The following is a 71,479-nucleotide window of genomic DNA, read 5'->3' on the forward strand; positions in this document are numbered from 1 at the left end:
TTTCATTTGTGGGCGTATTTGGACTCGTTCACGAACAAGTTGTCAAGTTGCTTATACAAAAGGGGTTTTCCAAAAAAAAAAAAAGTTCTTTCTAATTTGGTCAATATGTACAAAAAGCTAATCCCATTAGCGCATAAATTTTACCAATAATGTGTATTATCATTGGATTCATTACAATTTTACTTGGATCAACATGAGATTGTGCCCCACTCCATATTTTTCTATAATCTTAAAATTTAGTTAAAACATATTTATTATGAATTGAAGGGCGAGAAGAGAAGGAAGAGCATGAATCCCAGAAGCGCGACGGCCCTGGTGGTGGTGGTGGCGGCCGCATTCCTCCTCCTTCCGACGCACGCAGGCATAAAACCTAACGCGAAGTCGGTGGTGGTGACGAACAACCACACGAACTACCTGAGCGTGCGGTGCTTCTCGTTCAACGACGACTTCACGGTGAACCACCTGCCGTCGTGGGGGCAGTACGAGTTCAAGGTGACGAAGCGGGTGGTGTACCCTTCCTCCACCATGTTCAACTGCTCCACCAACATGGGCACCTTCGTCGCCTACAAATACGACTACGAGTGCACCGCCGACGACTACGACAAATGTGACTGGCGATTCGATGAAGACAGTGCTTATAGATGGGAACCTAAGCTCAATGTTTGGGTTGCAGTTGATTATGCCCCCAACTATGAGTCTCTCAATAGAGGTGGTGTCATTCGAGGCTACTTTGCAAATTAGTCACATACATACATTCTTAATTTTTTCTTAATTTCTCTATAAAAACTTTGTGTCGGATGGTCTGACGGCTCAAGATCTGATCGAGTATATATATATGTACCTATAAATTTGAAGAATGACATGTTTGTAATTTTTTTGATTCATGGTTCAAATGCTTTGCTCCACTCTTTATCGTCTTTTTTTTTAATTTATATAAATTACAGTTAAGACTATTATATTTACAAATTACAGAAAAGAAAAAAAACCAATGTCTAATTTGTTCCTTTTTCATTTCACTTCAAAGATATTAACAAAATTAATAAATTAGGATGTGTGATTTGTAAATTTGATGATCTTGATCATGATTTACAAGATATAAGAGAAAAACAAAATGAAAATAAAAAATAAAATATTAATGTGCATTATGTGCTATAGCATGCTACTTTTTTTTTTTTTTTAATATGTAGCATGCTACTCTTTCATATCTATATATTATTCAAATTCTTATATGTACGTGTGTGAGATGTGCCGTTTAATTAGTTTATAGAAATATATGATTTTTTTTTAGCAAATTATCTAACTTTCTGCTATACTATATTAATTTTTGTTATTATATTTAACATTTTAACATTGATATGTACATGTTTTTTGGTTTACGTAGCATTTTGACCCTAAAAATATTTCAAACCCAATTAGCACATAGGGTGTACAAAACGAATTACTAATAAATATTTTAAATAACTGCACATTAATCAAAGTTTACTTGATAGTCTTGAATCTTGATTGTTTGTCTAAAGAAAGTTTACTGGTTTTTCTATTATTTGTCTATACCAAATGAAATGCTCTTCTTGAAACATAAATTGAGATATCAATTACTCATAATAAAATTTCGGCTCAAATTCGCTTAAAAAAATCGCATCAATTATGTCACCAAATCTATACTATATAAAAAAGACAATTCTCAATTTGAAATCAATTAGTACGCCCACTAGTGCGATGCACGACGAACATCGAAATTAAACGTTGTATTTTCTCAAAAAAATAAATAAATGTTGTATTTAAATAATTAAAATTAAATACAAATAAATACAAAACATGTTTTAATAATAATATAAAACAATCCATGTTACTTAATGAAATCTTGAATTTGAAAATATAATTTTTCAACTTTATCATGTAAAATAAATAAATTTAAAAATTATTTGATAATGAAAATTAACATTACGCATTATTATTATAGAGTATTACGTAATAAATAAATAAATAAATAAATATTTGCATACACAAACATAAAACAAAAAAGTGTAAAATGGTAATGAAAATAGGATTTTTTTTTTTAAATTAATATTTTCATAACTTTTTTTTTAAGTCATTTTTCATGATTTTTATACTATGTTAAATTTAAGATGTATATTGAATATTTTTTTCAAGAAATTAAATTTGACGATGTTAGTAAAAGAATTAAAATGTATAAAAAGAAAAATAAAAAAATGGAAAAATATCTGGTTGGAGAAGAGAGAAAAAAAGAGGGAAAAAATGGAGGGAAAAGAGTCAAAAGACTCATCTTTTATATATTATATAGATTTCAAATCAATTTTAAAATTGAATGACAATTTTGTAGTTATAATAAAATTAAAGAGTTATTTGTAAATTATATTTTTTTTCTTTTTATTTCCTTTTTCTTTATCTTCTTTTTTTTTTCTTTCAAGAATTTTAAAATTCGACTAATTATAAAATATTTAATATGCATATCAGATCTTGACAAGAGCTTTAATTTGATATATTTTATATAAATATTTAATTTAAAATGTAAAAGTTATATTTATTTAAATATTACAATTTTTAAAAATTCTCTCTCCTCTCTCATTTTTTTTTTTTGAATAAATCTATTTTTGTATTTTTTTAACTTTTTATTTTTGCCTTTTCATAATACCTGTTTTTAATGTTGTGAATTTATTTTTATTTTTATTTTTATTTTGTCAATATTCAGCTTAAATATATTCAGTTAAAATTATTATTATTATTATATTTATACATATAAGAATTGAGTTGGTATCGATTTTATATTAATATAGAAATATAAAAAACGTTTTCCATGCATTGCACGAGATGCAAATGCTAGTACATATGTAAATTGTAACATAGATTATAGTTTGTATGATTATTTTTCGCTTTTCTTGAAGCAAAAATTATATATTGTGTCATTTGTACCTCTTTAGGTTTCTAATGGTATGTTTACAAAGCTAACAATTGCATTGATTTGCACCGACAACTTTGAGGCTGCCACCCGCCGCCGACCCAATGACATGGGATCGCCCCCGTCCTCTGATCTGATCTCCTCCTCGGGACAGTTTCCGATGCCTGTTGACATCGGGAGATTTATCTTCCTCGATCCCAAAGGTTACTCGGCCAAATCTTCACTTCCTATAGGGGCGCCGCCGCCACCTACCAAAAACTCTAGTTCCATTGGGACCTCTAACCCTAATCTGCAACTCTGCAGAGACTCTCAAGACACACCCCAACCTCGTCAATCATATTCTGATAAAGTCTTTCAGCGCAAGCACAAAGCGAATGATGCCTTTGCCAACGCTTTTACAGCCATCGCTCCCTCAATATTCGGCGACAAGATTTCCTTGATTATCCCATTTGATCTATACCAGCAGCAGATACAAAAATTTTGATTTGCCGCTTATGCACGAATCCTTCTCCACAAAGGCAACAAATCTCGATTCACCCCAAATATAAAGGCGGAACTGGACTCTCAGTGACATTTCACATCGCCTTGGCTGATGATCCCCTTAGGCAAGGGCTACTTCACGCTTAAATTCACTAATGCGGCTGATCACACATTGACTTTGACAAAATCATCGTGGCAATTGTCCTTGGGGATTATTAAAATCCATGAATGGTCCCCCAACTTTGATTCGTACAAAGAGATGTCCACTCTCGCTTAGGTCTGGACTCAGATATACTATCTCTCACATGAATACTGGCATCCGGCTAGCATTACGGGGATCGCTCGTTCAGTTGGGAATCTTATTAAAATCAATGGCAATACCGCCACCAGTGTGGTGGCTCACTTTGCTCGGGTCTTAGTCGAAACAAACGTCTCCAAAGACGTTATCGTCTCCCTATCCCAATTACACAAGGTGATTTCTCCTTTGAAATTGTATTTGGATTTGAAAATCTACCATACTTTTGTGGAGTTTGCAAACATATAGGCCACACATCGGCTTAGTGCTGGAAGAATAAGGCTGCAGAAGCGCAACCAGAGGTGACCCTCAATGATGATTTTATGCCGGTCCGCATTAAACCGAAGCCCGCTACAACCTGGGTGGGAAAGAACACCGACGCCATTCTATCAACAAACAATTTTGTGGTGTTGAATACTGAAGAATCAGAAGCCATCCATAAAGAGGCACCTGCTGCAACCCCATCCTCTGCGGCCTTACATCGAGCAGATGGGCGGCACTCCTACAGCTCGCCAGCCAGGCCTTTGAGAGCGCTATCCTCGCCCTAAGCTACGCGAACCTCTGGCGATAGCCTGAAGGACTTGAACTCATCCCCCGCCGCTGGGAGATAGACCGAGGGTCACACCTCGAAGGCTCGACTCCTGAACCTTAACGAGTCATAGGCCGAAGACCCTTTCCCTATTCCTGCAGCCATTGCTTACCCCGATTCAGATTATCTCTCACACTACAAATTCATCACTTTCCAGAAGTCTAACACAGGACAACTTACTCTTGATTATGATGCCAATAAGCGCCCAACGATAGAGTTCATTCGACATAATATTGCTGATAAATGCACAAAGAATGAATCCCTTTCAGATGACCCCTCGACCTCTCCATGGTCATGCAGGATTCTTTTCAAGACAGAGTCACTTCAACTTCTGTCCAACAAGTGGTCTCATCCTGACGATGGTCGGATATTATGGAAGAATATGAGGCACGAGCCAAATTCCACAATAAAACCTCTCATAATCCTCAGCAGGAGGAGCACCTCGACTATGGTCTCCCATGAACCTCTTAACATGGAATATCCGTGGGATGTCCCCGATCTCTCGAGACTTGCTCAAACGTTATTCTTCACTATATCAACCATTTGTTATTGGTATTCTCGAACCCAAGACTTGCTTTGACAAGATTAATTCTTTCTATTCGCTCTATGAATATGCACCCTGCTCACCAAAATGATAGGGGTTCCCGTTTTTCTAATATTTGGATTTTCATTCGCCCTAATATCACATTTTCCATCATTCGCTCTTCTGAACAAGTGGTCATCATCTGCTTCACCTTCCAGGCCCAGGATTTTGTGGCAGCTATAGTCCATGCTAGCTGCGACTATATTCAATGACGTTCTCTATGAAGCACTCTTCATGGCTATATGATGATCAACGTCATCGTTATAGGCGACTTCAACGCCATTCTTGCCGCCCACGAGCGTCAGGGGCGGCGGTTGCCGCAAGCCTCGGCATGTAGAGACTTTCAACATTTTATTGACTCTAATGGTCTCTTCCAGCCTCTGGTCTCCGGTCCACTCTTCACTTGGACCTACCGTCGCCTATCCTCTCAGGTAGAATCGGTTCTCGATCGACCTCTTTGCTCGATGGATTTTCTTGACCTCTGGGATACTTGTTCGGTGTTAGTCTTTCCTAGACTCAACTCTGACCATTCTCCTCTGGTCCTCAGATGTGGCACCATCCAAAGCTCGGGGAAGAAGTCGTTTCGCTTCCTTAACATGTGGACCAACTACGAGAACTTCTTACCTTTTGTCAAGCAATCATGGGAGACGCCTTGCGAGGCCAGGTGCTCGACTGTTCAGGTAATGCACAAGCTTAAACGGCTTCGTCAGGAGCTTCGCCAATGGAATAGGAAGATCTTTGGCAACTTCAATAACACCCTCTCAGATCTCCTCGATAAACTTGGTCAGCTTCAGGCCGAGATTGTAGATTCTGGGTATTCTGAGAAGGCTCTTAACTAGGAAATAAAGTTGGAGGTCGATATCAGTGTTATGCTCAATCGACAGTCTTCTCTTCTCCAACAACAGAGCCGCACAAATTGGATTAAGGACAAAGATAGGAACACACGCTTCTATCATTAGATGGTGAAGATGCGTCGTTCTCATCAACAGATCAAGCATCTTATGATTGATAGGGAGCTGCCATCGGACGCTACGGACATGGCCTCCTATATCTTGGATTTTTATCCAAACCTTTTCAACGAGCCGCCTTCAACCCTAGTGGATTGCTCCTGGATTCCTAATTATATTTTGGCCCTCAGCTCGTGACTCAAGAACACTCCAATCTTCTCACGAGCTGCCCCACTGATGAGGAAATCAAGGATACGATTTTCTCCATGGATTGCAACAGTGCGCTAGGCTCTAATTGGTTTAATGGGACCTTTTTCACTCGACTTGGGATATCATAGCCACAGATATGTATGCAGCTTATTCACCCACCACTACCTGTCCACAGGATTGAACTCCAACTCTCTCACTCTCATACCCAAGAAGCAAGACGCCACATTGATATCGGACTTCCGCCCTATCGTCCTTGGTAACTTCCTCTTTAAGGTGACCACTAAGATCCTGGTTGCCCGCCTTTATAAAGTTCGTCTGACATTGTCTCCCTAAACCAATTTGGGTTTATCTCGGGTCCATTCATGAGAGTATCGTTGTTGCCTCTGAGGGCATGAATTGTATGGAACGCTCCGTCCAGGGCTAAAATCTGGCCATCAAAGTTGACATACAAAAGGCATTTGACACTATTAGGTGGCCCTTTATTGACGCCGTGTTGCAAGCTTTCAACTTCCCACACATTTTCTGCCAGTGGATCAGGACCATTTTTTAGTCTGCTCGAATCTCCATTTCGTTTAATGGAGAAAATCATGACTATTTCTCATGCTCGCGTGGAGTTCGGCAAGGCGACCCCCTGTCGCCTATCATCTCTGGCATCGTTGAGGATGTCTTGAGCGGACTCCTTCTCTATGCAGCACAGGATGGCTTCATATCCCCAGATGCGCATGTTTCCTATTATAAATCTTTGGGCAAATTGCATGAAAATACCCCACCTTTTTTCAAATTTGATTTTTTGACAAACTTTTTTTTTGTTGCAAAAATTTGAACGAGCTTTCAATTTGTTGCAATGTCCGGCCCGTTAAATTTTCGGGCCAAATTAAATCTTAGTTGGCAGCCCGGCTGCCAACGTGGCATTAAAAACGCCAAATCACACTCACACGTCACCCTCTCTCCCTCTCTCTCTCTCTCTCCACCCTCTCTCCGACGAGCTCGACGACCTCTCCCTCTTCCACAAGGCCATCGCCATGGACTCCTCCCGCCGCTCCCCCCACCACCTCCCCGCCGCCAAATCCCACCTCTCCGCCCCCCCAAGATCGCCTTCCTCTTCCTCACCAACTCCGCCCTCCACTTCGCCCCCCTCTGGGAACGCTTCTTCTCCACCGCCCACCCCCACCGCTTCAACATCTACATCCACGCCGACCCCTTCGCCTCCCTCCCCCCCTCCGCGGCGTCTTCCGCGGCCGCCTCATCCCCGCCAAGCGCACCCACCGCTCCTCCGCCACCCTCATCTCCGCCGCCCGCCGCCTCCTCGCCACCGTCATGCTCGACGACCCCGCCAACGCCTACTTCGCCCTAATCTCCCAGCACTGCATCCCCCTCCGCTCCTTCAACTACCTCCACACCTTCCTCTTCGATCTCTCCCGCCTCTCCCCAGATCTCGAATTCCCCAGCTACATCGAGCTCGTCGGAGAGGGGGATGGGGAATTGGCGGGGGGTGAGGAGGAAGAAGTAGAGGAGGGTGAGAGGGTGGAGAGAGAGAGAGAGAGAGGGAGAGAGGGTGACGTGTGAGTGTGATTTGGCGTTTTTAATGCCACGTTAGCAGCCGGGCTGCCAACTAAGATTTAATTTGGCCCGAAAATTTAACGGGCCGGACATTGCAACAAATTGAAAGCTCGTTCAAATTTTTGCAACAAAAAAAAAGTTTGTCAAAAAATCAAATTTGAAAAAAGGTGGGGTATTTTCATGCAATTTGCCCTAAATCTTTTATGGTAGGTAAATGTAATGTAATATACCTCAACTTTTATTATTTTTGGGCAAAAGAGAGATGATAAAATTATTCATAAGTATATGTATTTTGTTCCTTTGATTTTTTTAGTTTGCCGATATATTAAATAAAAATAAGATGACAAACTGCCAATAGACGGAAGAATTAAAGTGAGTAATATTGTAGCATAAATAGGTGTACAAACTTGATATTATAATCAAAATAATATTCAATATAACTATACCACATGCAATGCACCCATGATAATATTGATAACAAAATGATATAAAGCAATATACATTTTTTTTTATTTCAATGCATCAAACATATTATCTGTCTTGATTAATTACAAATGAATGATTTAACAATTTAATATATATGTTTTACAACTTAATTACAAGCAAATAATTATTAATTAATTATTTTATTATTATATACACAATTTAATTTTAATTATTTTTTTACTATTTTATGTAACTATAACGACCCTTGTAGGGGTGGTAATTCGGTTCCAGTTATTCGGTTATAATCGTAATCGAACCGAAATTTCGGTTAACCGATAACTGAAATTAGCCAGTTCGATTCGGTTACCGGTTATTAAGTTTTAAATATACCGGTTATTCGGTTTAACTACCGGTTCTTCGGTTTAACCGGTAACCGACCGGTTAAACCGAATAACCGGTCAAATAATAATTAATACATATATTTATTACTCCCTCCGTCCACAATTCAGTGCCCCATTTGGGTGTGGGCACGGAGCTTAAGAAAAGCTGAAAAAGGTGATGTGGATAAAGTATAAGGGTAGTGATTAAGAGATTAGATGACTTTTACTAATTTTGTGTTAAAAAAGTGTTTTTAATTTATGAATTTATTTTTTAGCACCATTTGGCTTTATTTTTTTAATTTAAAATTTTCAGTTTATTAAATTTCATTTTTCATATTATTAAATTTAATTTTTTTCAGTTTAAAATTTTCAGTTTATTAAATTTTCAGTTTTATTTTCTTTTTAATCAAGGAGTGTTTTTTATTTAGTCTCTCTGCCACATCATGTTTGTGTCTCAGTAGCAAATCAAGAATCCACCAATTTAATCACGATTCATTAAACCATCAGAGAAAAGAGGTTCCAAAAAATATCTGTTGTTTACAAGCCAAATCTAAAGTGGCACAAACAAACAAGAAAAGATGAGTGAGAAGCACCTAATTCTCTCTACATGGCAATGGAGTGGCCTTCTTCTTCTTCTTCCTCAACCGAACGCTTTCTCCAGCATCTCAACGCGGTGCGTCAACGCGTTCACCTCACAATCAACCCCAACGTCCACAATCCCAACTTCCTCTTCGCCCCCCTCCACTTCCATACCCCTCGAATCCTCCAAATCCACAGTAGGTACACAATTCTCCTCGGTAACCCTAGCTTCATTCTCCAGATCAACAATTTCGCCCTTCTCCTCCGCATCCAAATCAGCGGCGACGATGGCGTCGATCCTCTCCTGTAAAGCGATCGCCTTACGAATCACAGCCTTCCGGCACCCCCTGATTCAGAGCGAGGGAGGGAGGCTGCCTCGGTTCCCGGCAGCATCCATGGCGCCGCTTCGGATTCCGGTGGCGACGACTCCGATCCGGTGACATGGAGCAACGACGACTCCGACTCCGACCCAGTTTCAGTTTCAGGCACAATCGGCGCTAGGGTTCGAAAGAATGGAAAGGCAGCAAAATAAGATAGCATCGATAAAATAGGGAGAGAGTAATTAGGTGTTAATCATGATTTAATTAACTAACTAAAGTATAAGGGGTGGGGTAATGAATGGCAAAGGGTAACAATTTTAAATAAAGAGGGAGGGTAAAATGGTACAAAAAGCAAAACAGGGCACTCAATTGTGGACACTTTTTAAAGGCCAAACAGGGCACTGAATCATGGACGGAGGGAGTATATTCTAATGTTTTATAATATTTTATTTATAAAATTTAATTTACCATATGATGATACCGCATTAATATAATAGCTAGTATTTAATTTGATTCTTGAAATGGAGGCATAAAAATTGAACCTTTCACGTCTCTATTGTAGCCGAATCGGAAAAGAGATAAACAACAACTCATAAAAGGAAATATCAAATCATATTTAACTGATCACTTAATTATCTTTTATAAAATTTATGTCGACTAATTTATAATTAATTTTTTCATATACTTATGCATTCATTTGAGCTATATATATATGCATCCATTATGTTTGATCAACGATAAAAGTGATAGTCAAAAATAAAATTTAATAACACCAATTACAAGAAGATTATTATTTTGGTAATATCTATGATTTTTTTTGAAAATAAATCGATTAATTCGGTTAACCGAACCAAAATCAATTCGGTTTCCGGTTACCTATTTTATGGTTAATTGATTTCGATTAATTGAAAAATCGGTTCGATTATAATCGAACCATATCGATTACCACCCCTAGACCCTCGTGCATCGTATGGTTAGTGTTGCTAGTTGGTGTAATAAAACACACAAAACAAATTTCTTAAAAAACCATTTATATAGAAAAACAATCCATAAATTATTGGGAAAGTGCCTTACTATTTCATACTATTTTTGACGCATCGACTATTAAAATATTATAATATCAACTAAACAATAAAAAAGATCATTTACAGTCACATTTTTATGCCTACATCAAATGGAAAATAGAAATAAACTAAAAAGCAGTTTACTCCAAATAAATAAAAGAAAGAATAAAAGTAGAAAAAAGAATATAAAAAAAGAAACAAATAATATTCATATATAATTTAATTATCCATCACATTTAATTTAAGTCCAATTTTCCGGTCATTAACAATCACTATCAACATCATTTTTGACGTATCAAACAAAACCTTGAAGTCACACCAAAATTAACCTTAAAGCAATCAAAACCAATCAGTACAAAATATTCTCTCATTCCATAAAAAATATGGTACTAATTAAAATACGAGTTTGTACATAATTGAAATATATGTATAAAAAAGAAAAAAAGACTCACTAAAATTACTCCATTTGTTATGCAAATTTTGGATGATTCATTAGATGATTATTTTATAAATATTAAATATGCATATAGTCAAAAATATAAAAGTGTGTATCAAAATAAAAACACCACATTGTATCGTGAACGAACTAAAATGGTAAAAAAAAAAAACTAAAATGGTAAAAAGGATAAAAGATGACACATTTGTTGTCGTTTTTTTTTAACAAAACCAAATATTAGACCTCATTTTTTTTCCTCACAATTTTAAAATTAAAAAGTCCCTCTATAATGTGCTCATTAAATTTGTTATCATTATGTTTATACATAATAAATAAAATGTATGTATTTTTTTTAATCAATCAAAACACATATGTATCATAAGTTTGAGCCGATTTTAAATAATAAAAGTATATTTTTAAATAATTAGGAGAAAATTCCCTAAAAAAAAATAATTAGGAGAAAATATTTAAACGGGTCTTAATCATCTTCCCCATTTTTATTTTTATTTTTTTTGCAGGAAACCTGTTATAAATGCACATGCCCACAAATTGCTCTTACTATATATTAGAAGCGGTTACTGTTTTAGAGAGAGAAACAAAGTGAGACTTTTACGTACCAAAGAAAAACCATAATAGATTAGAAAGAGAAGAGAGAGTGAAAAACAGTGGGGATGGTGCAAGTGTAACTGAGAGAATTAAGGAAAGAAATTGAGTGAAAAGGAAAGAAGAAACTGCTTCTTTCAAGTAAAACCCTAGCTCTCTGCATTGTTGACTTCTGGGCTGTGCAGACGAGCTCTTCTTTACGCTTTAATAGGATGTGCGCTCAGATCTGGGAACAGTTCAATTTAGCTCTAATTATTGCGGGTTTCGAATGTTAGAGGCTTGTGTGAAGAGAGAGAAGAGTTGGGGTTTTGTGATATGGATTGAATTATTAAGGCTACTTTGTTTTAGGGAATTTGATTTCATAGTTTGAAGGGGTTTTCTCTTTTTTGGGGGTTTCTGTTATTCTCATCTTTTTTGATTTGCTGTCATTCAGAAATGGCTTTTGATCCTGAATAGATAAGGGTGTTTATTTTGCTGATGGAGTTGAAATAATTGGGAAATATTTAAGCTCATTAGATTACTTCTGGAATTAGTATTAAGATTTTGTACCCTTAGATATGTACCGATGTATTTCATGTTGCCAAATAATTTATTAGTATAATTTATTGAATAATTGTATTTTTTTTCATTCGAGAGCAAAGGCTTCTGTGTTCCTTTTCCAGTTGGTAGATTGGAGAAGTTCGGTTCCGTCCTTTTTCCCTTAATTTAATTTGGATACTAGTTTAGATTTTGCGCTGGAGTGGCTGGGGGTGCCGGGAGGCGTCACTATGTCGTCCTTGAGTCGAGAACTGGTTTTCTTAATATTGCAGTTCTTAGATGAGGAGAAATTCAAGGAGACTGTCCATAAGTAAGTTCACGGTTTTGGCTTGTGCGTTATCTTTGCATCTGTAAATCTCTCATAACTTGTGATTGGCTATTCATCTTCCTGTAAAGACACAAGGCATTGCTTCTTTATTGCTGTTTTTGTTGGACTTTCCTTCCTTTTCTGGGTAGGTTTGGAGTGGGATTGAGATATTTGCATTTATCAATACATCTATATGGGATAAGCTTCAACATATAGCCGGTTTAATAAATTTGGGCACTATGAATGAACACCTGCTTGCTATGTCAGTGAAAATGGGCACAGGAGAACCAATTTCTTTTACTATGGCCTGCATAAAAAATTATGGGAGTAACTGTTGCTTGGACCACTTCACTTTTTTCTTTTTAAAATGGCTTGTTGACACAAATTATTTGGTTTCTGCAATTATTTGGACACAAAGGTTTTTGCTTTTTATGTTGCATGTATAAATTTGTATAGGTTGGAGCAAGAATCTGGATTTTTCTTCAATATGAAGTACTTCGAGGATCAAGTCCAAGCTGGTGAATGGGAGGAAGTTGAGCGTTATTTAAGTGGATTCACCAAAGTTGAGGACAACCGTTATTCGATGAAAATCTTCTTTGAAATAAGAAAGCAGAAATATCTTGAAGCTCTTGATAGGTATGCTGTATTTCAGTATATGACAACTGAAATCTTGTATGTCTACTGGCAGTTGTCAAATCTATTTAATATTTTTCAGACAAGATCGAGCAAAAGCTGTAGAGATTCTTGTTAAAGATCTGAAGGTGTTTGCTTCTTTTAATGAAGATCTATTTAAAGAGATCACCCAGTTGTTGACTCTTGACAACTTCAGGTTATATTTTAGTTTAATTGTAAAATTTATCCCTCAGCCTTTTCACTTCTTAATTTATATGGGAAATACATTTATAGGCAGAATGAGCAGCTATCCAAATATGGGGACACAAAGTCAGCACGCAACATAATGCTTGTTGAGCTTAAAAAGCTGATAGAGGCAAATCCTTTGTTCCGGGACAAGCTCACTTTTCCTGCTTTTAAGGCTTCGAGATTGAGAACACTAATCAACCAGAGGTGACAAAACGATCTTGGCATACAATTTGGACTTTAGCTCTGCTAATTCTCTCTGTCATTTTTCAGGAGTACATATCTGCATTGATTTGAATTTTCATTATAGCTAATTTCTCATTTCGGAACCTCTTCAACATGTAATGACTAGATAATGTTTGGTTATCATTTTATGTCTGATGGTTTTGCAGTCTTAACTGGCAGCATCAGCTGTGCAAGAACCCACGCCCGAACCCTGATATTAAAACACTCTTCACTGACCATACTTGTTCTTCAAGTAACGGAACTCGTGCCCCCCCTCCCGGTAACAACCCTCTTGCAGGGCCTGTTCCTAAACCTGGAGTCTTTCCTCCTCTTGGAGCCCATGGTGTAAGTAGAGTCTTTGTTTTTCGTCTTTCTAACAGAGATACATTTATTGGCACCTTAGCCTTTCTTTCTTTTTGCAGCCTTTCCAGCCTGTTGTTTCTCCCCCTCCTAGTGCTATTGCAGGTTGGATGTCAACTGCTAACCAGTCTATGCCTCATGCTGCTGTTGCTGCAGCTCCTCCTGGCCTTGTTCAGGCACCTAGTTCTGGTTAGGGTTAAAATGATCGGATTGAACTTATCTTGCAATCATTCTCAGTACATAGAATTATTGACTCAAAAATACATGCGCTTTGACGTGTTACTCCCAGCTGCCTTCTTGAAACATCCAAGAACCCCTCCAGGTGGCCCTGGGATGGACTATCAGACTGCTGATTCCGAGCATTTGATGAAACGTCTCCGTACGGGACAACCTGATGAGGTTTGGAAATTAGAAGCAGCTCCGTTAATCTGTTAAACCTATATATTCTTTTGTGATCTTTTGATACATTTTTGACATTGTCTAGGTATCATTTTCTGCATCGACCCAGCCACCTAATATCTATTCGCCAGATGACCTTCCCAAAACTGTTATACGCAACCTTAGTCAAGGATCTAATGTTATGAGCATGGACTTCCATCCACAACAACAGACTGTTCTTCTAGGTTGATCCTTCAATTAACTTTTTCTTCTTCTGTTGCATTTCAGATTATTTTCTTCTTTTTTATGACTAGGTAACTTGTAATTTTTTATATTGTTACAGCGTGTTGTAGAGAAATCCTAAAATTGAAAATTTGTCATTTATAAAACATGATGATGCTAATCTTTGAATATGTGACTGACTGTTGTCTCCAATGTAGTTGGAACAAATGTTGGTGATATTAGCATTTGGGAAGTTGGTTCTCGAGAAAGGTTAGCACTTAAAACCTTCAAGGTTTGGGATATATCAGCTTGTTCAATGCCATTCCAAGTGAGTATCTAATGTGCTTGCCTTCTCCTGTGTAGCCTAAAACTTTTAAGTTGCCTATTGATTTTTCTTTTATATCTTAGATTACATTTATATGTTACAAGTTTCTAATTATGAAATTAATGATATACATCTATTTATATATATTTTACTCTTGTCCAGACAACTTTGGTTAAAGATGCGACAATATCCGTCAATAGATGCGTATGGGGCCCAGATGGATCAATACTTGGTACACAAGATTGTCATGTTACTAGTTTGAAGTTAAATTCTTACACTTTATTAAACATGTTTGTTTAGTTGTTGATAATTTTATTTGCTTCAATCTTGGAGGTGTTGCCTTTTCCAAGCACATAGTTCAGATATATACCTACAATCCAGCTGGAGAATTAAGACAACACTTAGAGGTCAGGATTCATCCTAATTTCTCCTTGCTCACTCTCTCCTACCCAGCTTGAGAACTATTTAGAGTTACAATTACTGATAATCTCCTAAATTGTAGATTGATGCTCATATTGGCGGTGTGAATGATATTGCTTTTGCTCATCCCAATAAGCAACTGTGCATAGTTACATGTGGGGATGATAAGACAATTAAGGTAGCAAGTGCTTTTGCTATTAGCGTCACACTGTTTGTTTCCCTTGATTTATACAAGTAGTTTTGCCTCTAGATATGGGATGCAGTAGCAGGACGTAGGCAGTATACTTTTGAAGGTCATGAAGCTCCTGTGTATTCCGTCTGTCCACACTATAAAGAGAATATTCAGGTTTGTTATTTGTTGTAAATAGATGCCCATCTTCCTTCTTGTTGCGCACCTTTTTGAGTTGTAATTGTAAATGAACCGCGCTGGGGACTTGTTCATTTGTAGACATGATAAAGGGCTATCTGATTCTAGTTTGTATGCAGTTTATTTTCTCTACCGCAATTGATGGGAAAATAAAAGCATGGCTTTATGATTCCTTGGGGTCGAGAGTAGATTATGATGCCCCTGGACTTTGGTGCACGACAATGGCTTATAGTGCTGATGGCACCAGGTACTTTTCAAATCATATGTTGGTTTGTCCCTTTTGTCTTTCCCTACATTCATTGTTTAAGATCTCCTGCAAGTAATGATAGTTTGATTATAAGCAAAGGACATAAATGATATAAAATGCACCGACTACTTCCTGAGATTTCTAGTTATTGACTTCAGATGTGCTATGGATTTGGGTCCTTCACACATATTGTTATGTATGTTGGAATTTAAAGATTGATGTATGATCTAGGGGGCTTATGGATGGGGGGATTATACAATTTCCAGAAATCTAACTCTTGAGAAAAATTATTTATGTATGCATGTTGCTTAGTCTTTGCATTTTGTAGTCTCACAAACTTATGAATCTTGTAATTTCATGATCGTAGTGTTTTATGTCTTATGCATAGTTCAGTGATATGCTGAAAGCCTGAAACACCTTTGCTTGTACAGAACCAATTATTTGAGCTACTTCACTAGCTTAGCAGGCTTCATATTGCAGGCAGATGAAGTATATGAAATCTTTGTATCAGGAAATAGTTAGTCCAACTAGAATCCTTCAAGCATTTAGTCTAGCTTAGGCAATGACACGTTCGTTCAAATCTTGGCAGTTTTGTATGCAAAAGAGGTAAAGTGTTAATGCATTTTCATAAGGTTTCAGAATCATTCCTTCATTGGGAAGGGCAGAGTAGAGGGGTTGGGGGGCTATCCTGGCAGTTCTTTGTTGGTCATTGTAGCTTGGAAGGTTTAGAGTGTTACTTGGTGCCTATCATAAAGATTTCGAGGCTCTTTTTATAATAGTTTTACATGTATCTAGATATTTGTGTCTCATTTTGAGCCAGGATGTTCTCTTTCCGGGTGTCACTTGACCGTTTAGAAAAGAACTAATAAAATTTTCTTGATTCCTACCAAAATAAAAAACAATGTTTGGCCATATGTAAAACAAAATTGAGCGGGTAAGGGTGAAATTGGACCTGTTAATATTTGAGGACGCCTACCACCCTAAAAATCTCTGGCCTGTCTCAGAAAACAGTTCTATTCCCCTTTTCAATTTCTCATTTGTGAGGGAACTTTTGGCTCATACAGGTGAAAATATCGCCCTCGATTCTGATTAACTCATTATGAATTTAAACAAAAAAATAATTGACGGTTTTAAGTAGAACAATCTGGGATTAATTGCTGTGTACATGTTCTTTTACTTTCACAGAGAGTGTCAATGATACAGTTCTTTGATCTCCCCTCTTTTATTAACTACAACATTATCTTTCAAACTTATTTAGGTCAGATATTTATTTATAGTACATTCTTTTCAGGCTATTCTCTTGTGGAACAAGTAAAGAAGGTGAATCTCACCTGGTTGAGTGGAATGAGAGTGAAGGAGCCATTAAGAGGACGTATTCTGGTTTCCGGAAGCGTTCTTTGGGTGTTGTGCAGTTTGACACCACAAGGAACCGTTTCTTAGCAGCTGGTGACGAGTTTCAGATAAAATTCTGGGACATGGATAACATCAATATCCTTACTTATACCGATGCTGATGGTGGCTTGCCAGTTAGTATCTTTAGCTTATTGCATCTTGCAGATTGCTGTCCTTATTGCTTTGATATTAGAAACCTTAAAGTTGGTCTGCACTATACTTGCAGGCAAGCCCTAGATTAAGATTCAATAAGGAAGGTTCATTGCTGGCTGTTACCACCAGTGAAAATGGAATTAAGATCTTGGCTAATACTGACGGGCAGCGCATGTTGAGGATGCTGGAGAGCAGAGCATTTGATGGTGCTCGTGGTCACTCTGAAGTGAATGTCAAAGTAATTTTTAATTTTGTCTTGCTATTTGGTTCCTTCACTGTATGTTAATGTATTTCAGTCTCAAGCTCTCCTATTCTGCAGCCTGCTATTGCTGGTGCATTGGGTCCTGTTGCTAGTGTTTCTGCTTCAGTATCCCCAATCCTTGATGTTTACTTAATGTATTTTGGCTTCAATTTCTCATATTCTGCAGCCTGCTATAGCTGGTCCATTGGGTCCCATTGCTAGTGTTTCTGCTTCAGCATCCCCCATACTTGAGCGCAGCGACAGAATGCAGCAGCCAATGTCCCTTCTGGTAGTGGTCCCATAATTAATTTGATCAATCTATTTGACTTTCCTTAATTAATAAGTTAGTTGTTTCTATTCATCCTCAAGGATAGTCGAGAATATGCAGCTCATTTTGCTTGGACAAAATTACAGGCTAGCATGGAAAGCAGCAGGGGAGCTGACGTAAAACCGAGGATCCTTGAGAACACTGAAAAAATCAAAAGCTGGAAGTCTTCGGACATATGTGACTCATCTCAACTCAAGACTCTTAAATTGCCAGACCCTTTGACAGCTAGCAAAGTATGTTATGTGGACAATTTGTTGAACTGACTTGTGATCTCCTTCAGTTGATAGAATATTTGCTGAAATAAGTAGATTGCTATATTCTTATTTAGGAAACTGATTGTTGTTTTGGGTATGTTCAATTTCAAAATCCATGTATCTGCACTTTGTGGAGCCTTCTTTTGGTTGTTAATATATGCCTTGGGTTCTTTAAGACGTAGGTGTTTGTTACTGCATTCTGGTTTAATGTTTGGCATTAATCCCATAATGTATTACAGGTTGTACGGTTGCTGTACACAAATTCTGGCTTAGCTGTCTTAGCACTGTCTTCTAATGCTCTTCATAAGCTGTGGAAGTGGCAGCGCAATGAACGCAATCCATCTGGAAAAGTCAGAATTTGATTAATCATTTGCTTTGCAATAAGACTTCCTCAGCATTCTTCATTTAAATTAATTTAAATGATATGATTTGTATTTTCAGTCTTCTGCCTCTAGTGTGCCTCAGTTGTGGCAGCCAAATAATGGGGCTCTCATGTCTAATGACGTGAGTGATTCCAAAGCAGCTGAAGAATCCGTTGCTTGTATTGCCTTATCTAAGAACGATTCCTATGTCATGTCTGCATCAGGGGGGAAAGTCTCCTTGTTCAACATGATGACCTTTAAGGTGTGCTAACATCTTCACTTGAGCTTTCCCAAAATTTTCGTAATTATTGGAGTAAACTATGTTCCATATGACTATACTTTGTATACGCTAGACAACTGATTTGTGTACTAATTCTGGTCAGGTCATGACGACTTTCATGCCACCGCCTCCTGCTGCAACTTATCTGGCATTCCATCCTCAGGACAACAATATAATTGCTATTGGAATGGAAGACTCTACGATACAGATTTACAATGTCAGGGTTGACGAGGTAATTATCTTGATTGTGGTTGGGGAGTGTGCTAGCATTTTAGAGGAGATGATATATATGTTTATTGCATTTGTATTCGTGCATGATGTTGCGCCAGCTTTGTGCTCATCCATTTTTAATAAGAGGACTTGAGGTAGTTAGCTGTGACTATTTTTTCAGTTAAAAGGGGAAAATGGTTAGGCGATAAAGAGCTTATGAGTTTGTTTAATTCTTTGGTAAACCCCAAAGTTGAAGGTGCTTAAAACAATATTTATCCTCTAAGATCCTTGTAACAAGCACGCCGGACTGTTGGGGCCTCTTAATGTTGAAACTTTTGATAAGGTCTTGAAGCGGAGCTCATCCAAACAGCCAGAACAATCATTTTTTTTTTTATAATAGAACCTTTGGTAACCAACAAGGTTTTAAAATGCCTTTTGAGTCTCGAGGCTGTTTGAGGCGTAAGACAGAGGCATAAGTCATAAAAACGCATGAGAATTATGCTCCCTCCGTTCTATTAATAATGGCTCACTTTCTTTTTTCGTCTGTCCTATTAATAATATCTCGTTCCAATAAAGAAACCACTTTCTTTCACAAAAGATTGTGCGCTCTACCACTTTCCATCACATTTATTCTTTAATCACTCTTCTTCTTAATAACTTTGCCTAAAAGTAGGGAGTTTCCATACTTAGAGGGTGTTTGGCTGAGCTTATAAGCTCTTGAAAACAACTTATAAGCTGTTTTAAAAGCTTATAAGCTCCTTCAAAGTGTTTGCCAAAATAAGCTATACAAAACAGCTTATAAGCTCCAAAAAACCAGACTAGGCCAGGATGAGTAGTTGTTCATGTCGTGGCGATCTTTTTCACATCTTTCCCATGAGCTTTGTTTACCCAAGCACGATCCGACCATTCTCTTAATACAAATATCGATTCAAAGAATATGCTAAAAACTACATTCTTAAAGAATTTGAAATTTGTTTCAATAAGTTGGTTGTAACCTGGAATTCAACTTTTAAACTGACAATACCTAATAACTATTTATTTTTATAATTTCAATTTTCTGATATCTGGGCATATATGCAAGGCAGTTTTTCAAAGATATAATATCTTGTAACGCCCAAAACATCTTCATAAGTTATTCCTTCATAATATTCCTGTGGCATTATCAAAATATTTACGGTAGCACCCTTGGTAATATTCCTGTGGTGTTATCAAATTATTCTTGTCATTTGTATGACAGGAGCTATAAGTTTTCTTTCACTGTGTACAGACTTCTTTTCATCTTGCCTTGATTTTGTGAATAGGAATATTGAGCCATTGCTCTCACCTTAGTAGCTGGGCTGCATATAATTCTTTTCTTTTATTTATCTACTGTCTGGAGTCATTTGCACTATGCGTTTGTGTTCTAGGCGTTATGATGTACTGTTTGAGGTTATTGGCATTGCTTAGCAATTTTCCGTTAGGAATTGTTACTCCATTTTCACTTTTCAGAAATACAGTAGTAGATAAATGGTGACATAATTTCCTTTGTTTTGAAAGTATATGCATATAACTTAGTGTCTAATGCTTGTCAAATGCTTGTTCACATAATAGGTTAAAACTAAGCTCAAGGGCCATCAGAAACGGATCTCAGGGCTTGCATTTTCTCAGAGTTTGAACATATTGGTTTCATCTGGAGCTGATGCTCAGGCAAGTCTAGACTTGTTTTAACCTATGTTCAAGTTATTTATGTTTAAAATTTCTTTGGGGTATTGTTAACTTAATAGCAAACTTAGATTTTCTGTAAACCAGTGTGTTACTTTTCAATCTTGATTTCAGCTGTGCATGTGGAGCATTGATGGATGGGAGAAGAAGAAATCACGGCCAATACAGCCACCTCCTGGTCACCCAAGTACCCTGGTTGGAGAAACTAGGGTTCAGTTCCATAACAATCAATCTCATCTACTGGTTGTTCATGAAAGTCAAATTGCTATATATGATGCTCAACTTGATTGTTTACGTTCGGTGGGTGTTTTCTTTTTCTTTTCATTTCTTATATTTTTTACAAAGCAGTTATTTGGATAGTTGCTATTCTTGCATCAGCTACTGCATGTGTTCCTCCAGAAATAGGTGAAAGCTTAGTTTTCATACCAAACAGAAGTTTGCATGTGTCACATTGTAGGAACAGTACTACAATATGAATGAGAGACTTGTGTCTGCCAATAAGTACAACATATTGAAATTCATACCCCTCGGTTGTGTCCCTGCAAGTTAATGTATTTGACATGCTTTAGTAATATTATGCGAAACGCTACCAATTGCAATAGATTCTGAAAAGTTCTTCTGCTTCTGCATCTATTATTACCACATGTGGTAACAATTTTCAATAATTTTTTTTGTTTTAAATCTCCATGTCGCTAATAGATCACATTACGACGAGGGAGACAATGGTAAATGGTTTGTACTTGTGAAAGTTCATTTACTTAGTTGAGTAGGTCAATAACCTCAATTGTCAATCGCCTTTCCATGCTAATATGATGATGCCTTTTTAATGGCCGCGAATTTTATGATAAAAGAAATTATTCAATTGCAGTGGTATCCAAGAGATTCACTTTCCTCGGCTATTTCAAGTGCTATATACTCGTGTGATGGTCTGTCGATTTTTACTGGGTTTTGTGATGGTGCTGTTGGAATCTTCGATTCTGACAGTTTGAACCTTCGATGCCGGATAGCACCCTCTGCGTATATATCATCAGCCAGGTATGCAAATTGAAAGAAATTCATAATATTGTTGAGACATGTTGATACCTTGCTCATAATTTCACACTATGTTTTGGGGGAATGAAGTTCTGTTAGTGTTATAAGCTCCATAATAATATAATATATTACTCCCTCCGTCGACAATAAGTGTGGTGTGGATGGGAGGGCACGAGTTTCAACAAAAAATATTGGGAGATGTGTATAAATTAGAGAAATGGACCCACCAAATTTGATCTGTTAGGTAATTAATAAATGATTTGTGAGATGAGTTTTTGTAAATATTGTGTGAATGAAGGTGAAAATATCAGGGTATGTCCTAAATGAAAAGATCACATTTATTGTGGATGGATGAAAATGATAAAAAGACCACACTTATCGTGATTGATCTTGGTATTAAATCATATGGGAAAAAAATAGCCAATCATTGCTTAATGTAGTTCCTGATGCAAGATAGATTGGTGATTATAAGATAGTATATCTTAGTGTGTATAAATTACAGTTTGTTTACTAAGTGACATTGGTATCTCTTTGCGTGCAGCAACGGCAATCCCTTCCCCGTAGTTATTGCAGCACATCCAACAGATCCGAATCAATTTGCTCTTGGCATGAGTGATGGTGCAGTTCATGTGATTGAACCATCAGATGCGGAGACAAAGTGGGGCGGATCAACATCTCACGAAAACGGGGGCTTACCTTCAATACCTTCGAGTTCTGCGTTGAACAGTCAGCCATCAGAAACCCCATCTAGGTGATTAATACAAAGGAAAAAAAAGCGGCTCTTTCTTTCTCATCTTAGGCATACCAATGTAAAGTCTTTGTATTTCTTCCTTGAGAAAAACAGGTTAGTTTTACTTTGTTGGTTGCACCTCGTCACCCCCTTTTTTCTTTTTCTTTTTCTTTTTCTTTTTCTTTCTTCTTTCATATTAATCTGGTTATTAAATTTATTTTTATCCATGCAATTTCATATTTTGTCATTTATCAGTAGTTGATTATGGTGAGTTTTTTTTTGGTCCCAAAGGCAATGGGTATCATCCCTAATCGTATGCCTTTTTACTGTGATCAAACATGAGATGTGGCATTATTTTATAAATATGGGTCGGCTCAAGTTGGATAACAGTAACACTGCAAAAGATAATCGATGAAGAAAATTTGGACTGAATATGATATTGCAGATGACTTTTAAAATTCGTTCGAAAGTAGTTGAATTTTAATTTTTGATAATTTTATCTAATCGGAGTTGACGTGACACTTGTTATAGTTGAATGGGTACTAAAGATCTCAAAAGACATTAGCTTTGGAATGTTGGTCTCAATTGTCGGATTTGTTTTTTGATTACTTGAAAGATGTTCCAATTGATTTATCGATGGATCCTGATATTGTAACTTATCCTTTTGATAGCCTAACAAAGTCGATCAATTATTGTACAAATCGTGCTCTTATAGGGCTAAAACAACCATTTAAGTAAATAACAATATCTAATTCTCCTGTGAGACCAAATGTATGGAAGAGACGGGAACCCGAGCCGCGCCTCTCTCTCCCCTCTCCCTCTTCTCCAGGTTGGGCTACACCCACCACCTGATTATCCTTGAAGACTCCAAACATTGATATTTGATATAGCATTGATGCTCTGTTTCAGAGCTGCTGCTGCTCAGGTTGCACATAAGAAGAAGTTTTGAGATGGTAAATTTGGAGATGTCGATTCCTCTGCCACAGAAGACGAGCGGAAGATCTTGACTGCAAAGGCAGCAATCCATTGCATTCACAATGTCGATTGAGAGCTCCACGCAGTCATTAATATATTGTTTTTACTATTTATTTTTTGTGTGTGATTTTTAAAAAATTAATTTGGGGATTTTTAGTTTTACTAGTTTCAAATTTTGGGTGTGAATTTTCAATAGCTATTAGTATTATATTCAACAAATTGTTGACGACTGTTGTTAATTTGGGGATTTGCGTTGTGAGAAATTAAATTGTTGGGGATTTTCTCAGGTTGCTCTGATTCATTTATGTAGTTTGTTTTTCAACCGCATTTGATATTTTGATTTAGGATTTGGATAAATATGTGCAGTTAATGTAATGCAACTGAAATTTCAACTAAATTTTTGTTTTCGATGAGTGCTCTGTGCTCGAAAGAATTGCTACACTGGAAAGTTTTTATGAAAATACTATTTCTATTATGCAGTTAACATTGTTTGATATATTGAGCTATGTTTATTTAGTTTTACTACATATTTTCCGACTTATTTGGTCAAGTAATCATTATTGTTATAAAAAATAATTATTGATATAAAGAAATGTAATATTTCAAAATTATTACATTTTTTCACGATATTTGTTATTTTTTCACGAGAATTTGTACTTTTAATTATTTGGTCAAGTAATTATTGCTGTAATAAAAAAGTACTCCCTCTGTCCCCCATAAATATGCATAGTTGGTCACAACACGAGTTTGAATCAAAGTTGTATGGATATTGATAGTGAAAAAATGGTCCACATTGAGGGGATTGTTAAGTGGATTGTAGGTAAATAGTGTAAGTTACAAAGATAAAATTGTAAAAATCATGTGTGAGACTCTTTTTCGTGGATGGAGGGAGTATTATTTAGTGACCCGCACTCAAACCCAATCCGTGCTCAGACGCGTATCCCGACTCATCTCTTTCATACACTTGGTCATGTACAATATAGAAAGCACCCAAGGTATATTTAATTTGAGACAAGTAATACTCCCTCCGTCCACCAAAAATAGGGCACATTTCTTGGACACAGGTTTTAGTAAAAAAGATTATTAGTGGAGAAAGGGTCCCACCATTATTTGAAATGAGTGGTTGTGATTGAATTAAAGGTGATTTTTTTAGGTTTAATTGCTTGTAAATTCACGAACTTTAGCGAAAATCCATTTTTAACACGAACTTTCAAAATTCCAATTTAATACACGAACTTTTCCCCATTGTTCAATTTTATCAACGATTAAATCTCCGGTAATTTAAACACATGTGGCACTGACGTGGCTTCCCGGCACACGCTTTAGTAATTGTTCGCCGATGACTAATACGCAACGTTTTAAGGAAGTTTAAAATATTGTCGTTTTTCTTTTAAACTTGCACCTAGATAAATGAAATTGAGCCCTAATTCTAATTCCACACCTCTCTTCTATCTCACATTCAAAATTGCACCGATCTCTCTTCCATCTCCCGTTTGCTATCACCACCAACAACATAATGTCGAAGTGTTCGTCATATTCGTCGGGTGATAGTCATGCTTGTATTCTGTGCTACTGTAAGAAGCCACCAAAGATAGAAACTTCAAGAAAAATCAAGAATTCAGGTCACTTATTTTATTGTTGTGGAATGCAAGAGGTGATTCATACTCCCTCCGTTCCCAAAATAAGTTCCTCTTTGGGGACGGCACGAGTTTTAAGGAAAAATGGTAAAGTGTATTGATAGTGGAGAAAAATATGTTATAATTAGTATTGGGAGTGGTGAAAAGGTGAAAAAGTGTTATAATTAGTATTGAGAGTGATGAAAAAGTGAAAAGTAAGAATAAATAAAGTATTATTAGTGGTGGGGTAGTTGTCCAAAAATGGAAAGAAAGAAAGAGGAACTTATTTGGGGGACGTCCCAAAAAGAAAAAAGAGGAACTTATTTCAGGGACGGAGGGAGTATTTTTCTTCTTGATTCATCTTCTTCGTTTAATTTGGGAGAAGAATTAACATAACCCTAATTTTTGCTTGTTTTTTTTTTTTTGGTTGTGAATGTATAGTGCAAATTTTTCTTGTGGGTTGACAATGCTTATGGGTATATGGAGAATTCCCCATATAAGGTGAATTACTAGATTAGCGAAAGTATAAGAATGGGTCGAGAGATTGAGCATCTGTGCAAAAGGATTGATGAGCTTGAGGCGAAACATGATAGTTTGAAGGAATTGAAGATGAAGTACGACAAGAATGAAACTAAATTGCGATTTGTAATCTAGTGTTTGCCATATATTTCATCTACAAGCTTCTTTAATTTGTTGCATTGCAGTAGCAGCTATGTTTTGAACATGAAGAACTTATGTAATAGCCTTTAATTTCTTGTTGTAGTGTATTGGCACTTGAAGGCCCGTGAAATGAAATTGTTGTAGCGTATTGGCACTTGAAGGCCTATGAAATTAAATGAAACTTAAGTACTTGTTTTCACCTGTATTGCTTCAAATATAACTTCACAAAATGTTGCTAAACTTCACTTGAAGGCTTATTGAAATGAAACGAACAATTAAGTACTTGAGCTTCCATAAAATATAGAATATATCAAAGATGATTGTTCATAGACATCACATAATATTGCAAGACAACAAAAGGTGAATGTTCACTACTGACATCCAATATAACTCCACAAAATGTGAATTGTTCTAGCAAGACAAAATCTTATATAGATAGATATAACAGAGAACAACTACTGGACTTGACTTTCTTGTGTTGAAGCACCATCATCTACACTAGAACTTCCTGTTCTTCCAGCTCCAGCCCTTCCTCCTCTTCCCCTACTTCTTTGTCTCGGTGGAAAGAATGTTGCTCTAGTTCCAGTAGAGATGTATACGTTGCCCGTCCCTTGACATTGCAATAAACCAATGCCCCTCCTAGCCTGTGCTCTCTCCTTAGAAACTGTCTTCCTAGCATCATGAGAAGTACTTGAGGCTATAGTCCATGTAGCATTTTATGTGGGTGTTGCAATTGCCTCAGAAGCTGTGGCAATTGAGCTCTCTCATGTCCTACTTGAGCTCTCAGGGATAGGATGCTTCCTAGGCCTCCCTCTCTTTCCCTATGTCATTGCAAAACATGATCAGTAAGACTAAAAAGAAAGGCAAAGACTGTAATGCTTCTGTTTAGAATTTACCTTTTCTTTTTAAAGCTTTTCAACAGGCTCTTTGTTGCAACTTCTACTGTTATGCCTGACTTCCAAACACTTTTGGCAAGTCATTCTGACTCCTAGCTTCCTCAACCATCTAGGATTTTTTGGGTCTTTCTCATCTTAACCTCTTTTTCTCTTCATTTTCGGCCTTCCTGGCATGGTGCGGACCACAGAAGGCTGCACTGAATTTCCAACGCCTTTGGGCCACATCTTCTCACCATTAATGAGTTCCAACCCATAACCATATGCTTTCAAGTACTTGTCAAAACTATAACATTCATGTACGTAGACAGTAGGATCCTCTTTCATAAAATGTATAGCCGACATAACATGCGCACAACATATTCCGGTGATGTCCCATAGCCTACAACTGCATGTTTTGGTGCCTAGACAAACTATAATAAACCTATCATCAAAGATTTGGACCTCAAACTTCCCACCTAAGCCTAGATGTGCATGACACAATCTTGCATTGTACTGCAGTTTATCTATTTTTTTCATGATATTTAGGCTTAACTTGGCAGTGCTACCTTCCACCAGTTGTAGCTTCTTATACTGCTTCTTTCTCAAAGCTACCCTAATGTCTTCGAGCATGTTAATGATGTACTTACTTCGAGACTTAACAATGTAACCATTAAAGGTTTCATTGACATTGTTATATACCATGCCACTACAGCATGGTATATATATATAAAAAAAACTACAGCATGCAGTTGATACTAATACCTTGCAAAATCTGGTGTAATCTTTCTCCATAAAATCATTATAAGCGGCAGGATCTTCAAGCTTCATCTCCTCAACTGTTGCATTCCATTCTTCTTGGTAAGTACTCCTTACTGCTTTCCAGAAGATATTTTTCAATGTTGGACCTTTGAAATTCTTCTTCCAATTATAGTACACGTGCCTCACACAATTACAGTGTTCAACAAATGGGGCCAAGTTCATCATTGCATTATGTACATAGACACAACAACACTCAATTCAACAATATATATAGAACAGATAGTCTCAAATAAATAGTTATATTGAAATATGACATACATATCTTTTGTTAGTTCGAGATGAATGACAGTCCTAAGCCATCTGAAATTCTCAGTTCCTCAAGTAAAATCTGCACAAACCAGCAAATGGGGTCAAGTTCATCACTGCATTTTGAAGACCCTATGTACATAGATACAACAACACTCAATTCAACAATATATATAGAACATATAGTCTCAAAGAAATAGTTATATTGATATATGACAAGCATACCTTTTATTGGTCCGAGATAAATGATAGTCCCAAGCCATTTGAAATTTCCAGTTTCTTAAGTAAAATCTGCACAAACCAGCTCCAACATACTTCATTTTCCACCTCCACTATAGCCCACACAATTGGAAACATTTGATTGTTTCTATCTTTAGCTATTGCACACAACAATTGGCCTTCTAGATGATTTTTTATGAAACAACCATCTAATCTAATAATCCATCGACACTCCTCTAAGAATCCCTTTCTCAAAGCACTAAATCCTATGTAAAGTGCTTTAAAGACAAAATCCTAAGTGACCAATTCAAACCACCCTTCTCTATCTACCATTTTCAATCCATTAACATAACTCCTAAGGCTGGCATCTTAACATCTCAAGGCCGGCAGCTAGAGGTGGCCAAAAAAACTGGAACCGGGAATCGAACCGTGCAACTAGACCGTCCGGGACGGTTCTGGAACTAAAACCGTGTTAGACAGTTTCGAACCGAAACTGAAACCGAGTTCGGTCGATTCGGTTACGGTTCCAAGTTTACGAAATCGGCGATTGCCGGTTCAAAATCAAAAACCGAACGGTGGAACCGCCAAGAACCGCCCCTAGAACCGGCGGTTCCTGGTTCAAACCGTTATTTTTTTTTAAAAAAATTACTATATTTTGAAGTGTTGTATGAAATGCAAATAGTGTTAAACCATTTATTTAGGTTATAAATGGTTGAGGTTTAGTAAAAATTATATGTGAAAATGAGAAATGATGATTGACCATTTTATTTAGGTTGTGAATGGTTGATGTTTAGTAAAAATTCAATGTGGGAATCATGTGCATTAAAAAACCATAAGTTCATGTGCTTCTTTTATATATTTTACTTTTATCTATCTCAAATTCTTATTCCCACATCGAATTTATACTAAACTTCAACCCTTTACAATCTAAACAAAATGGTCAACCCTCATTCCCACAGCTAATTCATACTAAATTTCAATCATTTACAACCTAAATAAATAGTTCAACATTGTGTACATTTTATAAACTTCAAACCAACACTTTAAAACATAAAATAAAAATAAAAAATATATAAAAAACGGTTCCATCTTTTGGAACCGGGACCGGGAACCGCAGGTTCGAAATTGAAACTGGAACCACCGGTTCACGGTTCGAACCGAAACCGTGACACTATGTTTCTGGTTCGGTTTCGGTTCCTGTTTTCGAAACTGTGGAACTGGTGGTTCCGATTCGGTTCAAATCGAGAACCGGACCGTGGGCACCTCTAGCGACAACCTTAGCCCTATAGAGCCTGCCTCTTGAAGGTTCAATTGCATATTTTTCATTAATGTCAAGTTGAAATTCTTCAATACTCATGCAAGGTCTGAACCTAAACACATTTAGGTATTGTCTAGCAATCCACTTGTAGTTTGCCAGTTTGTTAGTCATAGAGAAAGTGCAAGTATGTGGTTCAATCAACACTTTAATTGCAAAGCTAGAATGGGCTCTAATCGACTACCATAACACCTCCATACACAAGGAGGTTCACAAACAGCCTCAAATTGGTGTTTTTGTACCCTTTTAAAATGTAGATTATGTCCTTGATATATGACCCATGTTTTGATAGCCTCCCTACATTGATAACCATCAATGAACCTCATACCTAACACCACTTTCATAGTTTTATGATCACATTTAGGATCATAAAGAACTCTAGGCAACCTCTTCTTCCCACCATCTAACTCATCATCACTAGAGTCAGAGACAACATCTTCATCAGAAGCTCTATAATCTGATATGAAACCAGATTCCACATCCCCCATTCCTCATCAATTACATCTATAATATCGGGCTCAGGGATTTCTACCTAATCTACATCATCAATCATATACTGCCCTAGTCTTGCATTAATTCTTACTTCCTTGTACTCTTCATCATCAAACCCTAATTCACTATCATCCATGCTATCCTCAGTATCCCATTGTTCTTCATCTTGAGGATTATAGTCAGAATCCTCAGATTCACTATCCATCAGACCCTCAATCACTAAATTCCCTTTTCCAGTTTGTTCACTATCCTCTCTAGCCCCTATCTGTTTTCCCTTCCCAGTAGGTTCACTACCCTCTCCAGCCCCCATCCGCTTTCCCTTCCCAATAGGTTCACTACCCTCTCCAACCTCCATCTTCTTTCCCTTTCCAGTTAGTTCACTTCCCTCTCCAGCCACAATCTTCTTTCCCTTTCCTGTTGGTTGATTATCCTCCCAACCCTTATCTTCTTCCCTTTTACAGTAGGTTTACTACTCTCCCCGCCCATCATCTTCTTCCCTTTCACAGCAGGGTCACTACCCTCCCAACAACCACATCCTCTCATTTTTCCATTCCATCAGTAGGTTTAACACCTCCATCCACATAAACTTCAAAAAACTTAATTCAGTGTGTTCTTCAGGGTCCCACAAGGATTAAATAACAAAATAAACTTCCCTTTTGCAGACGAAGCCAGAGAATCTTAAACAGGAAAAAGAAGCAAGAATGGATGGAGGGAGACGAGTCAGAAGATCTAAAGGAACGTTTTGTGTTTTAATTTTTTTTTAGAGTTGTTTTAAGTTAAAATGTCGTTTTAATTTTACACGCGTCTTTTAAAAGTCACGTCAGAGCTACATGTGTTTCTCAGTCGCCGGAGATTTAATCGTTGATAAAATTGAACAACGGGGCAAAATTCGTGTATTAAATTTGAATTTTGAAATTTCGTGTTAAAAATAGATTTTCGCTAAAGTTCGTAAATTTACAAGCAATTAACCCTTTTTTTTATATATAAATAATGGGTATTTGTATGGATAAAAGATAAGGAAAAGAAGTGGGTCCATTTACTAAAAAGGAAAGTGCCCTATTTTTCGTGGACGCAAAAAATAGTGACTGTGCCCCATTTTTCGTGGACGAATGGAGTGTATATTAAGTTGTGATGACATTGAAAACAATAAAGTTAATTTATTTTAAGTCATTTATTTCATCAAAATATAGTAAAAAAAAAAAATACCATTTCAAAGATTTCTACTAAGGTTCTTATTCTTCTTTTTCAAAAAAGAAAGGAATTTTGGCAAATAAAATTACGAATAATTCTGAATTTGCAATTTTAACATGTTTTTTGAAGTGTGGTGAATTAAATCATTATCTTTTAAATTTTTGCGATTCCTTTCCTTCCAGTTTTATTCGATCGTTGGATTATTGAGTTGGAGTTTACGTGAATTAGTTGTCTACGTAATATTCATCTTATGACGTAATTTGTAATAAATTTACTAAATATATAATGGTGCAAATACATGATACAATCCCTTTATAATTTGATTTTTTTTAATTGAAATTGCACGGAACGTCGTTTAGGCCTCACAAAAACAATGTCATGGCAAAAAACGACATCGTCTTTATTAATTCACGTAAGCTCCAATTCAACATTCTAGCGATAAAAAAAAAAAATGAGAGGATAAAACTATAAAAATTAAAAAGGTGATGATTTAATTCGTCATACTCCAAAAATTACGTTAAGATCGTAAATTCGAAATAATTTGTTACTTTTATTTGTCAAAACCCAAAGTTAAAAACTTAAAAAATTCCTATTGAACAAAGATGAGCTCTGCTGCATATCCATGAAGAAGAGCAAACTTCCAGAGTCATACAAAACCACCAATTTTCTCCTATATGAAACATCTTCAACCGAAGCAATTTTTCTCCTTAAGAAGTCGTTTCAACTTCAGAGCCTTCTCCTCAAGTTCCAAGAAATGGAACTCAAATCCGAACCCAAATCTCATAATCACGCACCCAACTCTTCTTCTCATAGAAGCTTGCAATTCCATGTCGCAGGCAAAGCAAATTCACGCCAACATGACGCGCACCGGCCTCCTCTTCCATCTCTTCCCAATCAGCAGGCTCCTATCTTTTATCGCAGTGGACGAAAGCGGAAATCTTCGATATGCAAATGCTCTTTTCTCTCAAATTCTCGAACCCAATGTGTATATTTGGAATACAATAATAAGGGGCTGCGTCAGAAAAGGGTTTTTCGAAGCGGGCTTTTGTTATTTTGTTAGAATGGTTAGGGAATGCGTGGAGATGGATAGGAGAAGCTATGTATTTGGGCTGAAAGCTTGCGAGGGTTTGGGAGATTTGAGAGTGGGAGAGTTTGTGCATTGTAGGATTTGGAAGGTAGGGTTTGTGGGGGATGTTGTTGTGAGGAACGGTTTGATACATTTTTACTGCGAGAATGGGGGTTTGAGCTGCGCGGATCGAGTTTTCCGCGAGAGTGAGATGAGGGATGTGGTTTCTTGGACTAGTATCATTGATGGGAATGCGAGAAATGGGATGATTGATGAAGCGCTGAAGATGTTCGATGAAATGTCTGAAAGTAATGTGGAGCCGAATGACGTAACTATGGTGGCTGTTTTCTCTGCGTGTGCTCACAAGGGAGATTTGAGGTCTGCAGAGAGGGTTTCTGAGTTCGTGATGACGAAGGGACTTAGATTCAGTTTGAATATGATGAATGCCATGTTGGATATGTATGTGAAATGTGGGGGTGTGGAAAAAGCTAAGGAGATCTTTGATCGGATGGAGGTGAGGGATGTTTTCTCATGGACTAGCATGATAAACGGGCACGCGAAAAATGGGGAGGTTGAGCTGGCAAGGAAGCTGTTTGATGAGATGCCGGAGAGGAATGTGGTTTCTTGGAACGCGATGATAGGAGGATACTCACAGAATAATATGCCGATGGAGGCTTTGGAGTTGTTTCATAAGATGGAGAGCGAAGCTTTTGCTCCTCCCATGGAAACCACTTTGGTGTCGGTGCTCTCAGCGTGTGCTCAATCCGGTTGTATGGAGGTAGGGCAACGGATTCACGATCACTACGTCAAGCAAAAACGGATTCATCTCAGTACTATACTATGTAATGCATTTGTCGATATGTATGCTAAATGTGGGAGCATTGATGCTGCTAGGAAGATATTTGATGAGACGACGAAGAAAGATTTGGTGTCGTATAACTCCATGATTGTTGCATATGCATCTCATGGTCATGCAGGAAAGGCCCTAGGCCTATTTGAGCATATGGTGGAACTCGGATTCAAGCCTGATAATATCACGTTTGTGGGCATTCTGTCGGCTTGTGCTCACGGAGGGCTAGTCGAGGAAGGTTGGGGCTATTTCAGGGGTATGGAGTCATTTGGAGTAACTCCTGCAATGGAGCATTATGCGTGTGTGATTGATTTACTTGGAAGAGTAGGGCTATTGAAAGAAGCCTATGGCTTGATAAACTCGATGGAGATGGAGGCGGATGAAGCTATTTGGGGCGCTCTTCTTAATGGGTGTCGGATGCATGCGAATGTGGAGTTGGGGAAGCTTGCTGCGGAGAAGCTTATGGTCTTGGATCCGGGACATAGTGGGACGTACGTGCTGCTAGCTAGCTTGTGTGCCGATAACAAGAAATGGGGCGACGTGAGGATGGCTAGAAGTATGATGAGAGAGAAGGGTGTGAAGAAGACAGCAGGGTCTAGCTTGATCGAGGTAGAGGGCGAGTTTCATGAGTTTCTAGTCGCAGATGAATCACATCCTCATTCTCAAGCCATATACAGAGTTTTAGATGAGATTTTCTTGTTTTCAAAGTTGGATTCTTGTACATTAAACCATATTGATACATTTTTATAGACATTTTCCTCAAATGTTGTTTTGAGTTGGAGGTTTGAGCATCAAGGGTTTTGCATTAGCTTGTCTTCTTTTAGGACCACAATTAAATAAATATCCATGATTGCAGGGGATGTAGTAGCTTGAATTGATTCATAACTACTTAAAAAAGTAAAAATGAACATCAAAGTAGAAGGAACTCAACTTCAAGGCAATAGAAGATTTGAGATTTACAGAACTAAGAGGAAATTGGCTTATGCTAAAACTACAACTTCACAAAAGCCAAACTACAAGATTAGAAAATCCTAAAACCAGGGAAAATAAAACAATCCTCTCTAGTAGCAAAAGATGTAGCAACTAATGAACTATCGAAACTACATCTCCTGGCTTAAGAGTGTACCTAATCAAGTGCTGCTACTATCTTTCTTAAAATGAGCTGCACTGGAACACAAGTTTTGTTGGATGCTCTCTTCCCTTGGTTTGAGTTCTTGAGCAACTTCACAAGGGATTTCTCTTTACTGAGCAGAGCTGGGAGCATCGCGTCCCTGGTATTCTTACAGGGGGAGCTCGTGACATAGCAGACGGGACTCCTTTTAGAAGTCCTCCAAACAAGCCTCCCTCGATCACGAAACAGCTTGCACGCTACACTTTCATCTCGTACCTCTCCAACATCCAAGGGGTATCCTATGACTGCTATGCCGCATGCTTCACTTGTTAGGCTAACAAACGGGGTGGGGGCGTTTTCAGCATGAGGGGTTGCGTTAACACTCATCTGCACATCCACCAGCACCATTTCCATTACATCCTTATTGTCCAAGAAGCTCACAACCTCTAAATCCAAGTGATCCCTTGTTTTCGTGTTGAGTATTTGGTGGTTGTTATGAGATTTAACTACACCTGCAATGAGAAGCAACACTGATGAGAACTCATAGCTGAAAGCCAAGACAACAACATCAACATATGATTTTGGTGAATCTTTGTACTTGATGCATGATGAGCATCTGGATCCTTGGAGTTGGAAGCATAGGAATCACATTCAGTTAAAATCGGCTTTTCCAGTGAGTAAATACATCTGCTTCTCTTTGCTTTTCTAGTCATCTTCGTCTTCTCCCACCCCTCGTCTACACACACAAATGAAGAATATGTGAAAACTGCCAACATTCCACCATTTGCTCCCAGATTTTACAAATCTACCTATCCCCATTCCCCTCCCTAAAAAGTGATTTGAGGGAAAAAGTTGAAAAGAACTTCAATAGAGCATCTAGAACATTCTTGGAACAACATGAAATCTAAGAGACAACCTCTTCTAAGACAGCAACAAACAAATATTGATTTTATCCTTGAATTTGGGGGTGTTTACCTTGTTGGCCATGTTTGAAGTTTTCATCGAAGTCGCCCATCTTAATCCATACCCTGCCAATTGGTGAAAGAGTGATAATCAATTCAAGTGCAGTTAATTTTGGAATATTCACAATTTAGCAAGCAATAAAGGCAACAAGAAGCAGGCGCACAGGTAATCCCCAAAAAACAAGAGAGAGAGAGAGGAGGATGTTTAGTTAGTGAAAAGTGAGAACGTACTGAGACGAATCAAGGGCGCAACGAGGAGAGTTGTGGGCAGCTAAGAGAGAAAGTGAATCTTCAGTTGGGCTCTGAAAATACGTTACGGTCTCTTCCATTTTGTGGGATCAGAATGTGTATATGGAGATAGTAGATAGCATTATATTGGTAGAGTTTGTCTTCGCTGTAGAGAGAGAGAGACAGTAGTGAGTGTAGACGCGTTGTCCAATGCTGCTCTGCTACCTGTCTCCATTTCTGTCTTAGCATCCCTTTATTTTTACTTTTCATTTATCAAAATTCCAGCCTCCATTATTCGCTCTTAGACTACCATCTATGTTGCATAGCTGCGGATGCGGGGGCGATACGATACGAGTACGAGAATATGGGTTTTTAAAAATTATAAGGTGCTTCGACAAAGATACATCTAATTATTAAAATTTTATGATATATAATGCTTATAAAATATATACAATTTAAATTTTTTTAAATTAATTATAGAGTGGATTTTTAAAATGGCCACTTTCATATTGTAAAAATAAAAAATGTCCACTAAAATAAAAAACTTAAAAAATGTCCATTGTTACCAAAATGCCCTTCACATTAAAAATTAAAAAAATGTCCACTTTACATCACCCCTTTAAAAAATCCCGCAATTCACAACCAGTGTGAATTCACAACCAAAATTTTTTTGGTTGTGAATTCACACTGGTTGTGAATTGTGAATTCACAACCAGTCGAATTCACAACCAGAATTTTTTGTTTGTGAATTCACAACTAGTCGAATTCACAGCCAAAACTTAATTCACAACCAGTCGAATTCACAACCAGAATTTTTTGGTTGTGAATTCACAACCAGTCGAATTCACAACCAAAATTTAATTCACAACCAGATTTATGTTGGTTGTGAATTCACAATCAGTCGAATTCACAATCTGAATTTAATTCACAACTAGAATTTATTTTGGTTGTGAATTCAAATAGTTGTGAATTTGGGGTTTTTAAAGTTTGAATTCACGGCTAAAACTGAAATTTATTTTGGTTGTGAATTCGAGTTTTAGTTGTGAATTCATAGATTTGATTGTGAATTCAACAATATTAAGTTGTGAATTTATCGAGCTGGTTGTGAATTTAAGAACATTAAGTTATGAATTCATCGAGCTGGTTGTGAATTCATAGATCTAATTCTGAATTTAAAAACATAAAGTTGTGAATTCATAAATCTAGCTGTGAAATTTAGAAAATTAAACCTACTAACATAAAATCTACCACAAATGAATTCTCGATTAAGTGAAACATTAATTACTCAATTAAGCTATAGGCTTTTGCATACTAATCAAAAACATCAAATCAACAAAATCTCCAGGCATCAAACCAAGAATATTAATTTGACTAATCTCCCTCCTCACACCAAATCTTCTACAAACAGCCAACAAAATTCACAAACAAAAGTTCAAGAAGATTTGCAATATTCAAAAATAAAATTTCAGATATGCTTTTACAAGGAAAGAGAGAGCTTCACAAGTGGTCATAAATCCTTCACAGCAGCTACACTAAATCCTCTCCATGTCTCCGGACACCAACCTCCAAAAACATACTCAAATATCCTAACCAAAATAAATGCATACTTGAATTATAGCTTAAATTTCCAAGACTTGTTTTTCCCCATAAACTAAACACTTTCTTCCATTAATCAAAACCACAGACCACCTTAACAAAAACAAGCCTTTTCTTCCAAGATCATATCTCCACAAAATAACGAAAGCATAATAATTTAAATAATTCCAAAACCATAATTCTTTGTCAGATATGGACAAAAGGAAGAAATTTGTAAGAAACACACGCACACACTAGAAAACAAGATTCTTGGAAAATCAGACAGCCAAATACATCCATACATATGAAAATCAATTTCGCCAAAAACTTCTCTTGGTAATTTTATCGAGCATATGGCCTGCACAATATGCGGTGGAAAGGAGATATACAGCTTCTGTTTATCCCATTGTCCCCCTGTAGAGATAAACTCTGCAAGTTATCAATAGCCTCTGCCCCCGACTGAGGCCAAACCCGGAGCCCGGAATCCACTGATCACCGGAGAACGTCGTCGCAGCAAAGAGAGGGAGAGAGAGGAGATGGCAGAAGCGCCGAAAAACACCGGAGAACGCCGCGCTGCTGGAGTACCGCTGATGGAGAAAGGAACTCTGTCGCCGTCGCTGGAGAGGAAAGGTAGCCGCCGCCGCCTTCAATTTCTGGGGGAGAGAAATTAGAAAAACTCAAATTCACAACAGATCTGGGAGAGATCTGTCGAGAGAGAGAGAGATCTGTCGCCATCTCCTCTGTTGATCGCCGACCAGTGTTGGGAAAAGTGGTGAATAAATATTCAAGAGTGTCAAAATAAATGACACTTGCACAGCGGAACCAGGATAATTCTTTTCCCTCTTGCTGGATTACAAAATGGGATCCAAACCAAGAAAAATATTTGGTGCAAAATATAAGAAAATATGAGACAAGAATTTTTACGTGGAAAACCCAAATTGGGAAAAACCACGAGACCGTAGTCTAGAAATCTTCCACTATGTATATAGTAGGCTTACAAAATTCTCCCTACACAAAATAGGGGAAACACAAATCTCAAGTTTAATAACTTGGAAAACACAAGAGGACTGAGCTACTATTTTAAGAGAGATGAAAAATCCTATGATTTTTCCTCACACTTTTCTTCTCTCAAAAAGCACTCACCACACTCTCTCTTGTTTTGCCTCACACTTCTCGCACTTCTGCACATCTTTCCTTCTGCAGAATGAGCTCAATTTATAGGAGATCTGAGCTGCAAATTATTGAACTTTATGGCCGCAATTGTTGACTTCCAATTGCTGAAAAAATCTGTCAAACTTTTGCTGCTTCAAACTTTCAAATTATTCATCCGCAACTTTTGTCAAAAGTTGTGGGCTTTCACATGAGGTGGAAAAACTTAACAATTCTCCCCCTCCACGTCATGTGGAGATTCAACTAGACCTGCTTCACGTTTGCAGATCTCAAACTTATCTCGGGGTAAGGACTTGGTAAACATATTTGCACCATTCTCATCGGTGTGGATTTTCTCGAGCTGCATTAGTTTCCTTTCAAGTGCATCTCGAATCCAGTGATATCTCACATCAATATGTTTCGATCTCGAGTGAAAACTCGAATTCTTACTCAAGTGAATTGCGCTTTGACTATCGCAGTAAAGCACATACTTCTCTTGCTTCAAGCCCAGCTCTTGTAGAAACTTCTTCAACCACAACACCTCTTTGCAAGCTTCCGTCACAGCAATGTACTCAGCTTCCGTTGTGGATAATGCCACGCATTTTTGAAGTTTCGATTGCCACGAGATAGCTCCCCCTGCAAGTCTCATCAGGTATCCCGATGTGGATTTCCTGGAATCTATGTCACCAGCCATGTCTGCATCCACATATCCTTCAAGTAGAATATGGTTATCACCAAACTTCAGACAAAGTTTAGAAGTACCTCTCAGATACCGAAATATCCATTTCACTGCTGTCCAATGCTCTTTTCCTGGGTTTGAGAGAAATCGACTTACCACACCAACTGCGTGAGCGACGTCAGGTCTAGTGCATATCATGGCATACATTAGACTTCCCACCGCAGAAGCATATGGAATCTTTTGCAGTTCTTTCTTTTCTGTCTCACTTGTCGGGCATTGTGCTGAGCTTAGCTTCATATGACCCGCAAGTGGAGTGGCGACTGGCTTCGACTTGCTCATTCTAAATCTTTCAAGAACTTTCTCAATATATTGTTCTTGAGATAACCAGAGCTTCTTGCTCTTCCTGTCCCTGAAGATCTTCATTCCAAGGATCTGCTTAGCCGCGCCTAAGTCTTTCATCGCAAAAGACTTGCTTAGCTCTTTCTTCAGCTTATCAATTTTGCTGGCATCATGGCCTACAATTAACATGTCGTCAACGTAGACAGACAATATGATAAAATCACCTCCTGCGAACTTCTTGAAGAAAACACAGTGATCTGAGGTGGTCCTGTTGTAGCCATGGGTTGACATGAAGGACTCAAACTTCATGTACCATAATCTGGGAGCTTGTTTCAGGCCGTACAAGCTCTTCTTCAACCTGCATACAAGGTTCTCTTTTCCTTTGACTTTGAAACCTTCAGGCTGGTCCATGTAGATTTCTTTGTCTAAATCTCCATGTAGAAATGCAGTCTTCACATCAAGTTGCTCGATCTCCAGGTCCAAACTGGCAGCAATCGCGAGCACCACTCTGATTGAAGACATCTTCACCACTGGTGAGAAAATCTCTTCAAAATCAACACCCTTTTTCTGACTGAAACCCTTCACAACCAGTCTCGCCTTGTACCTTGGTTGTGAGCTATTCTCCTCAGCCTTTAATCGGTAGACCCACTTGTTTTTCAGCGATCTCTTGCCGGCTGGCAACTTCACTAAGTCATAGGTGTGATTTTCAACTAAGGAGTTCATCTCCTCCTTCATGGCTTCTAACCACTTCTCCTTTTGGTCATGCGCCATGGCTTCTACAAAACTCTGTGGCTCTCCTCCATCAGTGAGCATTACATACTCATGTGGGCTATATCTGGTAGAAGGTTGTCTTTCTCTGGTAGACCTTCTAACTGGAGGGACATCAACTTGTACAGGTGGAGTCTGATCGTCACCTGCTTCATCATCAACCGGATCACCATGCTCCGATTGGGTATCTCCCCCGTAATTCTGGAGTGTCGGTGAAGAAACTGGATCTAAGTTGACAGAAACTTCTGAATTAGATTCAGGCTTTTCTTTCGCATCATCAGGAACTTGATCTTCAAGGAATACAACATCCCTGCTTCTGATGACTTTCCTGTTAACTGGGTCCCATAATCTATAACCAAACTCTTCATGAGCGTATCCCAAGAAGATACATGGTTTGGTTTTATCATCAAGCTTGGACCTCTCATCTTTTGGAATGTGAACAAAAGCTCTGCAGCCAAACACTCTCAAGTGTTTGTAAGACACGTCTTTCCCGGACCAAACTCTATCTGGAATGTCACCATCTAGAGGAGTTGATGGAGAAAGGTTGATCAAGTCCACTGCGGTCCTCATAGCTTCACCCCAAAAGGATTTTGGCAGTTTGGAGTGCGACAGCATACATTTGATTCTCTCACAAATTGTTCTGTTCATCCTTTCTGCCACGCCATTGTGTTGAGGGGTCTTTGGGACGCTTTTCTCAAGCTTGATACCATGGTTCCTGCAGTGTTGCTCAAACGGGCCTTGGTACTCACCGCCGTTGTCTGCACGAACACACTTCAGTTTCCTTCCCGTTTGTCTCTCGACTTTTGCTTGAAAATTCTTAAAGACCTCCAACGTTTGGTCTTTGGTTTTCAAAGCAAAACACCAGACTTTCCTCGAAAAATCGTCAATGAAAGTGACGAAATATAGTGCGCCACCAAGAGTTCTATCTTTCATGTAGCACAAATCTGTATGCACCAAATCAAGAGGTTGAGCTCTTCTTGAGGGAGAGAAGCTCTTGAATGCAACTCTGTGTTGTTTTCCGGCCAAACAATCAACACAGGTTTCCAAGTGCATTCCTTTTACCTCAGGGATGAGGCTTCTTCTAGCCAAGATCTCCAGACCTTTCTGGCTCAGATGCCCAAGCCTCTTATGCCATATCTCAATGGAGGAATTTTTGACGACTGCATTCACCTCTCCATTGGACAACGTTGCATGCATCATGTAGAGAGAATTTTGCTTTCTACCCTTTGCTGCAATTAGAGAGCCTTTGATTAGCTTCCATTTTCCTTCGCCGAAATGGTTGATGTAACCATCATCGTCGAGCTTGCCAGTGGAAATAATATTGAGTCTGATATCAGGAACATGTCGGACATCTTTTAAGATAAGCTTACATCCAGTGTTAGTAAGCAGGACAATGTCTCCTATACCAGCAACTTCTGTCACACCATGATTGGCCATTCTGACTTTGCCAAAGCTGCCACCGGTGTAGGATGCAAACATATCACGATGTGGTGTAATGTGATATGATGCACCCGAATCAACGATCCAGTCTGTTTGTTGGCATGACGAACTCACAAGAGCATCATCGCAAACTACGACAACATCGCCATCAGTTGCAACTGCTGTTGTGTCTTTCTCAGCATTTTCATTATTTCCACGCGCTTGATCTCTTTTCTTCTTTCTGCAGTCTCTCTCATAGTGGTTTGGACCACCGCAATAATGGCATTTGAAGTCTTTTCTGGGTTTAGACTTCCCCCTGGATTTATCTCTCGAGTATTGAGAGCCTTTACTTTTACTTCTCCCCCGATCTCCGTTTTCAGCAATCATCGCCTTTGTCTCAGAAGAACGTTCTTGATCTTTTCTTCTGGATTCTTCATTAAGAAGACAATCTTTGACCATCTGCAAGGTCAGTGCTCCACCTGGAGCCGAGTTGCTGATTGACACTACAAGAGTGTCCCAACTGTCTGGCAACGAACTAAGTAGCAATAAAGCTACGACTTCATCATCAAGAGAAATCTTCATGTTGGTGGATTGGTTGATAAGACCCTGGTATGCATTGAGGTGCTCCGTCATGTTGGCACCCTCCGCATATCGCAAGCGAACGATTTTTCTGATGATGGAAGCTTTGTTTAAAGCATTTTTCCTTTCAAACATAGCTTCCATTTTCTTCCAAAGAACGTCAGCTTTTTCCTCATTAGCAAAATGATGAAAAATACTGTGTTCAATGAAGCGCCGGACGTAACCAACTGTTTTTCTGTGCATGATGACCCATTCATCATCACTCATATCCTTTGGTTTGGCATCATCTCCATGTAAGGGCAAATAGAGATCCTTACAATAGAGAAGATCCAACATGCTTGGCTTCCAAATTGAGTAATTTGATCCGTTCAATTTGAACATACCACCAAGCGACGACGATTCCTCCATTTTTAATCCGCCTCATAACCAAAGTGGCTCTGATACCACTTGTTGGGAAAAGTGGTGAATAAATATTCAAGAGTGTCAAAATAAATGACACTTGCACAGCGGAACCAGGATAATTCTTTTCCCTCTTGCTGGATTACAAAATGGGATCCAAACCAAGAAAAATATTTGGTGCAAAATATAAGAAAATATGAGACAAGAATTTTTACGTGGAAAACCCAAATTGGGAAAAACCACGAGACCGTAGTCTAGAAATCTTCCACTATGTATATAGTAGGCTTACAAAATTCTCCCTACACAAAATAGGGGAAACACAAATCTCAAGTTTAATAACTTGGAAAACACAAGAGGACTGAGCTACTATTTTAAGAGAGATGAAAAATCCTATGATTTTTCCTCACACTTTTCTTCTCTCAAAAAGCACTCACCACACTCTCTCTTGTTTTGCCTCACACTTCTCGCACTTCTGCACATCTTTCCTTCTGCAGAATGAGCTCAATTTATAGGAGATCTGAGCTGCAAATTGTTGAACTTTATGGCCGCAATTGTTGACTTCCAATTGCTGAAAAAATCTGTCAAACTTTTGCTGCTTCAAACTTTCAAATTATTCATCCGCAACTTTTGTCAAAAGTTGTGGGCTTTCACATGAGGTGGAAAAACTTAACAGACCAGCTCGTCAGAAACCCTAGAAACGATGGCGCGTCGGTGAGATCCTCCGCAGCTGCCGCGGAACCACTCATCCTCCTCTACTTCGAAGGAATTGGTGGCGGGCGGAGGCTAAAGTCGCTGCGGGGGTGAAGCAGGAGATGACGGGGGCGGCGAGGCCGGGGCGGCGGCGCTTCGCGGCGGGGGGCGAAGCAGGAGATGGCGGAGGCGACGAGGTCGAGGCGGTGTAGATCTCGTTAGGCGGTGGCACGGAGGTCGGCATCGGAGAGTGTGGCGGCGGTGGTGAAGTAGGAGGTGGTGGAGGAAGAGAGAGGTGGTGGCGGCGGCGGTAGTGAGAGAGAGAGTGAAAGAAAAATGGTTAATTTTTATGTTTTTAAAGTTAAGGGTATTTCCGTCTTTTCAATCAAAAAGTGGACAGTTTTTATTATTTTTATGTTAGTGGACAATTTTTATCTTTACAACATGAAAGTGGATAGTTTTATATATTTACTCTTAATTATATGTAATTTACATTTTATTTTACCCAAAAGTTAAGCATTTTCAATTATATTAACTAATTGAGCAACAATATAACGATTCAAATATTATTAGTCCAATATATAAGTCATAACTGAAAATAAAATTATCAAAATAACCTTGTGTAGGTCTTTCGTGCACGAGATACGTGAATTTCGCCTATGGAATTTGCGAATCTGGTTTATTTTTATAAATTATTTTAAAAGATACGCCATGTGGCGAATCGGGTGCGAATCTGACGAGAATCCGAGAGAATCGCACCCTAAAAGAATCCGATTCGCCGTACATGCTAATTTTTGAAGAATCCGTGCATCATAGACTACCATTATCATCTTCCCAACCATCCGACCTCATCAATATTTAATTAATTTATCTTTCTTCTATATCATCAATTTTCATCCAATTCAACCACATTTATTTTGAATGATTTATCTATGACCGCCTAATCACAATATTATATAAAAATATTTTTATTATAATTTTTAACCATTACAAATTTTTTATGTTAAAAATAATATATAAAATTATGATAAAAACAAGAAATTTTGAAAAATTTAAAACTAAAAATTGAGCGATAACTATGAAAATAAAAGGCAATACAAAAATTACACAACTAAATTGAAAAACTCCTCTTTGTCGAGGTTGATCATATAAGGGTGCTGCTCCATATGAGTAAGATACGAGATTTTTCATCAAGTTACTATTTTCAACTCGCAATCTACCTGCAAAGTCGAATGGCATCATGGCTGGAAACGAACTCTTCAGATACGAGATAGCACGACACATACCCTCTAGATCTTTCGAGCTCAAAGCAATGTGATTTGTGATCCACACTGTTGAAGATGAAAGTCTCACTCATTGGAACGAATTGTCTAGTATGAGCTATAGGCGAAGGTTTAGGCCGAGAATAAATCTAGATGTCCTGAACAACAAATAACATCCTTAAATACAACATGTGGAGGTTTAGATTTGAGAATCCAAACATAGATTCAACAATTAATAATAGTAATGCATTAATAAATAAATTATTTCTTTAGCAGTCCATCAAAGCTAAAAATTTTTTAGTGGAAGATTTTCATAAAATCATCTTCTTCCATGACTTATTTGGGACAATTGCTCTTAAGTAATCACCAAGCTATATATTAAGGTAAATATATACTATCATGTAGTAGATGCAGATGCTGCTAGAAAATGAAGAAAAACTAGCTCCCAAAACTGTTTCATCCATTAAAATGTAAGAAAAACTAACTTGAAGCATACCATAGACCTTATCATAGATTTCTATAAGTTGATCCGGCAACTTTCAGTAGAAGAACCTTTTGAACAAGGATATTCTAATGGTGTTGTCTTTAATATGTAGTTGTATACATAATTAATAGATAGGTTGATACTGTGATTCAGATGCATCGCTAGTTTGAATTAGTGAGAATTATTATTATTATTATTATTATTATTATTTGGAGGATTATTACTCCCTCTGTCTATAAAAAATAATCATAATAAGAGACAATACGAATTTCAATAAAATTATTTATTGTATTGTGGGCGAAGAAATGATCCTACTTAAAAAATAGCAATGATAATTAATTATATTTTGAGTGAATAATAAGAATCACCATGTGATAAATAATTTTTAAAAATAAAAAATAATTTATTTTTATGAACATTTTAAAATAATAAAAAATGACTATTTTTTTTGTGGACGGACGGAGTATTATGGAGCCGGGGGATTCTTAAATTTGAGTGAAGAGCTGTGGGGGGGGTTTAGGGTTTAAGCTTCTTCTTCTCTCCTGCTGAACTTTAATGGCAACTGCGGTCAGATTCCTGCTTTCGAGAACGACACCCCGTACCCTCTTCCACTCTCCTGGACCATGTCATCTCGCTAATTATCTCCCCATAATTCTCCACTCCTTCCTTTATAAAGAAACCAATTTCCATTCCAGAAGCTTCTCTACCGACGCATCCCACTCCATCACTCAGGACTTGAACTCTTCCGTCGCTGCCGCTTTCAATCTCGACAACCGTGTCCCCGCCACCGTTATCACCGGTTTCCTTGGCTCCGGAAAGGTGCGCAATCAACTTTCCAGGCGTGCTTGTTTCCTCGTTTTTCCGGTGTTTGTGGGTCTCTGGTTACATTATAGGCAATTGGGTTTCATTAATTTTTGGTTGAATGATGGTATGGAACAAATATTAGGATTCATGTGACTTTACCTCTTTGTGTAATGTAATTATTACTAAGGGAAAAAGTTTGTCTTTCGAAATTTTTATTCTTGCAGTTGTTAGGATTACAGTTATGAATTATCTGCGTTGCTATTTCTTTTGATGCTTTTTTGTACAAGTGGTGATTTGGAAGTTGAAATCTAAGTGAATTTGGGTTATTGCCACAATCTCATTAAATTCCCTTACTGACTATATGAAGGATACTGCTCTTTGCTCCCTGAATTTTTGTCGTAATTTTGTTAAACTGTTGCAGACCACGCTTTTGAATCATATATTGACATCTCAACATGGAAAGCGGATTGCTGTCATAGAGAATGAGGTATGGCTTTGATGTTCATTTCTTGTCTATTGTCATAATACTCCTTAGTAAGCAGCTTCCGAAAATTGACTTTGTATTTGTTGTATGTTAAGATTCTGCACCCCACGTCCTGTTGCTAAGTTATTAAGTAATTAAGCTGAGCCACCAGAAACTGTGTTTCTATCCCTAAGATAAAGGAAAAATATGGAAGATGCAGAAAGTTAGTGCTCTTGCAAAATTGTACAATTAGTTTTGTCCATTTTGAGGAGAGAAGAGATAAATCAATCAAAAGAAACTCTTTGGAAATTATGTGCTATCATACTATCTATATTGAGGTTATCTTATGATACATGCTGAGTGCAGTTTGGTGAAGTAGATATCGATAGCTCGCTGGTTGCTAGCCATTCTTCATCTAATGAAGAGATTATCATGGTAAATAATGGTTGTCTATGCTGTACTGTGCGTGGAGATCTTGTCAAAATGCTTTTGGAGTTGGTCAATAAGAAGCGAGACAAATTTGACCACATTGTTATAGAAACAACAGGTAATGTTAAATGCATGAATTTTGTCATGGATCTGCTATTCATTTATGTCCTTGCACTTTCCCAAAGAGAAACTTGTAGAATCCATACATTGTTTATTTTTTGTTCATTCAAGATTCTGTCTCAATCCTGAGTCTCCTGACATATTGACATATAGTGAGGTGATGTTTGTTATTCAGGTCTTGCAAAGCCTGGTCCTGTGATTGAAACCTTTTATAGTGACGAGCTTCTCTCACGCCACGTGAAACTTGATGGAGTTGTTACTTTAGTGGACTCCGTGAATGCCATCAAACATTTGAATGAAGTTAAACCTAGATTTGTGGTGAACGAGGCTGTGGAACAAATTGCATTTGCAGACCGTATTATCATAAACAAAGTATGCTTATTTTCAATCTTTATGTAGCATTAATTCTTTTGTCAATTCTTTTGTCATCTCTAGCTTTGAAGGCTTCAGGAAGTTCTAGGATCTTGTACTTTTCTAATTAAGTTAATATCGACAGACAGATTTAGCGAGTGAGGCAGAAGTGGAGTCATTGACAAACAGAATTAAGGTATGTATGCTCTGATTCAAGTTCTTTTTATGAGTGAGAGTTTATGATTAAAGGTTCTGAAGATGAATCCCATGCTCCAAACTTGAATTTAACTAATCTTCTTTTCTGTTTTTCTTCTCAAAATGTGGGATCTTTTGAAACTTCAATTAAAATTTCAGTTCTATCTACAATTTTTAGAATCTTGTAAAGTTATTGACTTTGGATGCCTGATTAGTTATTCTACCCAGTTGTCCTCTTATACAACTTCACTTGATTTACTTCTTTTGGCTATGTCCCTTGGTTGGTTTTGCCTTTTGGTACTACGGATCAGCCGAAATAGTTTACTTTTGTGCCGTTCTTGATGATAACATTTGGTAGAAAAATAACTCATATGTCTCTCATTATATTTATATCCTTCTCGTTGGGTAATCTTTTTGGTGCATTTTATTTGTTTCACAAACATGATATTTGTTGACTTTTCAGCATATCAATGGAATGGCACAAATAAAACGAGCTAAATATGGGTTAGTTGACATGGACTTTGTTTTAGGAGTGGGAGGATATGATCTTGACAGGTATTATAACTTTATCTTATTTGAAAGCGAAACCCATTACGGTCGATGTTGCTTTTTTTTTTTTCCTTAAATCCCATCTTTTACCTACTGAAATATTGGTTTTGTATGATGATCACGGTTAGCAGACCACTTTTTTATAGTATTTAAATGCATTATGTTGTGCAGGATTGAAGCTGAAGTTAAATCAGAAGATTCTCATTGTTCTCATCAACATGAAACTGGTCATGGTGAGTATGCTATAACTTGCCTAGAATTATTCTTGATTTCCCCTCCCCCTTACACTGTTCAATGTTCTTATTCAAAACTCTATGCTAAAGATACGTAATACCAAAATGGAGAACATATGCAAAAGAGAAGCTATTGTGTATGAACTGACATGACAATTGTGCTATTAACTTGAGATAACTTATTGATATGCAATTTGTTTTATTGTTTTTGGAGACAATCAATTTTTGGCATCATTGGCTGAGCTGAGCTGAGCAAATCTAAAATTGGATATTCATATGGAAGTTGATAGTGATTTGTGGAACTTTGTAGTGAGACAATGAAAAAAACTAACACCATCTCTTATTGACATGAAAAAAAAGGCAAAATGTTCTTGGACATGTTTGTCGGTTGTTAATACATAAGTTATGCAAGAACATCCTGCCACTGTCTAATTTCCATTGCATAAGAGAGATTTAAGGGATAATAGTTTTAGAGAAAGATTGGATTAATACAAATTATACAATAGTCCATGCAAAGCCTCTTATAATTGCTGTAAAGAAATTCCATGTAATTCAAAGATTTCTGCCATTTCATATAATTGAGGTCTGGTAACTATCAACAGCTATTCTGCCGTAAGATGAGATATTATGCTCTATATATATGGTGAATTGGACTAATGTATCTTGCATATCTGAAGACCAGAAGGTAACATTGATCTAGATTCTAAGCTAGTTTGAGGTGTGGCGGTTTGGGGTTAGACTTTTTGATGGTCAAGATACAGATTTAGATGATGTCTAAATTGCATGTGATCTAATAAAATAAATTTATCCTACTTTTTCGTGTTCTTATAACTAGAGATCCTTTTACAGAGCATCATCATAAAGGGCATGATCATGTACACGATTCTTCCGTCTCCAGCATCAGCATTGTTTCTGATGGAACCTTAGACCTTGATTATGTAAGGGTTCCTCTTCCTGCTCTATTGTCAGTCATAGTTGGAAGTCGATTCCTGTTCTTATTATTGCTATGTCTGGTGACTCAGTTTGATGATTGGCTCGAAAGATTAGTGGAAGAGAAAGGCGATGATCTTTACAGGATGAAAGGGATATTGTCAGTGAGCGACTCTGAGCAGCGCTATGTTTTCCAGGTCTGTCCTCAGTCAATCTTCAATTCAACTCATGATGTATCACACAATATTGTTATGCATTCTTGTCGTAACCTTGCAGGGAGTTCATGCTCTTTTCGATGGATCCCCGGGCAAGGAATGGGGCGCCGACGAGAAAAGGATAAACAAACTTGTGTTTATAGGAAGGAACTTGGATGAAACTGCCTTGAGGAAAGGCTTTAAAGGCTGCTTGGTGTGAACAGAGGTTGGTTCGTCTAAGAGGGTGTTTGGCGGAGCTTATAAGCTTTTTAAAACACTTTATAAGTTGCTTAGGAGCTTATAAAGTATAAAAATAAGTTCTCCAAAAAATAAGTTACTCTATCTCAATTTATTTTTTCATTATCTTAAAGAAATATTTATTTTACAAAAACAATTCAATTATGAATTTTTATTTCATCATATATCATTTTAATTTCATCTCTTTTCGATTTTCTTTTTCTAATTAAAAATTTCTCTCTAGCTTATAAGCTCTATTATCCAAACACTTTGACAATTTATAAGCTCTTAAGAAATTATATTTAAGCTATTGAAATATCTTATAAGTATAAAAAAATTATAAGTTCGCTCTTTAAAATAAGCTTAACCAAACACCCTTTGACTTATCACAGGTGAATCGAAGCTAATCTCTCATCGATTTCTTTTATTTTCCTTGTTCATTTTGGTTACTGTTTGTGTTTTATTATTATTATTTTCTTCTTAATTCCATGCATATTCGACTCTGTGCTTCAATTCGAAATCATCATTAACACAGGCTTTATAGATCATCTCATCTAACTTGGATATACAAACTAGCCAGAACATATATTTAATTAACAGAAGCAAATATCAATTAATATAAACATGAAATGCATTAAAACTTGCGAAAAAGTAAAGTAACGACGAATCCAACTCCGACTTTAAAGATCAAACTAAATCCAGCTTTAACATAAAGATCAAACTAAATTCAAAGGCAAACTCTTTTTTGTGAGTGGTTTTGTGTTCAGTTTTGTCTGCGTGCAGGTAGTTTTTTCACTTTTGTGTGGGTTAGGGGTGAGCATCGGTTCGGTTCGGTGCAAAATCGAACTAAAAATTCAAACTCGAAAATCGAATCGATGGTTAAAATTGAAACTGAACCGCACCAATTGGGGGTGCCAAACCAAACCGAAACTAAATCGATAAAACCGTCGGTTTCGGTTCGGTTTACCGAACCAATGCAAAAAAAAAAACTTTTTTTTCGAAAAAATAATTAAAAACCTGTAAAATAATGTAAAAATATAAATATATAATTTATGAAAAAACCAATTAATATATTATAAAATATATAAAATATAAATATATAATAAAATATTATAAAATATAAATATATAAACCAATTAAAAATTAGAAAATTGAATATATATTATAAAATATTACTCCATCCGTCCCAATAAAAGTGGCCACCTTTCCATTTTAGTTTGTCCCATTAAAAGTGGCCACTTTCCAAAATAGGAAAGTTTGAACTTAATTAAGCTTCTAATTAAACTTATCTCCTCTATCCTCTCTCCTCTATTCCTCACTGAGGCTCGCTCGGTCTTCTCCCTCGCTCGGTCTTCTCACCAAGGAGTCCGCCTTCTTTTTCTCCGGCCGTCTCAGCCGCCGGTGAGGCTGCCTCCGGCCGAGGACGCCGTTGCTTTCTCAGTTTTTTCTCTCAGTTTCTCAATTTGTGAAACATCAAGAGAGCCCTAATTTTCTCCTTTGAAATCGAAATCGCCACCGCCCTGCAATCTCCGGCGTCGTTGTAGCCTCAAGGCCGGCGTTGCTCTGCCTTAGCCCGACATCTCTCCCTCGCGCTCCTTCTTCCTCTCTCTGTAATTCTGGAGTCGCGCTGCCGCCTGGTCTCTGTAATTCCGGCAAGAGAGCGAGCCCTTGCCTCTCTGTAAGATCCCGTCTGAATCCGGCGCCGTTTGTGGGATCTGGTTTGCAATTTGGGATTTCTTGAACATTTTTGTGGTTTGTGATCTGGTTTGCAACTTGGGATTTCTTGAACATTTTTGTGGTTTGCGATTTTTGTGGTTTGCGATTTGAGATCTGGTTTGCGGTTTGTAAGATCCCTGTCTGAATCCCTCGTTTGAATCCAACATCGGCGTCGCAGTCACCGTCGCCGACGCCGTCTGCCAGGAAAGAAAGTGGGATTTGATTTCTTAATTAATTCTTTAATTTTGGTGGACCACACTTAATTAACTTATAACAATAAGTTTCTTAATCTCTGACGATGAAGCGCAGTCTGTTGGTAAGACGCTTCCCCTCCAACCAATAGGTCGGGGGTTCGAGTCACCCTAGGAGCTAGAGTGTGAGTGGGTTTTTTCCTTTCTTTGGTTGTAACAAATTTTAAAAAAAAAAAAAAAAAAAAAAAAAAAAATAAGTTTCTTAATCTCCGTGCCCAAATAAAAGTGGCCACTTTTATTGGGACGGAGGGAGTAATATTTATCGGTTCGGTTCGATTTAAAATCGAACCAAAAATTGAAAATCGAAACCGAACCGAAACTTATCGGTTTTTAATTTTCGGAATTGAACCGAAAATCGAACCAATAGATTCGGGACCGAACCACACCAAAATGGTTCGGTTCGGTTCAGTTTTGCATTTCGGTTTGGTTTCTGCTCACCCCTAGTGTGGGTAATATTTTCACTTATGTGTAGGTAGTAGTTCCGCTGTGTACTGTTGTTTTTTCACTTTTGTGTGGTGTGGAGGTCCCGCTTGATTATATACTAGATGCCTTCTGTAATTCTAAAAATATATATATAAAGAATTAAAGATGACTTAACCTTATCATTGCGGGAGTTGGGAGTAAGATTTTTACTTTATTATTATTATTATTATTATTATTGATTTTTGGTTCAAAATACTTTATTACTCACCAACATCAACTTTCGGCTCTAAACTAAAACAAGTGATTTGTCGTCCCAACAACTTTCGGCTCTAAACTAGGGAGGGTGTATTCGTTGTGGAATTTGATGGATTTCTATGGATTTTAAAAGTCTGGGTGTATTCGTTCAAAACTTTTAAAAGTCTGCAGAAATCTGGGTGCATTCGTTCAAGGCTTTTAAAAGTCCATATAAATCTGGGTGTATTCGTTCAAGACTTTTTAAAATCCATACAAATCTAGGTGTATTCGTTATTCCATTGACTTAAAATCCGGAATGACTTTCATGGATTTCATCCAAAAAATACACACGAAGAAATACGGCCAAGAACCACGAGAATTGAAATCCATGAAGTTTTAAGCGAGCGCTGAGTTCCAGCACCCGCGGCAAGAAGCCAGCGAGCGCTGGAACTCAGCAATCGTTGAGACTCCCACCCCCTCTTAATTTCTACACACTTTTTATTCAAGTAGCTGCACAAAGTAGTTCAGTAATGGATGCATGAATCAGCTGAAGCAATTCATCGAACAATGCAAGGCAAATCCGTCCATGCTCTCCGATCCAAATGATCTAATGATCCAGAATTTTGAGACGATCGCGTGGTTCCGCGGCGAATTCGCGGCGGCGAACGCCATCATCGACGCACTCTGCAGCCACCTGCAGGAGCTGGAGAGCATCGGCAGAGGGGTGGATTACGGATCGGTCTTTGCGGTGATTCATCACCGGCGGCTGAATTGGGTGCCGATCCTTTAGATGCAGAAGTACTACCCGATTGTTGATGTGATGGCGGAGCTCGAGAAAGTCGCGGAGAAGAAACGGGAGGTGGTGGTTGTGGGCGCTGGAGGTGGCTGTACATCCAGGTTTAAGGAGGAGTACGCGGAGAAGGAGAAGGAGAAGGAGAAGGAGAATGAGAAGAACTGGGAGACGTTATGCCTCATTTAAAATTTGAACATGAGTATGGTAGTGGCACTGAATTGAATTCCAATTTAGAAAAGTCAGCTGTAATGGAGGGTACATCTGAAACATGCTTACAATCTGGTGTTCCAGTTCCTGAATCTATTTCTTCCAGTGTAGTGGATGGATCCAGCTGGCAATGAGCTCGAGGAATGATGCTTATGGCAGAATCCAAACAACCTCAGCTAGTAAACAAGCACCGAATCCATAAATCCTCTGCTCAATTAAGAAGAAAACCAAAAACAAAAAAAAAAGTGAAACCAAAGTAGGTTTTTAGAGAAAGATTGAAGTAATACATCGATTGTAAATCAGTTGATTCATGAGTTATTTGATTTGATGGTAATACCTGCATAGGAGAGAGAGAGCAGAGACCTTCGGTCCCTTCAAGAAAGTAATCTTGTTGTTCTTCATCATCTTGGATGGTCTGAGCTTGAAAGTACATACACGAGGAATGATGCTTATGGCAGCAGCTCACATTCCACAGAAGCCTACTCCAGCGGCCGCTGGGTTGCCGCGGTCGCTGGGTTTCCAGCGGGTGCTGGGACTCTGCGGGCGATGGGTCTCTTCTAGCGGGCACTGGTTCTCCGCGGACGTTGGTTTCATGGAATTCAATTCCAAAATTATCCCGTAAAGTCTTCGAAAATCAGTGAAAATCGGGGTGAAATCCAACCACGAATTCTTTGAAAGTCGTCTGGAATCTATGTGAATTCCATGGAATTTACATTCCATGGACTTTTTAAAGTCTGTGGAAATCCACAACGAATACACCCCCCTAAAACGTTAATCACTTAAGATCATTTCTATTCTTTAAATTAAATGTGAACTATTTTTGGGGCTTAAATTTGACCGTTAATACACGGCGATGAATCTTCTACTTGGCTTATAGATCTGGCGGGATTAAGAAAACGAAATTTTAGGGGGCGTATTCGTTCAAGATTTTAATAGATTTCTACAGACTTTTAAAATCTAGGTGTATTTGTTTAAGACTTTTAAAAGTCTATGAAAATCAGGGTGTATTCGTTCAAGACTTTTAAAACTCTATAAAAATCTGGGTGTATTCGTTCAAGACTTTTAAAACTCTATATGGATTTTAACATTGGATTGATTTTCATTGATTTCATTAAAAAAATACACATGAACAAATCCGAGCTCGGACCACGAGAATTCGAAAATCTTGAAATGCCAGCGCTGGCTGGGATCCAGCGGCCGCGACTCAAAGAAGCCAGCGCTGGCTAGAACCCAGCGGCCACAGCTAGTAATTTAGTGGAGCAGGTCAGGCCCATCATTATCAATGATAATAAAGAAATTATAATCGGTGGCAAATTTGCTACTTTATCAGATCTAAACATGCAGCAAAGTGGCTGCAACATGCATCAGAAAATTATAAAGAAATGCATGTGGTTGCATGTGGTAGTACTATTTTCGAAATAACAACAAGAAAACACATTTACTGCAGACAGCTGATATGTTGAGTCAATTATATAGCTAAATATTTTCTAAGCATGACAAGCGTGGAAGCCAGCGATCGCTGGGTATTCAAATTTTAACAAGCCAGCGGTCGCTGGGTGCTGAGTTCAGCTCTCGTTCAGAGCCAACGAGCGCTGAGATTTTTGGTTTGAAATCCATAAAATTCACGTCAAACTCTTGTTCAAATCCGTCAAAAATCTAACAGACTCTTGTTTAGAATTTCAAAATACTCAAAGAATCTACGTGAAATTCATAGATTTTAAAAATTCGAAGACTTTTAAAATCTACAAAATTCCTGAACGAATACATCCCCTTAGATAAAGGGAAAAAGTCTGAATCACATAATTCGGATAAAAAATTTAGTAAGAATCTATGACGTGGCTACAACTCGCACGTCATGATTTTATAAAGATGAAAACCACGTTTCTTCAATTGGTAATCACTCCCACCTAGGCTAAAGATAAGATTAACAAATAAAAAAAAACAATATTGAAGTTAGGATGGGGGACGGCTGCCAATCAACATCTCGCAGCTTAACCGACCTCGCAAACTTTGCGAATTTGTTTAAGATCCACTCCACATACCGCGCGACACATTATCTTTGAGCAGTTTATTTAAGAGTGAAAATTTAAAATGCCCCATCCCTTATATTTTTTTTGAAAAATATCCTCTCTTATTATACAAAATATTTTATACCCTAAATGACTATTATACCCTTAAAATGTCAACATCAATTTTAATCTCTTACATTTCTTACAAACGACTGCTATGTTGTTTGCTTTTTCAAGAAAAAATATATAGTTTGGCTAATGACTTAATCATTTATTTAAAATGCGTGTGTATCTATTTTAATATTGCATTTTTTTCCCTTTTTCTTGTGTCCGAGCGTGTGTATTTATGTATATATATTCTTGAATGAAATTCTTTCTCTTAATTTTTTTAAAATGCGTGTGTATCTATCTTAAAATTTTTACCCTCCGTCCACAATTTAATGCCCTATTTGCCTTTAAAAATTTGTCCACAATTTAATACCCTATTGTGTTTTTTGTACTCTTTTACTCTTCTTCTTTTTCTATATTTACTACCCTTTGCCACTAATGGATCCACCTTAAAACACCTTTATCATTTTTATATTCTATATTTACTACACTTTATCACTAGTGGACCTACCCACAACACCTTTATCACTTTAGTCAACTATCTTTATCACTTTAGTCAACTATCCTTATATTTCATCCACATCACATTTTTCAGCTTTCTTAGTCTCCGTGCCCACACCCAAATAGGGCATTAAATCATGGACGAAGTATATTTTTTCCCTTTAATCTCTTAATTTGATTTTTTTTTACCAAATTCTTTCTCTTCCGTTCAAGACATATATTCCTTAAAATTCCTGTCCGAGCGTGTGGATGTATATATATATATTCTTGAATGAAATTCTTTCTCTTAATTTTTTTAAAATGCGTGTGTATCTATCTTAAAATTTTTATTTTTTTTCTCTTTAATCTCTTAATTTGATTTTTTTTTGACCAAATTCTTTCTCTTCCGTTCAATACATATATTCCTTGAAATTCATTGTATATATATATATATAGGGAGAGGTTCAAGAAAGAACCATAAATAAAAGAAGACCGGAGAACTATTTTCAGCCATTCGATCATCAAGATCTACGGTGGATGCAACATCTTGTTGGATGAATGCAGATCCTGGGTTCGAATCCTGAAGGGAGCATTTTTTTTTATTTTTTTAGTGCATTAATTTTAACAGCGAATGCATTAATTTTTACAGTTGATGCATTAGATTTGATGGTTCTCCCGTTCTCACAAATAATGTAGTTCTCTCTAGAACCACACCCTATATATATATATATATATATATATATATATATATATATATATATCTTTTCCAATACAACTCACCTCTTATACCACCAATCATAAGCAAATATTTTGGAGATTTCCAATATATTCTTCTTTGCCCAAGAATCATCCTCATTTAATTGAAGGGAGAATCTATTTTTTTAAAAAAATCTTTGGTGATAGACATAAAGCATAATAATAAGGTAACTCATGCATGATAAAGCCGACCCATATCCCATCGGTTGGAAAGGAATATCAATTCATATATCATTATATTCACATATTCAATTCATTGAGGTTGGGAAAAATTTGAATTTAACGGCGAGAGAGAGAGAGGAAGAAAGAACTTCACACGCATCATTCACGCGAGATACAAACTAAATCGAGAAAATTCCATGGCATCTTCATCATCATCTTCTTCACAGGTTTTTATTTTTTGAGTTAAGCATTAACTATAAAATTGTGTAAAAATCTATTTTATGTAGAAATAACATATGTTCGCCCGGGAAACTGCCCGGAAAAAAGTGTCCGGCCGGAACATTGTTTAGCGAAAATGTACCCGGCCGGACACATTTTTTCGGGAACTTCACTGGCCGGACACATTCTATATCGGCATAAAATCTTCTATTTTATCTACTATTATCTTTATAGTAATTATAACTATTTTACTGAATTTAATTTAATTATATTTTTTAAGTGTTAATTATTGAATTAGTATTGCTTATGAATTAAATTGTTGAAGTGTTAATTATATTGTTTAACAGTGTTTGTTAATTAATTCATTATTTTTGTACGAATAATTATATATGAAGTTTCTCACAAAAGTGTAGTTAATTAATTAATTAGTTTTAATGAATAATTGCTTGGTATGAATTATATTGCTTGGTATGAAATTATATATGAAGTTAACAATGTTCATTTTGTCGAGAATTAGTATTGCTTTATGAAATTATATAGATGAGATGTTAGTTTGTGCATTTTGATCTAGATGAGTTTCGAATTAGGCATTTTTGATATAGAATTTGTTTTTTTTTTTTTTTTGTTTTTTTTTTCTCTAACTTTTAACTTTTAAATTGTGTATAAAACATGAAAATATGAATAAAAAAGATGTGTCCGGCCGGTGAAGTGGCCGGAAAAATGAGTCCAACCGGTACTTTTGTTTCCGGCCGGACACATGTTTTCGGCCACTTCACCGGCCGAACACATATTTTTTATTCATATTTTACTGTTTTTTATGTATTTTTCTATTTGTATTATTTTTTTTAATATTTTACTGAATTTAATATGGTTTTCATTTTGTAAATGAATAGGCGGATGTCCCATATCTTCATCCCGACATTATTGACCAGACGGAGGTAACTATCAGCACATACTATAGGGATACTGCTTTTCCGGAGTTGATGCGCACTTTATTTTTGGTCGGCAATGAAGGGCTATTGGGAAGGTTTAGAGCGTCGTGTTTTGGCCATTTCACTGATTGGAGACCCGGCATGAAGAGCAATAGAGCATTGCACCAGGTTGTTTCGAGGCAGATTGTGTCGGGAAACGATGAGATCTGGTTCTTTCTGTGCGGATCATGAGTCAGCTTTTCCCCCGCAGACTACACTGGGCTCAATTTCGGTCCAACGATGTTTGATGCGACATTACAGCACGACTGCAGTCGCGTGGAGACTTACCTAAGATTTTGCGGTGGGCGAACTATGACCGTACACGCGCTCATTAAACGCGTGTGCAATTTGGATCATCGAGTAGATGATGAGGATGAGAGCCTGTGCCTTCGTGTTCTCCTCGTGTGTGTGGCTCACACCATTGTTCTTGGGTTGGATACGCGTGTATAGCCGTGGCTTTGGGTGTTGGTGGATGATTTGGATGCATTTGATAGATTCTCCTAGGGCGCGTATTCATATAAAATGTTATGCCATTATACGACAGAGATAGGAACCAGCGAGAAGTATCACTTCTACGGTCCTTCGTGGGCTTTATTTGTTTGGGCATTGGAGCGCGTCCCGAGCTTCAGACAGATGGTGGCAGCATCTAGTGGTGATCCGACAGCGCACCCAAGATATTTGAGATGGACTTTTAGGGGTAAGCCACGGCTTCACGGTTTACGAGATCTATTTGAGGGACAGGTAATCAGTTATTTCAAATTTAGTGTTTCACCGTTACTAGTTTTTACTTATGTTCTAAAATATTATCTATGTTGCTTTCTAGGGTGGTGTCCTGGATTTGAACCCCGATCAGTATGAGATGGAGAGTAACTACTTCATATCAGCGCTGACACTGGGCGAACTGTCGGTGAGATTCAAATCCCCCGAGAACCCATTAGCTCGGGGTGTCCAATTTCCACAACACACCAGAGCCCGTATTGTAGAGGAGCGCGGGGACGAGGAGAAGGTAGCTAGACAACCTCGTATGACTCGCAGCCAGAGTGTTCGGGGCCCTATGAGAAATGCTCGAGCCCACGAGCCGGCTCGTCATTCTGTTGATCCGGGAAAACGGCTTGCGCCACATTCTTCTTCATCGTCGAGCGGCTCTCGGCCAGTATCCAGTCCCAACGAGGGTGAAGTGGACTGTAAATGGGTCAAGAAGACGATCCGTAAGGAGTTGAAGAAGTTCTTTGACAAATTATACGATAAACTGAATGGCAAGGGCAAAAAGGACAAGGGCAAGAGCAAACATTTTCGAGGGTCTGACTCCCCCAATGATTACCAGCGATGGTCTCTTCTAAAGAACAGAGCCGATCCCAGCGCTTCAGGTCCCCGCGATTCAGGTCCCTGCGACGACGATCCCTACAATGACGATCCACGCCATCCAAAGACCCAGATTTATGATCCATGCCCTTCAGATTATGATTCTCACCCTTCACAGACCCGAGATTATAACGAGCAGTGGAAGGACATGATGAAGGATCAGGGCTACTGCACACCGGCTATGCAGAATTTTGACTGGTCGACCTTTGTCTACCCTCATGCCTCTTTCCCCTTCCTGCGACCGGAGTATAGGATAGAGCAACCGATACACTTTGCTGAGCCGCTCACTGCTGTTGCACCATATGAGTGGGGACAATCTAGTTCATTAGGGCCAGCTCAGACGGAGGAGCCTGAGGCACAAGATGGTCGTTTGAGTGTGACGGAAGAAGCGCCACAGGCAGAGCAACCACCGCGTCGCAACCGGAGGCTGAGACGTCCGTCTACATTTTGGAGATCGCCTTGGGTTAATAGCCCAGTTCCACGTCCAGTGATACAACACTGCAATGACACATATGAGAAGTGGATAAACAATTGTCGAGGTGGTAAGGGTCGTGAGGTGTATGTCAGGGCCAGTGGTGGTTTGCGGGTGTATGACGACTTCGAGCGGGTGGAGAATCTCAGTCGGGAATTCACAACTGGGGTAAATAATCTATTGATTCTAACTTTGTTAAATTATTTTGTACTAACCTACTGATTTTAACTTTGTTGCAGGATATTGACTTGTATTTTTTGACGTTGAGACATAGGCTTGCCAATTGTGGGGATTTACTTGATGAAGTAAATATGAATAACACAGTCATAGTAGACACATATTGATTTGTAAGTAAACTTTCATTATTTATATGTTTTCATTGGTGCGGATATAAATTATTCATTATTTGTTTGATTTGTAGATATACCTGAAGGGCGAGTGGGAAGCTTTGTTGGCCAAGTATGAAGCAAGTGAATTTTCTGCCAAGTAGTGGTATGTATTGACGCATACCGGAATAGCTGACAGTTGGGAGCCTCACATAGACTGGATCTCCGCTGTACGTGGAAAAGCACTTCCGGACCATGAACTTGCTCCTGGTCAAAAGATTGGATGAATGGATGCCTTACAGGTAATGATTAAAGATATATTAGATAATTATTTGTGATTAATTATTTATGATTTATCGTTGTTTTACACCAATTTATTGTCGTTTGTCATAGGTTCTCATGCTAGTTATCATTGACAACCATTTTATCCTCTGTTGTATTCGGTTGGGCGAAGCCGTTTGCGAGGTGTATGACCCAATAGCGCACAATCTTAATGAAGAGTGGCGAAATTTTAGAATGACGCAACTACTACCTATTCTGAGATTGTTGCCGCGTGTCCTTCAGTTGTCGATGTGGCTAGACCACACATCCGTTGATTCGACAGTGGCAAAGGACAAGTGGCCAATTATGACGGCGGTGTTTGCTCCACTGGAGGATCAGTTTCAGCAGCAGGACGCTGTCAGCTGCAGGCCTTTCATCTGCATGTATGCTGAACGACTGATATCTGGCTCTCCATCCATTGAGTGGGGTAACAGAAACATGATGGCATATAGGAGCAAGATCGCTAGAGCTATATTTGGATTGTGTGAAACTGCGAAGGGTAGATTCAATAGACTTGGTTTTGTTTAGTGTTGTATATTGTTATATTTATGTGTGGTTTTTTTGGTTAATCAACGAACTTTATTTCCAGTTAATCATTTTATATTATCGAATAATAAGATAATTCAATCAATATCATTAACTGTTACAACACACAAATACAAACCACTACTCCTTGGTCTCAGTCGCTCTGCCAACACACGTTCTCTTGGTGTGTCCTTCTTCATGGCAGATGCTGCACTTCTTTGGTTTACGACGGCTGATACTAGAAGACTCATCTGCTTGTGTGCTGCTGCCTTCACCACCACCTCGATGTCTACCTTCTTTTGGGCGCCCCGATTGTCCAGTGGCAATCAAAGGTAATACAACACTCTGAGCGATGTACTCAGGAATCAACCACTGGTGTCTCGGCGGGAGATGATTAACTTCGCCAGAGTAACAATCGATAAGAAATTCATTCGTGTGGTAACCGTCTACATACTCCACGATCGTATCACATGCCTCACTATAAAAACAACATCCGGCAATAATCAATATAACGAACACTAGAACATATTTACATTTACATGAACCCACCAAGGAAATAATGCTCGTACCTTATTGCAGCGATTGAATGAGAACAAGGCAGTTGGTCTAGCTGAAATGCTCAACATTTGCACTTTTTCTTCTCCAGATCCACCTTAAAGCTTCTGTCACCAGTTTGCACCTTATACTTACGACCACTCAACCTTTGTGCAGTGTATCGACGACGTTTTTGGACTTCAATAGCTACCCTTTTACCGGCCTCAGCAGACAAGGGTTCCTCACTTTGTTGTGCAGCTCTTAGTCGCTCTTTGAACCATTTCTCAATAACAAGTCTGATTGCCTCTAACATTGAGCAGATAGGAAGTCTTCTTGCCCACAACAATCTCGCATTAAAAGCTTCAGCAGCATTTGATGTCATAAAACTGTACCGTCGCACAGGCATAGGACACATCGAACGAGCCCATTTTTCTGGCCCAATTCCCATTAGTTTATTGTACGTAGCTCTCTTCATAGCCCTAGTGAAGTCAGATTTCTCGTACGCAAATGCAGCTTGTCGATACAACTCTACCACTGCCTTACCGTAATGCTTCAGGTTATTTTGCAAATAGTAGTAGCATAGGCCGTGGGTGACATTTGGTAACTCATTCCTGATAGCATTGGCAATTGAGATATGTTGATCAGAGACAACCAAAAGTGATTGGATTGCCCATAAACACGTTGAATGCGCGACATGAAATACATCCACGATTCATCGTTATCTTTCGGGCTAACACCATACGCGAGTGGGAATAAACTCTCGTTGCCGTCCTTGGTCACTGCAACAAACAGAATACCCCTATTCTTGTCCTTCAAGTGTGTGCCGTTGACTACAATCACTGGCCGTATGTTGAACATGAAACAACTAACCGAAGCTGCAAGAGCAACAAATAAATGTTTGAATCGGCCATCAGGGTCAACTTCCCACTCCACCAACGAACCGAGATTGGATTATCTCAACATGTATAAATACTTAGGCAGCATCTCGAAGGATTGATCATGTCGACCATAAACCATCTCAGTCGCTCGATTACGGGCTCGCAATGCAACATCGTACTTGATGTGTACACCAAACTCACGTTGCAGCTCCAGCTGGATGGCCTTCGGCTTCAAGATCTCACAATCGTCATGTATTTTCTGTGCTAAATATGCTGCAACGACTTTTGAGGGGCCTTTATTCGCTTTACGCGCCCTAGATCATCGTGGCATGAGTGCTCATTGGTAAACTTATACACATCCCAAATGGATCCATCTTGAGACGATGCACTGAGCTTGAAGGGGCACTTATCTGAATGCCTGGATTTGAAGTAAATTCGTCAATTGTCTGATTTGGTGACATAATATTCCTTGCCCTGCTTCATGTTCCACAGACCGATTGCAACGATCAGATCATCTTTGCTATTAAAATAAGAATTCTTTTACAGCTCCCGAGGTAGTAGTTGATAATCTTCAATATCCACAAGTGACGCTGCAGCGTCCAACGGGATAACCGGAACTAACCAATTAGTTAGTTCATCTGCTCCAGGAACCTGTTCATCATCATCGTCATCGATCTGCAAATTCTACCAACGTGCATATTCAATCCCCGTCCTTCTCAAGTTCTCTGGCTCCGACAAGTCTTCAGAGGCGCTTGTATCAGTTTCAGCTGCAGACGATGGAACATATTCTTCATCTACATTATCATCATTCTCCACAAACTGAGGCTTGTCTGTATATTGATTATCAGCTGGACCCCAAGAATGCTCAGTTGTTTGGTGATAGTAAATGTTCGGATTTGGCTTATCCCATGAAGGCCAATCCGTTGACTGATGATTACCCCAAGTGATCGACGGTTCAACAATTTCTTGTGCTGGTGAATCTCCGGCTGATAACTCTAAATAAGCATATCTTTGGATTGCTTCCAATCAGTCCCCACCTTCGAATATTGCATTAGATTCACCTCCATATGCGGAAGATTGAGGGAGATCGAACGAAGGAACATACATTTCTCCACTAGACTCGTCTTCGACAACATAAATCTCAGGAAAATGTGGCTGGGACACCGACAACTGAAGCAATTCATTGTCATCTGCAAGAAGATTTTTACTGTAGACCCTATCATTTAATCTCTTAGTCAAATAATACAAGCTGTAATTAGTGCTCAATGAATTCTCTAATATCAGGTGATTTATCATGTACAACGTAGTAGCCATAGTGTCTCCGAAAATATGCAAACCCTTAGAAGAGCCTGTCACGACCGGCCCTTAATTAAGGATAACTAAGCCGGGGAAACCGTGACTAAGGGAGGGAGATTAGAGGCGGGGTAGAAAGGGGATTAATTAAACAAGGAAGGATAATATTTAATCATTGTTAACAAAAGGAATATTTATAATATAACGGAGGTTAAGTCATATTGACTCAAATAAACTAGTAAGTTCGGATAATTCCGACTTAGCCAAAATAACATAATATTTCTGAGTACGCAGCGGAATAAGGTTCTGATTACATGTATGAAGACATGTATCCCCAGAGTTCATTAATACATAAGGATAAGACAAAAGACTCCGCTCGTCACTTTATCACCACCGGCAGCTGCTCAACCTGCACATTTAGAAATATATGCAGGGCTGAGTACAAAAGTACTCAGTGGGCACGTATGCCTAAGTATAAAAATACATGCTTCAAAACTGTAAATTGTCATGCCATCATAAACAGTACAACAAGGGAGTTTTTCGCTAAAAGGGCCCAAGCTTACTAAATTCATTTGTGATTCTTAAAGTTCGTCTGCAGACTAAGTTCTCATAATCTATCATATCTGAAGCTGTGTGCCGGAGAAGTGGCCACCTCTCACGGACACTTGATCGGCCAACCCGCTCGATGACTCACGGCCCTGGGTGTACACTAGCCCTGGCAGGATAGCTATCAACTGCTCAGGACCCGAATTCGATTACATAACTTGGCAAAGCCACATCAGATAGATATCATACTGAAATTGAAACATTTTATGGCAAGACAATACTTGAAATAACTACAATTCAAAGATTTTATCATGGAATAACTTGTTCAATTGTAACATTAAACTCATTTGATGTATATGAAGGTAATGCCCACCTGATCCTCGGTATGGAAGAGAGGTGATCTTAAGCTGTAGTACCGTCCTGTGAACCAATTCCTACAAGACGAGTTCTTAACACTTAGCACATACCATAGATAACGATAATCATTGTCTACTTAGGGTCTCTGGGTCAACCTATTCCCGAACTTACAACGCATAATCGAACTAGGGATTATGCATTTTACATACATTAACTTATCTTGATGCCTTATCTAGGTTAACTCACTCATTTTCATAGAAAACTTTTCACAAAACATGTCCCAAACTCGTTATGCACATATACTAAATCTTTCATGAAACATCCTTTAAAAACAACTTTGATACATAGAAAATAATCCAACAACTTGAGCTCTTAAGGGGCTGTTTTGCAACAGACACCAAATCTGCCTCGGATCTCTAAATGAGGTTCCAAAGGACATTCTGGAAACTAGGCATTTCAAGGATCATTCTCCAATTTGAATCGAATGAAACGGAGTTCAAACGAGCAAGATATGCCCACTCAAAGATGGGTATTTAACAAGCAAAAATCTGAAAATTTTAGATTTCCAGATTACAACCGAGTCAGTGGGCTTTCTTTAAAAATTCATATCTCCCTTTAAAAAACTCCACTGGGAACCCCAAGGATCAATCCGGAAACTAGGGAGAGAGCGTAACACTCTCCAGTTGGATTTACCCCAAGAAGGTTCATGGTTTAGAAGATATGACTGTCTAAAGTTCAGTGCACAAAAAGAGTTCAAGTTTGGCAGATTCAGAACATAAATCGGAAAAACCACATTAGGCTTCACCAAAAATTCTAAAACTGAACAAGTAAGTTACCAACATGTTAGTGAATATTCAGTAGAAATATAGGCTTGAGAATCAAAGATTTAAGTCGGCCTTTGCGACCTCAAATTTGTAGGTTTTTAAAACCTACTGGATGGTACAAGGAATAAGAACTAGATTTCAAGAATTTATACCGGTTGTTTCCCTTACTCAAAAATGGTGAGGCCAATGCCAAAAGAAAGATACGGGAGTCTAGAGTGACATACTCAATTTTCAAAGGTTTTCACCGATTGAAACTTGGCTTATGGCTTCCCAAAGATGGTTTACCAAAAATGTATTCCAGATGGACCGTGATGTTTAAAAATTCATAAATAAATCATAAGAGCTCCACACCTTCTGAAAGTTTACCAAAGTATAGAAAACATATGAAAGATGATACAAAATTAATGCTGGAATTTTTGGAAACAGTTTGGATGGCTGGAATCGCCTTGAAAAACACTGCTGGAGCAGTGTGCTTATGGCAGATTCGCTGCCTTACCTCATGCACGGTTTTTCACCCAATAAACTCTACCAAAATAATCATCCAAAATCATAAAACATATCCTCACATAATATAGCACACATATGTGTAAAAATCCATGGCCATAAAGCATTTTCAGTTGAGAAAAAGCAAAGAAAAACTCACCCTCGAAGCACAACCTTCACTCTAACTTTACGCCCTAGTTTTTCCACGCTCTCCCTTGCTTTGCTACTTCTCTTGGGGCTTCAAGGGCTTCTATGGAGTGTGATAATGGTGGGAGAAAAGTTGTGGAAGTGGGGTAAGAGATGAGGGACGAAAATGAAGAGAGGAGGAGAGAGTGAGAGCTTTTCTTGCCTTGGTATTTTTCTTGGAGTGAAATGAGTGAGTGGGAAGAGTTATCAGCCAACTCTTGGCTTTAGAGAGGGGTGGGGCACGAAATTATGAGGTCTAAGGGGGTAGAGTGGCTGCCACCAATGCATGGGTGCATTGGTTGTGAGGCTCTTGCACTTCCCATGCATTTTGGTAGTTCCAATGCATGCAATGATCACTTTTGTCTCCATTTGAATTTAAAAAGATGGCTGATTTTTGGATGGGTTTAGGGGCTGAAATGGGATGTATTTGAGCTCTAAAATAGGGCATTAAAGTTGGCCCAAACCTCTCTAAAAATCGGCCCACCCTTGGCCCTCTATACGGGCTCGTAATCACTCAAGCCGAACTAAAAACAAACTCGTATAAAAATAAATATGCACTATACTTTTCATACATTGAAATGATAATAAATATACATATATATACATATTTATTTAAATCAACATCACACGGAAAGGATAAAAAGAATCATATTTATATGATTCGTTTTTCTCAAGAGAAAAATCTAGGCATCAAGACTCATCAAATTATCGCGAGGATAATATTCGTTTTAACCGGGAATTAGGGACCTATCATATCTTATTAATATCAAAAGTCCATAAGAATTCTAGGATCGAAAATCTGGGGTATTACAGAGCCGCCGATGTACTCATAACCATTGAAAGCACCTCCATAATTAACCACAAAGTATCTCCCATATTCATTCATCTACAGAAAAAATAATAAATAAATAAATATATGATGTAAAGGGAATGAAATGTAAAAATACAACATATAACATGTTAATACGCTCTAAAAACATCTGTCCGTCCGGGGAAGTTTTTGAGGAAATGTGTCCGGTCGTGTATTACATAATCTATAATGACACACGGCCGGACACATTTTCAGGGACACTTGTCCGGGCGGACACATGGTTTTTGAGCATGTTAACATGAATTATGTAGCAATATATATGTATATAACTAAAATTTAAGTAATAATTACTAATTAATACTTTAAAACATACTAGAATGTGCTCTAATTCACTTTAAATTTGGGATGAAATGTAAACATACAACATATAACATGTAGTACGCTCGACAAACATCTGTCCATCCGGGAAAGTTTCTGAGGAAATGTGTCCAGTCGTGTATTACATAATATGTAATGACACACGGCCGGACACATTTTCAGGGACACTTGTCCGGGCGGACACATGATTTTCGAGCATGTTAATATGAATTATGTAGCAATATATATGTATATAACTAAAATGTAAGTAATAATTACTAATTAATATTTTAAAACATGATAGAATGTGCTCTAATTCACATATATTTCCTTCAAATGTAGCTTTAAATCATAAAGTATTCTATAATATGCTATTAATTCACATAAGCATATATGATCAAACAAAACATTGAAAATAAACAATAACCAACTTAAATTACATTTCAAACGTAAAATGCCATACCTTTAAATTTGGGATGAGAGAATTCACAAATAATAGCTTCACCACTTGGAAAATATTATAATTTCTATTGAGTTTGAGTGTTTTTTCACTTTGCAATGGAGTATGTCCGTCGAGATCTCGTATATAAACAAAGATTCCTTCATTTCACATGAATTTCAATGAAATTAGAGCGTTTGACGTGAATACTTTACTGACAAGGCTATTTCACATCATATTTGTCGTTTATCATCAATTTTAAAAAAAATAAAAAAAAATATGTCCGATCAGCCGGCCGAACACAAGATTTCACCGGCCGGACACTCATTTTTTTCGGTCGGACATATTTTTTTATCCATTGTGTATTTTGAGTGCCAATATCGATTGTGTTAATTTTTAGTATTTATATTCCATTGATTAATTAGCCTACGATTTACTTCTAAAACCTTGGATTTTAATTCAAAAATAAATAAATATTATATTTTGTTTCAGTCTTTCACTTTTTCCAACACTTATTTGATCGAAACCATTCTTTAAATTGATGACATTGATATTTTTCTTACACATTAACAACTTTTGTCATACATGTGTAAGACTTTGTCACAGATGTGTAAGACCTTTTGTGGAAAACAATGCACAACCATCACATTCAAAGGGCATTTTCGGTGGTTCACACGATTAGGGCATAGATTGCTTTGTATAATAAGAGATGGCATTTTTCAAAAAAAAATAAGGGATGGGGCATTTTTGCCCATTAACACTTTATTTAATAACTACACCATCTCGTTGCCAAAACACATCCCATCCTTTTCTTCTATCATACTCATCCCTTCATTGCCAAAATATTTGTGCGAGATTACTTTCTTATGAGAAGAGAATTATTTGTCAATAAATATTTTACGAGAAAAATTCAAATGAGAAGAGAATTATTATACTTTCTTATGAATATTTCAAGTGAATAATTTCCACATAATTTTCACGTCAACTTCAATCCACGTTGTCATAATTCAAATTTGAATGTGTAAGCTCATGCCATTTTTATACATTCTATAACAATTGAGGTCATTTTTTGTTTTAATCATGCCATTTTTACAAATGATTTCAAAGTTCATGCAATTTTTTTGTATTTTTAAAGTTCATGCCATTTTTAACATATATATATATATATATATAGGGGAAGGCTAAAATAAGAACGCTTCTTAAAATATAAATTAGGAACCATTTTCAGCCCTTAGATCTTCAAGATCTACGGTTGATTCATCACTTTGTTGGATAAATTCATGGTCCTGAGTTCGAATCCCAAAGATAGCAAAAAATTATTTTTTGCAATTCGTACCTTTATACAGTTTATTCATGCGTGTCATACATAAAATTCATGCATTTTTACTGGTTCGTAATTCTTAAAATAAGGGTGGTTTATTGAATAACCGCTCCCTATATATATATATATATATATATATATATATATATATATATATATATATAGGGTGGGGTTAACATTGAAACCCCTCTTAAGATGAAAACTAGGAACCAATAACAACCATTGATTTAAGTAAAATAGAGGGCTGAGATTGAAGTACAAATGCACATTTTAATTTATAATTTAAATGTAATTGAAATTAAAAAGGTAGAAATGTAATACAGAAATTAAAAACTACTTTTCAAGTTTTTCACTTCAATTTTAACTTTCATTTTTAACTTTTCCCTAGGGTTTGATAAACAACACAGCCGACTTCTGTGCAAGCCAAATCCGGCGGTTTGAGAAATAGCTCGTCGGAGGCGGATGCAAGAGCAACGTCGGTGAAATTTGTGCAATCGGGCGATGGCGGCTTCAATTTTGTGTAGCTGTCGTGTTTGTCGAAATAAAGAGTTCGACACATCTGTGCAAGCAAATTTGTGAGATCTGAAAAATCATGAGTGGGAGGCGGACAAGAAAGCAACACCCGATGGATCTCTCTGAAATCCGACGGCGGCGACGGTGTTTATGTGCAACTTTCGGCTGCAGCGGCGACGGCGAAAAAGTAGAATCCCACATCTGATGGCGGCGATTGAGAGTTTTTTCCAGTGATTCAAAAAAATCGTCGGCGTTCCGTCGACTGATTCACAACCGACAGCGGTGGATTTCGGGTATTTCTAGTTTCTAACATTGCTCTACACTTTTAGAATTTTATTTGCATAGTTATTAGAATGTGTTGCATAATTTCATATGTTATTTCATAGATGTTTAAGTGTGATGCGTATTGTAGATGCATAGATTAACTATGTTAAGTGCATAGATGGTTTCATATGTTATTGCATAGAATTTTATTTATAGTTTCTATGTTAAGTGCATAGATGGTTTTATATGTTCCACATTTATTTTGATTGCATAGTGACATAGTTGGTGATTGCATAGTTGTTTAGGTATGTTGCACAGTTGGTTTTTGAAGTGCACAGTAGATTGATTATGTTGCATAGTTGTTTTGATTATGCTATTGTGTTTTGGACTTTTTTAATTGCTATAAATTTGAGTAATATTTTAAGTGCATAGATGTTTTGTTATGTTGCACAGTTGATGCTAAGAAGAAATATAGTTTAAAAGATGAATGGGTTTCGTTCTTTCCCAACTGCAAGAAGGGCCAAATCAGTGCAAGGGACATCGGAAAAGTTGCACGTGACTGTGTTGATGGTGGTCATTGGTTCAAGTTCAGCGAAGATAGATTAATTGCAAATATATTTTACTTATTGTATAACTAAATTTGATTGCAAAGAGACATACATGCACTATAAAGCACATGTATATGGTTTATTAATGACCATATGCTACTCATAATCATGTATTAATGTGTAACTCTCAACAATCTCGTTTGATGAGCATTTCAAATAAATGTTCTGTGCAATTCGATCTTGTGCAAAATGCAGCACACAAACCTTATACAAAGTAATAAACGAAAAACTTAACTGATTTATTCTATGCAACTAGTATTACTATGCTATGCTACAAAGAAATAAGTGAAACAAACTAAGGTGCAACTCATAAATGCTTATTATGCAATTCAAACTTTCCCCAATGCAACAATCAAACCTTATGTTACTATCCTTATACTGTTATACAAAGTAATAAACGAAAAAAATTAATTGATTTATTTTATGCAACTCATATTACAATGTTATACTACAAACAAATAAACGACACATCAAATTAAGTGTATATGTGCAACTTGTAAATGGTCATTATGCAGTTCGAACTATGATTACTTATTGCATTATAATGATAAGGTAATTGACTAACAAATCCCTTAATTTTGGGCCGCTACCGTATAAAACATCATCAAAATTTACATTAATAGCTTTTTATGTTTAAGAAATGAGAGAAATCGGCAGTTTTAAGAAAGAAAGAGAAAAAAACGGCTGACTTTTTATGGATTGATCTTAACCGTCGGATATTTTAAATAAATGGTGAAGATTAGTTCCTAGTTCTCATGTTAATAGAGATTTTTATTAGAACATCTCCCTATATATATATATATATATATATATATATATATATATATAGGGGCGCGCTCCAGTGAGACCCCCTATTTTTCGTGTAACATGAGTACAATGAATAAGACATATAATACTAATGAACAAAACGTATATCTAATGAACAAGATGTATATACTGATGAAAAATAAAATTTAAAAAATTCGTAATGAATAAGACATATATACTGATGAACAGGGGCGTATATATTGATGAACAATGCAGTATATACTGATGAACAACAAAATTTAAAATATTCTGCTCCCTCCAGGATTCGAACCCTACGAAAAAAAATCACCCTCCAGATACAATATCAGCCATAGGATTGATAAAATAAACGCATCAGATCGTGTCCTAGATCTCACTAAAATTAGGGGGTCTCATTGGAGCGGCCCCATATATATATATATATATATATATGATGTAGCCCATCCTAAAATTATTTTTTTAGGTTCAACTAGTACTTTAAGGGGGCGTTTAAGTAGCATGATGAATAAAATGTAGGGGTAATTACGCCAAAACCCATGAACTTTGATCCGATTTGAAGACTTTCCATGAACTTAAATTTTTACATTCAATTCCCTGAATTTAAACGCTTGTTCAATTTTTTCACGTTTTTCATAAATCCCCAAACTACGAACTGACGTGGCACTTTTTAAATTGCCGGAAATATGATGTGGAATTGCCGGACGAAGAATAAAACGACATCGTTTAGATGGGATAAAACGGCGTTGTTTAGTCATGTATTTCATCTCTCTCTCAATCGAAGTAGGCACAACAGCGATGGCGGTTCAGTCAAGCTCGCCGGAAGTCGACCACAGCAGCTACGCAAACTTCGCCTTCCTTCCCTGTCCAGTCGAGCTCGTCAAAAGTCTAGCACAGCAGCTACACAGACTTTGCCACCCTTCTCTGTTCAATCTAGCTTGCTAGAAGTCGAGCACAACAGCAGCGGCGGTTCGCGCAGCCTAGAGCCAACGGCCCATTCGCGCCCTTGTCTCTAACCGCCGGCGACATTCGCGTAGTCCTCGGACCATCGCTGTAGGAGATCCCCGTTGCTCCACTTGAAAAACCTAGCTGAAAATCGAGGACGCAGAGGTAGGTGGTGAAGTGGCAGTGGAGCAAAGGTTTGCGGTGATGGTAA

The 71,479-nt window shown here is 37.7% G+C and overlaps 6 protein-coding genes across 7 annotated transcripts in view; 4 read left to right on the plus strand and 2 right to left on the minus strand.

Moving 5' to 3' along the window:
• Positions 1-905, plus strand: part of LOC131024611 (uncharacterized) — a 1,414-nt gene extending 509 nt beyond the window's left edge. The window contains exon 2 of the mRNA XM_057954119.1: positions 268-905. Within this exon, the coding sequence (XP_057810102.1) occupies positions 289-741 (453 nt within the window). The 5' untranslated portion in view covers positions 268-288 and the 3' untranslated portion in view covers positions 742-905. The remainder of the gene's footprint in view (positions 1-267) is intronic.
• A 10,441-nt stretch (positions 906-11,346) lies between these two features.
• Positions 11,347-22,565, plus strand: LOC131024822 (protein TOPLESS-RELATED PROTEIN 2-like). The gene is made up of 25 exons (XM_057954361.1): positions 11,347-12,236; positions 12,690-12,869; positions 12,949-13,062; positions 13,140-13,298; positions 13,484-13,661; positions 13,739-13,865; positions 13,966-14,075; positions 14,161-14,299; positions 14,495-14,604; positions 14,764-14,833; positions 14,935-15,008; positions 15,104-15,199; positions 15,272-15,367; positions 15,508-15,635; positions 16,927-17,161; positions 17,254-17,418; positions 17,609-17,710; positions 17,836-17,982; positions 18,243-18,353; positions 18,445-18,627; positions 18,749-18,877; positions 20,446-20,541; positions 20,671-20,856; positions 21,425-21,591; positions 22,130-22,565. Exons 1-25 carry the CDS (start codon positions 12,157-12,159, stop codon positions 22,341-22,343), a joined length of 3,396 nt encoding a protein of 1,131 aa, XP_057810344.1. The 5' UTR covers positions 11,347-12,156; the 3' UTR covers positions 22,344-22,565.
• Positions 22,566-26,062: 3,497 nt separating this feature from the next.
• On the minus strand, positions 26,063-27,425 carry LOC131026029 (uncharacterized). Its single transcript, XM_057955807.1, has 4 exons — positions 27,207-27,425; positions 27,011-27,098; positions 26,606-26,926; positions 26,063-26,241 (listed from the first exon to the last, which is right to left on the minus strand). The coding sequence occupies exons 1-4, from the start codon at positions 27,423-27,425 to the stop codon at positions 26,063-26,065; spliced, it is 807 nt and encodes a 268-aa protein (XP_057811790.1).
• Positions 27,426-31,321: 3,896 nt separating this feature from the next.
• Positions 31,322-33,406, plus strand: LOC131024820 (pentatricopeptide repeat-containing protein At2g22410, mitochondrial-like). The gene has a single exon (XM_057954359.1). The coding sequence runs from the start codon at positions 31,401-31,403 to the stop codon at positions 33,390-33,392; it is 1,992 nt and encodes a 663-aa protein (XP_057810342.1). The 5' UTR covers positions 31,322-31,400; the 3' UTR covers positions 33,393-33,406.
• Positions 33,407-33,546: 140 nt separating this feature from the next.
• Positions 33,547-35,176, minus strand: LOC131024821 (uncharacterized). Its single transcript, XM_057954360.1, has 4 exons — positions 34,947-35,176; positions 34,729-34,781; positions 34,352-34,489; positions 33,547-34,265 (listed from the first exon to the last, which is right to left on the minus strand). Exons 1-4 carry the CDS (start codon positions 35,042-35,044, stop codon positions 33,769-33,771), a joined length of 786 nt encoding a protein of 261 aa, XP_057810343.1. The 5' UTR covers positions 35,045-35,176; the 3' UTR covers positions 33,547-33,768.
• A 9,570-nt stretch (positions 35,177-44,746) lies between these two features.
• Positions 44,747-48,992, plus strand: LOC131024823 (uncharacterized). Of its 2 annotated transcripts, XM_057954363.1 has the most exons (10): positions 44,747-45,105; positions 45,512-45,577; positions 45,920-46,100; positions 46,278-46,474; positions 46,599-46,649; positions 47,112-47,203; positions 47,369-47,430; positions 48,280-48,368; positions 48,453-48,557; positions 48,637-48,992. In XM_057954363.1, the coding sequence occupies exons 1-10, from the start codon at positions 44,842-44,844 to the stop codon at positions 48,772-48,774; spliced, it is 1,245 nt and encodes a 414-aa protein (XP_057810346.1). In that variant the 5' UTR covers positions 44,747-44,841; the 3' UTR covers positions 48,775-48,992. The 2 variants fall into 2 exon arrangements, with proteins under 2 accessions (XP_057810346.1, XP_057810345.1); XM_057954362.1 differs by having other exon boundaries at positions 44,768-45,105; positions 48,453-48,992.
• The last annotated feature ends 22,487 nt before the right edge of the window (positions 48,993-71,479 follow it).

Source organism: Salvia miltiorrhiza, chromosome 5 (genome assembly GCF_028751815.1).
Source record: "Salvia miltiorrhiza cultivar Shanhuang (shh) chromosome 5, IMPLAD_Smil_shh, whole genome shotgun sequence".
In the NCBI taxonomy this organism is placed as follows: domain Eukaryota; kingdom Viridiplantae; phylum Streptophyta; class Magnoliopsida; order Lamiales; family Lamiaceae; genus Salvia; species Salvia miltiorrhiza.

Bases quoted from the DNA above. Each gene is read 5' to 3' on its own strand.
- LOC131024822 (XM_057954361.1), top strand. From the start codon at position 12,157: ATGTCGTCCTTGAGTCGAGAACTGGTTTTCTTAATATTGCAGTTCTTA. The intron at 13,063-13,139 runs GTTATATTTTAG...ATACATTTATAG, and splicing joins TTGACTCTTGACAACTTCAG to GCAGAATGAGCAGCTATCCA. The intron at 14,076-14,160 runs GTTTGGAAATTA...GACATTGTCTAG, and splicing joins GTACGGGACAACCTGATGAG to GTATCATTTTCTGCATCGAC.
- LOC131026029 (XM_057955807.1), bottom strand. From the start codon at position 27,425: ATGAACTTGGCCCCATTTGTTGAACACTGTAATTGTGTGAGGCACGTG. The intron at 27,099-27,206 runs GTATTAGTATCA...TACATTGTTAAG, and splicing joins ATTACACCAGATTTTGCAAG to TCTCGAAGTAAGTACATCAT. The intron at 26,242-26,605 runs GTTAAGATGAGA...TCATGATGCTAG, and splicing joins GAAAATGAAGAGAAAAAGAG to GAAGACAGTTTCTAAGGAGA.
- LOC131024820 (XM_057954359.1), top strand. From the start codon at position 31,401: ATGAAACATCTTCAACCGAAGCAATTTTTCTCCTTAAGAAGTCGTTTC.
- LOC131024821 (XM_057954360.1), bottom strand. From the start codon at position 35,044: ATGGAAGAGACCGTAACGTATTTTCAGAGCCCAACTGAAGATTCACTT. The intron at 34,490-34,728 runs GTAAACACCCCC...TTGTGTGTGTAG, and splicing joins CTTCAAACATGGCCAACAAG to ACGAGGGGTGGGAGAAGACG. The intron at 34,266-34,351 runs GTACAAAGATTC...TTCTCATTGCAG, and splicing joins AGATGCTCATCATGCATCAA to GTGTAGTTAAATCTCATAAC.
- LOC131024823 (XM_057954362.1), top strand. From the start codon at position 44,842: ATGGCAACTGCGGTCAGATTCCTGCTTTCGAGAACGACACCCCGTACC. The intron at 46,101-46,277 runs GTAATGTTAAAT...TTTGTTATTCAG, and splicing joins CATTGTTATAGAAACAACAG to GTCTTGCAAAGCCTGGTCCT. The intron at 46,475-46,598 runs GTATGCTTATTT...TAATATCGACAG, and splicing joins ACCGTATTATCATAAACAAA to ACAGATTTAGCGAGTGAGGC.